We start from the raw sequence: 72,089 nt of genomic DNA, 5'->3' as shown, positions 1-72,089 counted from the left end.
GATGCCTAGTTCTACCATTAAAATGCCACTCGCAGTCAAGTGAACAAACAATGATGGATCCCATACTTTCTGCAGAGGAGACAGGATCCACAGGGAATGATAGTACTGGAGGTACCTTTTGTACCGCCACCACAGGTACAGGGCTCTCGAAAGCTCTTCTAACACAACAACTCACAGCCCGCTGCCAATCATTTGTTAGTAGTCAGGGTGATTTCCAGCTGCTTATGGATGTCAGCCAGCTCATTCTGTGCTCGAAAACAGCATCCACAGTGGGGCTGCATTTTAACTGGTGTGATGTATTATGGGACAGTGAACAAATAACTAAGTTAAATCCAATGATTATCTTTTAATCTCTTGAGCTACAAAGTTGCTAATTTCCTACAAGAAAGAAGCAAATACACAAAATGAGATTTCTATTAACGCAACAGAAAAGCTTGTGATAAAAATTAATAGTTTCCTAAAACCTTCTGAGGTTAATTATAGTTATTAGCAAACTCAAAAATAGGGTTAATTTATAATAAATGTGTGTAATATATACCTCTCTTAACAGAAAACTAGATGTAACACAATATGCTAGTTGGAATATTTGTTACAGTAACTGAATCACAAATGTCAGTTTACTAAAAATTATATTATGCACAGGACAATGATAGCTTCCAAACATTCTCAAAACTTCACGTCTATTTGTGTTGATACACAATGAAATTCAGGGGTGATCTATTCTTTGGCAGTAACTACAAACCACAAATGCTGATTTGCTACAATAAAAAGTTACGTATCCAAAATACTCACACTGGAAACTTACGAAAATATAATTTTGTAAGCATACAAAAATTCTCAAAAATAACCTAGTTCCTACATAATTGTACAACGAAATTAAATAACAATTGTTCTGTAACAAGTGTCTCCAACAAAGCCTATGCCTTCATAAGACAGGTATGTCATGATGAATGGCTGTTCCTTATTCTCTTGTATACTTCGGTAATCTCTGAGCAGGGTCTCAGTTCTGGAGATCTGTAGTGGGTAGATATTGCTTAGCAGGGGAAGCCAGTAGGGGAGATGGTCTGATCGTATGAGTAATCCAGTGCATCATGTTGGTGGGTTGCACATCGATGAGGCTGGCATGACAAATATGCACCACTGCAGCACACAACTCTGCAACCAAAAAAACTATTACAAAAGCCATTGTATGCAACATTTGCATTGAAGCACCCAAGGTTGTGCCACACAGCCTCTGAATGATGTTGTTGGGAGTTTTTATCTTGGCTGACATATTTTTCAGATGTTTCTTATAAGATACAATGCAGTCAAGTTTAATGCCAAGATACTTGGTTATTTGTGATGGAGAATATTGCCATAAAACTGCACCTTGAGCTCATTGTCAGCTTGTTTGTTGTTTGTTGTTAGGGTGAAACACACTTGCTGGTACTGGGCTTCAGTCTCAATGTTTTGAAATATGAGGTTAAGGGCTGCTGATCTTCCATTAGTATTCCTTCTGACTGACCAAGCTCTTTTGACTGACAAGCCAGACCAATGTCTTCTGCATAGCAGAATTTCCTTGAAGATATTTTTGGAAGGTCAGAAATATAAAAGTTGAAGAGGAGAGGTGTGAGAACTGAGCCCTGTGGCAGACCATTATTTAGTTTCCTTACTGAGCTATTTTCACCCAAGCAAACCTGAAAGTATCAATTGCTTATCATTACTCAGTCCCAAACTTGCGTAGTGGAAATTGACCAATTAATGGAAGTCATGACTTCCTTCCAACAGTTCCTCTTTCGTTCCTTCATCATGTGCCTCACTTGTGCTCACGCAAATCAAAAGTCATGAAGGTTTTCTGTAGTTGTGTGGTGTTTGAATTTCTGCAAAGCTGCACATTTGGCTCTGACTGCCAAGTAACAACCATAATTTCCCAACAAGTAGGTCATCAAGGTGGTTGCTACACTGGGGAATGGAATCTGTGGCAGCTCATTGGATGTTACAGTTGACAAGGCCCACCATCTCCTGAGAACAGTCCTGATGTTTGAAGATAGTCTGCTGACTGTACTGCAACCAATTTGCCATTTCAACCATCCATTTTTGTGGACTCTTGTCAACCACTATCAAAGTCGGCAGATGAATCCACACAAAGAGGTCTCTAGAATGCAAATCTGTGGCACTTTCCTCTAAACTGAGTCTGCAACAGCTGGGGAGCAAAAACAGAGGCCCATTGTTAAAAATTACTCTGTAGCTATGGAAAAGTGTGTCATCTGACCAGAGTTCAAAAGGAAGATGTTCCCTGAATGGACAATAATACCACTCCTGGAGCAAGTGGTAGTCGAGCCCCACAGCGTGTTGTGTGCACTGAAGGAATTTCATGCATGGATAGAGAGAATAGCTTAGTGGGGTTCTCATGGTGTGCAGCGGTATGTGGCTGAGGTTCCATGTCTGTCAGCAACAGCTTTCAAATGATTTCAGGTTCAAGTGTAGCTCTTGTCCCACAGATACACTGGAAAGTACTCATACTTTAATCTGTTCTCTAGGTTTGTGTGGAGGCGTCTCACTTGACATGTGGCTTCCTAAGGCCAATGCAAAAGTAGTAGCACACATCAGAGGTTCAATAGCTTTGAAAGCTTCCACCATAGGTTATGCGTCTTATAATTTTCAACTCGGGAATTTTCATTTCCTTGTTATACACCTCATTCTTCCTTCTCCATACTGGGCGATTCCCAGAGCAGTTCATACATTTCAGAAGAACGTACAAGAATTACCCAATTCATGAGCTAAGCTTCCATTAATTTTCACATGTAATCCTCTCACTACATGCCATAAGAGTATGGCTAAATCTTTGGCATTTGAAGCATCACATTGTGTTGGGAACAAACAGATGAACCTTAAGACGAATGTAGTCTGCAAGAATACGTCCATGTAATTCTGGATTATTGACCATTAGAATAAATGCTGCAGTGTTTCCCAGTGTGCCATTGGCTGTCCTCGCACAGTTTTACACTTCTTGACACCTTTATATGCCCTTCTTCGTGTAACTCTTCAGTTTCTGTCTCCATTGTATTAGAGCAGGTAACCACTCTTTAACAGAATTCGAGGGTGTTATGCAACTCAGCCACTACAAGGTACTATGACCTTGCATCCCAGAAGCTTAGATATTTAGTATGACATGACAGTTTCAATTAAAAGTGTTCCATTATGAAGTTATTTGACACTCTTAGAATGCAGCAATACCCTCCAATGCCTTTTTAATGTAGATAGGGAAGACCTTCACAAAGTTTCCCACTGTTCTCTTGATTACAGTGAACGATTATGGCAGACTAATGCCATGTTTCTGTAATGTGACCAACGGAGATCTGTTCTGGGTTGGTGTAGCCACTACCTGACAGCAGACATATCCTGAGTGGATGTGAATTTTGGTCATTCCACAGGTATTCCAAAAGCTGCTACGGAAATAAATGTCGATCCACAGAGAGATGAGTGCCTGAGCAAGTATCACACAACTAGGAGGCAGTAGGTGCCCCAGGGGCTGCCCACTACAGACTGCTTTACCTCAAATGCCACTCACATCAGCAGCACACAGCACACCTAGAGCTTTAGGGGATCTTCACAGAACTGTGTGCCTTCCTTTTGGTCCAGGCAACAAAACCAAGGCCCTATTCCCCAAGACACACATTCCACTGCCACACCTAACAGTGGTCCCTCAAGATTACAGTAGAAGAGATCTGGCAGCTCTGGCCAGAACTCAGGAAACACAGTGTTGCCATCTCCATACCCAACCACTGCCAGCAGAGCTCCTTGGGTGGGTAGGGAGTAAGAGCCTTCCCTTTTCAGAGTTGTGGGACATTTTGTCAGCGACCCTCCACTGAGGCCTGTCTGGTTTGGGTGACCCTGCCAGTACCTATGCTACATCCAACACAGCCTGCAGCATCTTTGAGGCACACAAAACCTTCCACCCAGCACTGAAGATGTCTACAATTAGGTAGTGTCCCCTGGGAGGATGGAATAAGGATACAACTTTTGGGGAAATGTGAATAAATAATTATTCTAAAAGCACCTTTTTGAGAACACATTCAGTTTATATACAAGTAGCAAGAATGTTAAATACAGCGTCACTGGATAAATCCAATGTCAGACATGTACAGTTCTATTATCAGCCAACTGGAACACACGTAATTTAAGAGATGTGAAAGTGCAGCCTCTCGTACCCAAAATTTGGATCTGCCATGTGATGCATAAAAAATAAAAATATGCTAAAATTACCATTACTTCTTAATACAAATGTATGTCATTCATTTAGCATCTCTCCAAAAGTTAATTACCACTGATAACAGAATGGGGTCGTCAACAATCGTAATATCATAAGCCTACCTCCAATATAATACACTAAGATATGTTGTGTAGTCCTGACTTCACAGAGGTTTTAAAAATGTAGCAATTGTTGGCTTTCATTTGTCCTAACTTCAATACTGTGTTGTCCATCCTTCATCAGATCATTGCCAATTTTTATGTACATGGCTGCATGTTCAGAGAGCGTGAATAGTTACAATTTAAAGAAAATCAGCCCTCGGTCACTATTTTTAACAAATTAACCTGGTTTTGACACTGGTAGGAGTGTCTTCTTCAGAATTTCTTTGTTTTAAATTCTGAGGAAGACACTCCTAGCAGTGTCAAAACCAGATTAATTTGTTAAAAATAGTGACCGAGGGCTGATTTTCTTTCAATTCTCATTGTCAATTTCAACAACACTTCAATAGTTTTTTATATTGTAGGAACAGGCGAAGATTATGGTTCATCTTTATCTTCAATTTCTTCTTGTTTCTCTGGCATCTATTCTTGCAAGACTTCTGCAATTGTCACAGGTCGCCAGACAGCAACACTGTCACATTCACACACATGCAGCCAAGATAAGATAGTCTGCCTTCTCTTCTTCCCCCATAATTTGCTGTCATTGCTCAGCTACAATTCCTTTGTTTTCTGGCGTGATGCCTTCCATAAGTACGCAAAAACAACTATGGTCATACGCGCCCAAGTCAGATCTGTAGAACACCAAGGGCAAAAAAGTGTTAAAAATGACTATTCATTAAGCCCAGTTGATGAAAGGAAAGACAGCAACAAAATGGGGACCATAAAATACGCCACAAAGAAACGGAGGTCCTGAACTAAAGATTAAATGTCCTTTGCCATATTGCTACGACACATAACAAGTAAAACGCTGTTGACAGCCCACGCATCATTCACTAAAATGGCTGGTAACTAATGGCAAACATAAACGAGGGACATAAGTAGTTAAAAAGGGGCATTCTGCCAGGAAATGGTGAACTGTCAGAGGTTTGAGGGCAATACATAGTGGTGGGGGAGCACCACTTAAAAAATGGCGATGGCTAAAAAGGTAGTGCCCAATACACAACCTAGTTAAAATGATCCCCTCACAGCAAGACGGCCGAGAGGAGGTCGTCCAAGCCGTTGAGAGGCTTAATTTCCCAGAGCTTGTTCCCATGAAGGAAGAACCAGTGCTGATGCCTAAGTGGTACCACCTGCTGCAGAAGGCAACACACTGAGAATTAGATGGGATGGAAGAACTAGCGGACCAAGGTACGAGGACTGCAGCCTTGGCAGCAGCGTCAGCAGCCTCGTTTCCCGTCAGACCGAGGTGACCAAAAACCCACATAAACATCAAAGTGGCTCCATTAAGAGTGAACAAGTGACAGCTTTCCTACACATTTTGCACTAAGGGATGGATAGTGTACAGAACACTGAGGCTCTGAAGCGCATAGTCACAGCAGATGACGCAATTGAAAAGCCTGTGTCACCGGATGTATTGCGTGGCCTGATGCAGGGCAAAGAGCTGTGCTGTAAATACTGAGCAGTGTTCCGGAAGCCAACACAGAAAAACATCATTGTCAATGACAAACACACACCCAACACTACCCGAGCCATCAGTGTACACAAAGATACTATTGCGAAGTTCCGTGCAAAGGTGAGGGTGAAGGTTACAGTGATAGAGCGAGGCCGGAGTAGTGTCTTTAGGAAGTGAATGAAGGCCAAAGTTAACACAGCCCATTGCAATAAGCCAGGGTGTTGCAGCATTCACACCTACTGGAAAAAGAGGCAGGTAGCGTGAAGTTAAGCAGCCAGAGCCAGAGCTAAAAGCGAACTCCAGGAGGCAACACAAAAGGGACGCACCCCATACTGGCAATCAGAGGAGAATGGGTGGCCAGGCATGGGAGACAAACAGCATGAGTATCTGCCGAGGAGAAAGTCACGGTGGTATGACAGCGGTAGTCGGCTGCTTCAGTATACAGACACTCAAGCAGGCTAGTGTAAAACGCGTCAAACGGCCAAATGAGTGCCATGATGGTGGACAGTATTGAGACGGTATAAGAGGAACGGACATGAAAATGCATAAACCAAACACCCATAGTCTAGTTTCAAATGGACAAGGGATTGATACAAACTGAGGAGGGTGGTCCGATCTGCTCCCCAAGAAGTACCGCTGACGACACATACTACACTGAGTAACCGCAGGCAACAGGTGGCAAGGTAAGAAGCATGAAGGGGACCAAGTAAGCTTCCTATTGAGCATGAGCCCCAGGAGTTTTGTAGTTTAACAAGCAGAAGAGCAACAGGCCAAAGATGTGAAGACACAGGAAGAAACCAATTGCACCACCAGAAATTCATACAAACTGTTTTATCACTGGAAAAGCAAAGTCATTTTCGATGCTCCATGAGTAAATACAATCGAGACATCGGTGAAGACACTGCTCAAGGAGACAAGTCTGTGGTGCTGCAATAGATGGTAAAATCATAAACGAAGAAGGAGCCGAAGACGCCTGGCAGGAGACAGGCCATAATAGGGTTAATGGCAATAGCAAAGACGGCACTCAGGACAGAACCCTGAGGCACACCGTTTTCCTGGGTAAAGATGTCCGAAAAGACAGAACCCCCATGTATGCCATCACGGAAGCCCCATGTGTAGAGAGCGCGAAGGATACCATTCCTCCAGCAGGTCTTGGACTTTCTCCAAATCGAAACACATGGTCAGTCTGGTATTTCCACACAAAACTATTCATGATATTGGTTGACAAGGTCACAAGATGGTCAACTGCAAAACAGTGTGTCTGAAATCCACAATGTGCAATGGTTAGTAAATTGCAAGACTTGAGCCGCCATATCAGCCAAGTACGAATCATGCGTTTCATCACCTTTTCAAAAACAGTTGGTGAGAGAAATGGGACAATAACTAGAAGGAAGGAGTTTGTCCTTGCCAGACTTGGGTATGAGTATGACAGTGGCTTCATGCCAGGGTCTGGGAAGCATGCTCTCTGCTCAATTGCGATTGTAATTATCAAGGAGAAATTGCTTGCCCCAAGGGAGAGGTTCTGCCACATCTGAATGTAAACATCGTTTGGCCCTGGGGCAGAGGGTTGGGATGGAGGGAGAGCACCATCTAGCTGCCTCATAGTAAAGGCGGCATTACAGCAGTCACGATTCTGAGATGAGAAGAGTATCGTCTGAGTCTCCCCCGCTCGTTTCCAATGGAGGAAGGCAGGGTGATGGTGGGTGGAGCTCAAAATCTCCACAAAATAGCGATGCAAGGTGTTGGAGATCATAGTAGGGTCCACTATGACATCGTCTGCTACTGTCAGCCCAGAAATTGGGGAATAGACCTCGGTCCCAGACAGCTGTCAATGGGTTGCCTACATGACTGAACATGGTGTGAAACTTAACAGAAGTGGTAAATGAAATCCAGCTAGCTTTTCTGCTATCCTGAGTAATGAGACAACTGTTTGTAACAAATGCAGTTTGCCATTGTAGGATAACTGCTAAAAATGCATGAATTGCATCACAGGATGCCTCAGTCCACCAAGGAACCGGGACACAGCACAGTAAAGAGAAGTGTGAGAAATGGAATGCTCAGCAGTGGTAAGGATAACACTGGTAACATATTCTACCTGATCATCGCAACTGGGAAAAATGTTGTTCGTCGAAGGTCGCCAGTGAGGAGTAAAGCCTCCAGTCAGCCTTAGAAAGATGGCATTTGGGTGTGCATGTAGGTGGGGGTAGGAGTCAACAATCAGATAGCACACAGGAAATGCTTGCTCGAGCGTGTATCAGAGAGAACAGACCACTTGAGATCATGGGCATGCAGGGCAGTGCAGGAGAGGTCCAAATGGGAATAGATGTGACGAGTCTGAAAGGAATGCAAGTGCTCCCATGTTAAGGCAGATGAAGTTAAGCTGATTGAGAATGTCAGCCAAGAGGGCACCTCTCTGACAAGTTCTGGGCAAGCCCCAATGGAGATGGTGTGCATTAAAGTCACTGAGTGGCAGAAAGGGATGAAGAAGTTGCCCAATAAGCTGAAGATTGTCTGCCCTGGTGACAGCAAATGATGGGGGAATGTAAATGGTATGAAGGAAAAAATTCAAGTGAGAAAGGAAACTGTGGACTGTAACAGCTTGAAGCCAAGTATACAGAGGGATGGGTTCACTATGAATGTCATCCCAGATGAGCAGCATGACTCCCCCATGAGATGGGATGCCGTCCTCAATGGGGAGGGGGGGTATGGTCAGGTCAAAGCGGACCAGCAAGAAATGATGCAAGAGCTCAAAGCGGTTGTAAGGATGCAATTTTGTTTCCTGGAGGCAGAGAACAAACGGACACTGTGATTCTAGGAGCAGCCCTACATCCTCTTTTTGGGATTGAGGACCACAAATGTTATATTGGAGGAGAATAATAACAAGGAAAGGGGAGCAGGGAAAAATGAAGGGATGTCACCTCGGCAGCTGCCGAATGCCAGCCTTCGAAGTCTCACTGCTATGCAGATGCTGGAGGATCCTGCTCCATGAGATCTACAGAGGTACTGGCATTCTCCCTCTGTCGATATGTGGGCTCCAAGTGTAATGGAACTGACAAATAGAGGCCATTTTGTTAGATTATACACTAAAGTTGTTTCCAGGGCTCTCGGGTGTCCAGCCAGATGCAATCATTGAAGTCCCATGATATTTCGGCAAATGTCCATAAGTTGGGCTTCGATTCCCTGCGCCAACAGTCCGATTGCAGCTGCCGACAGTCCGATTGCGAGTGCTGACGCTCCGATTGGGGCTGCCGCAGGTCCGGACCGTCCCAAGTGTCGCGCCACTGCTTGGAAACTGGACACAGCGCGAAATACGAAGAGACCAAGATTCTGGTCCCCACCAGGCTCTACTGGGACAGCATCTTCAAGGAGGTCGAACTTCGTGTAATGGACAATCTCATAAACAGAGTCACAGGTTTTCAGCTGAGAAAGGCACCGATACCCTTACTTAGCTCCATCAAGGAGTCACACCTCAAGCAAACGCAAGATCTTTCCATGACGGCCACTGGGGACACTCCCCAGGATTTTGCATCTTCCACCACGGCAGCCACAATCGTAGCATCAGCGCTCACAATCTGAATGTCAGCGACCACAATCAGACCGTCGGCGCAGGGAATCGAAGCCCGACTGATGGACATAAATAACACCGACAATGAGCAGACAGACCATTCCATCAGAACCACCTTATGGTGGAAAGGTTATTCGCCAAAATATTGTGGGACTTCAACGATCGCATCCGGCTGGACACTCAAGAGCCCAGAAAACAACACATACGCCAGAAAGCCTCCGATCACATATTAATTAAAGTTGTTTTGAAAAACATTTACTTTGTATAATTTTAGGGTAGGTGTTGCGATCAATAACCAATACAGAAATTGTAAGTTCTTTGTCAATATGACTGTGATCCTTGGTCAGCAACGGGATTTCAGCCACATGCGTTTTGGCCACAATCTTGAGTAGTAGTTTCAAGTTCTGGGAATAAATATGTGTTTTTCTAAACGAAAAACTGTGGAATCTTGCTTCATGATTTCGGTAGTCTGTTGATAGTCAAAACCTGCACCCTTTTTCCTCCAGAGTAGCAAAGGAATCAATCATCACCTAGACAAAGAAGGCACTTTGACAACGGATACTCAGCAGCATCAAGATATGTGACATTATGATGATCTCTACGAAGTACTTTACAGCCATTAGCCACACTGTAATGGTGTCTTAAATAACTTTGCAGCATAGAAGAGAGGGTCCATGATAAGACATTTATATGTACACGGATTGATGAAATCTGTGTGTCGCAGGAGCCTTAAAAAAATTGTCTTGTGTCTAATAACCATGTGGTGCAATGAAGTGCAATACACAGAAGTCAAGGGAGACGAAATGAAACAGTAAAGTGGACTGACCACAGAGTGAAGACCCACTGCAAAGGTAAGTACATTTGCATAATGCTTTTTATTCTTTTATTATTTTGTTTGTGAAATTTTACAAAAATGACCATTGTAAAAGAGGAAAGTGGTGGTGAATCCGATCAGGATTGTGAAAATTTATTACTCTCTGGAAACTTAGACGTGCCGATAAAAGCTGACGAAGAGTCATTCAAAGAAGCGGATCAAAGTCTTACTCCATCAGAATGGGAGATGTCGGACATAAAATCAATGTTACAAATGATTGAACAATCGTTAGCTTTAAATCAAACAGTTGCAGCATGCTTGCAAGCTAATGAGGAACAGTTACAAAACATGAATCAGAAGGCCGCGGACAATTTTCAGGTCATAAATCAGAAAGTATCACTTCTCGAGGGAGTGATAAAAAAAAAATTGACAATCTTACTTTGGAGCAATAAACTTTGCAACGACATATAAAGACAGACAAGAAACTTAGCAGGGCAGAAACACAGATTTTGGCAGTAGAATCTAAAGTGGGAGAAGTAAAATCTAGTCTGAATAACAAAATTCAATCAGTAAAAAATGAACTGGTCACAGACAGACAAATGCAAAGTGTTTTGTTAATGTTAACAGACAAATACACTCATGCTCATAAATTAAGGATAATGCTGACACATGGTGAACCAATGCTCTGGTGGGCGGTTTGAAATCACCTCAGGGTACGACCATGCAGTGCATTTGGCCTGCAGTTGTCGCACAGTGGTGCTGGCAGCAGTCCACATATGCATGTCAGAGAACGGTGCAGCAAGTAACTGTGCAGACGTTTTCAGATGTGCTAATGGTGACTGTGTGTTGAAAATGGCTCAAAGAACACATTATGAGGGGTAGAATACAAGGGCGACTGGAGGCTGGTCAAACAAAGCATGTCGTAGCACAGGCCTCCGTGTGCCACAGAGTGTGATCTCAAGATTATGACAATGATTCCAGCAGACAGGAAACTTGTCCAGGCACTACAGTACAGGACGTCTAGAGTGTATAACACCAAAAGAAAACCCATATCTCACCATCATGCCAGCAGACGGCCACGGAGTACTGCAGGTAGCCTTGCTTGGGGCCTCACCCCAGCCACTGGAACACGCAATCTACAGACGAGTGAACAGACTTCGTTTATTTGCGTGGAGACCTGCAAGGTGGATTCCACTGACCCCTGGTCACGGGAGAGGCCATAAAGCCAGGTGTCAAGAACACAGTACATGGTCATTGTAACAGTGGTCCCAGGTTATGTTCACAGACAAGTTCAGGTATAGTCTGAACAGTGATTTTCGCTTGGTCTTCATCTGGCATGAACCAGGAACCAGATACCAACCCCTTAATGTCCTTGAAAGGGACCTGTATGAAGGTCGTGGTTTGATTATGGTTGGTGCGCGTACACCCCTGCATGTCTTTGGCAGAGGAACTGTAAGAGGTCAGGTGTATAGGGATCCCTTTTCAGAGGTGCAGTGGGTCCCATCTTCCTCCTGATGGATAACGCACGGCCCGACCGGGTTGCCATCGTGGAGGAGTACCTTGCAACAGAAGATATCAGGCGAATGGAGTGGTCTTCCTGTTCTCCAGACCTAAACCCCACTGAGCACGTCTGGGATGCTCTTGGTCGGCATATCGCTGCATGCCTTCAAGCCCCTACGACACTTCAGGAACTCCGACAGGCACTGGTGCAAGAATGGGAGGCTATACCCCAGCAGCTGCTCGACCACGTGATCCAGAGTATGCCAACCTGTTGTGCGGCCTGTGTACATGTGCATGGTGATCATATCCCATATTGATGTCGGGGTACATGCGCAGGAAACTGGTGTTTTGTAGCATGTGTTTCAGGGCGGTTTTCTCAACTTATTAACAATACTGTGGACTTACAGATCTGTGTCATGTGTGTTCCCTATGTGCCTATGCTATTAGTGGTAGTTTTGTATAGTGCCACGTTGTGTGGCACCACAATCTGGAATTATCCTTAATTTATGAGCATGTGTGTAGATACAATTTGTGTAAATGTAAAATCTATGGCTGTAGATCTTGAAATTAGAGTAGATTCGAAAGTAATTGTTGTGAATGATAAAGTGGAAACAGTAACACTGTAAAACTCCATGAGGCTGAAACTAAGACAAATGTTAGTGAAGTAAAAAGTACAATATCAGAGTTAAACCATAAGTCTGAAATACTTAGCAATGATGTAGCTAACAAAATTTTTTCTATGGACACATGTACCTTGCTATCCAATATTCCAGTTAGAAACTTTTCTAATGAGTGTAGTTTGCATCCTGTCTACTTTCTGCAGAGTTGTAGTGATGACTTTTTGCCTAATGTGAGTGACAGTTTGAAACATAAGTTTCTGAAAAACTTTTTGGAGGGTGAATCTCTGATGGACCAATCAAAATTTTCTTGTGGACATGTCTTTTGCAGAATTTGAAAGAGAGTTCTTAAAACAGTTCTGGTCTCAAACTTAACAAGCCAGGATAAAGAATGAGTTCCTGAATGGTCCAAGCTGTAGGGAAACAGAAGGGACTATGAAACAGTTTTGTAAAAATCAATTGAAGAAACTTCTACTTTTGAGTAAAACCTTTGATGAGCTCCCACAGATTGATGCTTTAAAAAGAAGATTGCCAACTGATAAGTAATGGGACCTAGTTTATGGACCTGATGACAACATTGAACAATTTCTGAACTACGTGGACAAAATAGAATTATAGATAAAGTGGGGAAACCACAAAACTCAATCACACACAGAGAAGTATGGATCATAGTTGGGGAAATACTAATTTTATCAGTAAGGAAAACAGTAAGCCTAACAACCATAGTTTTCATCATAGGGAACAAAATAGTCAGAATAATAATAATTTCCATTCAAGGGGAAACTATAATTTCCATTCAAGACGACAATCTGGGAACAATTAGAACAGAAATAATAACAGGGAGTTTGAAAACAGGAACACGAATGAGCATGAACATAGGGACACAAGGAGTCAAAACACTATGAGAACTCATGAAGTAAAAAAAAAAAAAAAAAAAAAAAAAAAAAAAAAAAAAAAAAAAAAAAAAAAAAAAAAAAAAGAGTAGCATGCACTCCATTGTTGGTCCACAAGGTAGGGGCGAAAACTTAGATCATAGATGGACCAATAACAGTGAGTACACTGTACCAAAAGATACATCTGAAGTAATGAGTAGTTATCTTACAAATGTGCACTACCCTGTAAACACACTACCCATTAAGAATGACATTTGTTCCTCATCCAACACTAAAAATGCAAGTAAGAGGAATGAACACATTGGTTGTAATAAAGAGCCAGAGGAAGTAATTGACTTAGTTGAATTTCATGAATGGGCAGACACTTTTAGTTTGTCAGAGGACCAGCAGGTTAATCGTTTACAAGATTTAGGAATTGAAGCACTGATGACAGAACCAGGTGAGCAAATTGTTGACACTGACTTCATGAGCAAATTAAACACACTTGGGCATGAAACCAACGCTGTAAGTTTTCAGGAAAGAGGGGTTGATGATTGTAGTATTTGGGAAAATGAAGATTTAATGGTGCATGATGATAGTGAGAAATATTTTCCTTGCTTGAAAGAGGAAATGGAAGCATTACGTGTTGTGGGAGAAACTGATATGCATGTTGTACATATACCCAAGGATGTTGTTAACAATTTAAGTGATGTTAATGTCAGTGTCACAACCAATAGGTTCTGTAATCAAACATCTTATGAAGAAACATGTGTAGATGATAAATATTCTCTGAATAGTAAAACAGACTGTGCAAGTAGGCTACCATTTGCAATGAACAAAGGTGAATTATTTCTATATAATATGTGGCTAAATAGTGATTCAATTGGAAATGATAGTAATTTTAGAAAAATGATTCTTAACATGTGTCAAATTTTATATCCTGATTGGTAGCATAATACTAAACATATTATTCTTGAACAACTGAAGGATAAGTACCTTAATGACGAACAGTCTTATACTCATGAAAAGGTTTGGATTAATGAAATTATCAATGCAAATGACAGTGTTAATGATGTGTATGTTAATGTAATGACAGTGGGTAATAAAGGTGACAGTAATATAGGTAACTGTAATTCAGGAAGTCATTGTTTTAGTGAAATTGAAAATGATTTGTTGTGTGAATATGTTCAGTCTGAAAAAGGTGATGACATACGTAGTCCATTCATTACAGTAATAGTTGGTACCTGGGATGGCAAGTGGCTTATAGGCACAGTGAATCAAGTGTCAGGAATATCTGAAATACTAAGCAAAAAGCTTAAGTGCAAGAAAGACTACATTGAAATGGCAGTCATTGGGGGTGCAACAGGAAAACACAGCAACAGAGTTAAAAGTCAAACTTTGCTATATTTTACAATTGTGGGAGTCACATTTACACATGGATGCCTAATCATACCAGGACTCAGTGAGGACTGTATTCTTGGGATGTCATGGATTAGAAGTGTAGATCCAAGATTTAGCTGTGGAGGACAAAAATCATAAAAGCACCAAATGGGGGCTGTATCTTCACCAAGTATGTCAAATCAAATACAGTTTCATATAACGATAAATTTAATACTGTAAACCTTGTAAAGGAAGAAAGATATGTTGACAAAGACATACCAGAACTAGACTTAAGTGAAGTAGATTTCAAATCACTTGTAAACACTAAGATTTCAGAAGGTAGTGGTCTAAAAGGTGGGCAAAAACAGGAACTAGAATCTTTGTTATGGGAATACAGTGATGTTTTTAGCAACATTTCAGGGAAAGTTAAGAGGTTACCAATGTACTTTGCTAGTGAGATGCCATGATCCATTTTTCATAAAACCATATTGTGTGCCCACTGCAAAACTTACAGTGGTTGAGAAAGAATTACACAAGATGGAAGTGTGTGGCATTATTGAAAGGAGTATCAGTGTGTATAATAACCCAGTGGTGGTTGTGTCAAAGAGATATGGGGAGTGAGAATAGTTCTTGACTGTAGGCCTTTAAACAAGATGTTACACAGGGAAACAGACCACCCTGAAAACCTTTATGATCTGTTGCACAAGTTCAAGGATATAAAATTAATGTCAAGTTTAGACTTAACCTCAGGCCGTCACCAAGTACCCCTGGCACCCAACTCTAGGAAATACACCGCTTTTCTATACAAAGGTCATTGCTATCAGTATTGTGTAGTCCCTTTCGGATTGAACCTATCAGTAGCAGAATTTATTAAAACTTTAGACCATGTACTTGGGCAGGAACGTGTATCCAAATTAGTGATTTACACAGATGGCATTTTAGTAAATGGTCAAGATTGGAATGAGCAAGTTGGGCTTTTAAGACAGGTGTGTGATAAACTTAGAAGAGGAGGAATGGCACAAAAACATGAAAAGCCCAAATTTGCAGTGCCAGAGTTAAACTTTTTGGGACATGTCTTAACAGGAAAACAAATTTTGGCAGATCCAGACAAAATTAAAGCTAGTTCAGAGTTTCCTATACCCCGTAACAGAAAACAATTGAAATCATTTTATGGGCCATTTGAATTCTACAGAAAAATTGTGAGTAAACCAGAACCTGTTACACAGACCAGATTTCAGTTTATCTTTCTGTTTACATACTGAATAGTGATTATGGTTATGTGATGAATTATTTCAAGAAAAAGAAGTCAATGGGGAGACAGTTCATTCTACAATTTCATTTGCAAGTGGAATGTGATTGAAGCAGGAGAAAAAAAAAAAAAAACTATACAGTCACAGAAAAAGAGTTATCAGTCATACAGTGGTAGTTTTCAAAATTCAGGACCTATTTACTTGGACATAAGGTAATAGCGTACTCCGATCATAAAGCCTTAAGCTATTTACAGGAATGCAAGCTCTATCATGATAGAAGATGAGCATTGTATTTACAACAATTCAACTTTGAAATTAAGTATATTAAAGGTAGTGACAACATAGTTGCAGATGCTCTATAGAGGTTACCAGTAGGAGGGGAAACAAATTTATCAGAATGAAGAAAAACAGTTTAAAATGAGGTATATTAAAGGGGCCACAGATTAAACCGTTGTTAGATCATTGTGCGAGAAAAATCAGGAGCCACAACTGGATACAAATTAGAAATTAATAAATTAGGTATACACGAGAACTATGGTCATCGAGGCATTCAGAAATGTATGCAGAAATTACAAGGAAATATACACTTCCACAATATGGCCAAGAAAGTTGGAAAATAATTGTGAACTTGTAAGTGTCAATGAGTCAAACTAAGTAACAGAAAATGTCGAGGCGAAAGGCAAAACATTACTCCTGCACAACCTCTAGACTTAGTCGCTGTTGATCTCTATGGGCCTCTTCCAAGGAGGAGTGGCCACTGCTACATTTTTGTCATAGTGGATGTATTTTCTGACATAATCAAGTTATATCCTGTCAGAAAAGCCACAGGGAGAGAGAGGGGGAGGGAGAGAGGGGGGGGGGGAAGAGAGAGAGAGAGAGAGAGAGAGAGAGAGAGAGAGAGAGAGAGAGAGAGAGAGAGACAGACTTTCTTAAACATTGGGAAACCAAAAGCAATTTTGTCGGATAACGGTTTGAGGTTTTGGCAAAAGTATAGAAAGCCTTTATTGATAAATCAGGAATCAAACATGTTCAAATACCTGTATATAATCCGTCATCAAACCCAGTTGAGAGGTATATGAGCGAAATGTGGTCATACGTATTGCAGTCATAAACGTCCTACAAGGTACGACCATGTACTAGACTTTGAAGGTGTCATGAACAGCTAGCAACGTACTTCCACAGGATTTTCACCTTATGAAATTATGTTTCATCTAAAACCGGACAACATTGTCACTGAACTCTTAGAATTTCCACCATGCACAATGATGACTGTGCGTGAACATGAAGCCATAGTGAAAAAAACCATCATAAAACGGGAAGACAAGAGACAGACGACATGATTGCAAGATCAAAGCAAGCAAGTTTAAAGTTGGAGATTATGTTTTAGTAAAACCATATCAGAAATCAAAAATGTTAAGGCCTGAAATAAAGAAATTCTTTGATATATACACGGGTCCATTCGAGACTGGAGAATTCACACCTTAATGCATACCTGTTGGTGTATCCTAAATCCAGGAAAGTTCTCGGGCTAAGGAATATTGTTTCGTTAAAACTGTATAAACTGAGAAAGTTAAAAGGTGACTCAACAAAAGTTTTTCACTGGAAGTTATGAAATGTTGTGTATAAAAATTGACGGATTTCGATATAGTTTTGTCCTTGAAAATGTTTATTATTTCTTTAAAATGTATTTGCTGTATGAAGTGTTTGCAATGAATTGTCCTTGTGTAATATGCTTATCGTGTTAGTTCCTGATATTTCTGTGTGTTTGTGCAATTTGAATGATATTTGATAATGTGTGTAATTTTAGCTTGTGTAACATTCTCACACCACACTTATTGAAACATTTAAAATGTAAACCACTAATCAGCACTAAATCTGTTTTGCAACAATTAACAGGTTTTTTTTTAAATTCTTTTTTAGTCTTAAAGGCAGAGTCTTAATTACTACACACTTAAGTTGTTGAAATGTCCAACTACATAAGGGGGAGAATCGTTTTAAGTTAACAACATGAATTGCTGTATATTTGTTTCCCACCACTGCAAAGCATAGGCAGTAATATTTTTCCAATTTTGATATATACATATCAACCTAAAACTTTCAAACAACCATGGCTCTACCCTCGCACTTTTACTGTGTATATGAACCCTTGTAACAGACTGTAGCTTTACTTTTGAAAACTAATTTTTTGTTTATCCTTAGTGTAAGTGTTACAGTTTGCAATAAGACATTTTACACCCAATATGTTAACGCATTTGTACTACAATGTTTATTGAATTTATTGTTAGTTAAAGGATCCTTTTTGGACTAGTCCCTACCTGTGCAGTATTACTCAGACAGATCCAATTTTATGTTTTCCTTTACTTTGTGTAACAATTTCAATGTGAAACCTAATATCATGCCAATTGCTATGGGCAGAAGGTTGGCAAAATTCAAAGAAAATAGTCCTATTACAAATTTTAATTTATTTAAAATCATTCTTGGCAGTTCCATTATTCTGGTGTCAGAATTTTGTTCACATGTTCATACTTACGAAATTCTTGGGGGGCTATTGTAATGGAACTGACAGAACCCATTTTGTTATATTATACAATAATTAAAGTTGTTTTGAAAAGTATTTACTTTGTACGATTTTAGGGTAGGTGTTTCGATCCATAATCGATACAGTAATTGTCAGTTCTTTGCCAACATGACTTATCTTTGGTCAGCAACGTTATTTCGCTGCTTGAGCTCTGGCTGTGGTTGAGGGTTTTTTTTATTTTTTTAAGTTCTGGCAATAAATGTGTGTTTTTTTCTAAACAAAAAACTGTGGAATCCTGCTTCATCACTTCAGTAGTCTAGTGATAGTCAAAACCCACACCTTTTTCCATTCAGAGCAGCAATAGAATCAGTCATTGCCTAGACAACGAAGCCACATGGACAACAGATATTCAGTAGCATCAAGGTAAGTGACATGATCATCTCTACGAAGTACTTGACATCCATTAGCCAGACCATAATGGTGTCCTTACGGAAATAACTTTGTAGCGTAGTAGAGAGGGTCCATGATACAGGGCAGAAAAATGGTTGGTGGTGTACACCAGTGACACAAAGGTCAGCTGGGCGAGGGTATCACGTGACAACAACATCAAAGAGGATCTCCGAGTCGGCAAATGAGAAGACCATTTGCCTCGGTTTGACTCTTTAGAGACTTTCGAGTTGGCAGAGGAAGACTCAGATGTTTGTAGGCTGGAGGGACATAAGAAGTCTTCGCAGGCATATTCCTTCTGTTCTTTCAGGCCTGCCAGTCGTGTAGCAGGTGACTTCTCCCTTGAGGCGAAAGTATGGTGGCTTGTTGCACAGCTGGAGGAGACGGGAATGCTACCATTACATTGGGTGATTTCACAACAGCAGTGTCAAATTTGAGGTTGCATGTCTCCATGGCCATCTCCTCCGTGGAGTGAGGTGTTGCCACTGTGAATGTATATATCAACAAGGCATTATCCTTTGAAATACACATGACACATTACATATACATATGAACATGACATTGATAGTTTTGACTGATCATTACTTAGCGATTAACCGAACCTAAAAAATTTCAAAAATCTGTGTGAAAACTCTTAGGCATCTGTTTTGTAACAATAAGCTCTCTTGGTAGAATTCAGAGCTGATAAAATGACAAATATCTAGGATTCCTTGCCAAAATTCTTCAGGGACTGGTATGTACAAGTGAAAACTGACAACATGGAAACCCGAGACGAGACTATATTAACATCCCTCAATGCAGGTCCCCACTATGTCATAAGGGTGAAACCTTAAAATGTCAACGTCTAAAATTTCAACACTCCTCCTCCTCTCCCCCCCCCCCCCCCACATTTCACTCTTAATGACTATTTCCTCTTCTTACAGCTTAGTCTTTCTTTTCATACCTTTAAGACAATGAGTGGGAAACTTCAGTCCTGGAGGAATTTAAATACCATATGGCAGATTAGTAGACAGTTCCACATATGTTTGTTATGAGATACCACAGTGCATGAAGAATAATGTTAGCTACAAGACACGAGCAGAATATATTGGAGAGCACTATAGGTGATCACTTTAAAAACAATAACATGAAATAAAGAATGACAATACTGAAAGTGCCCCACTCATGTTTTACACTGTACCTCATATAATTAAATTTTGCACTGCTTATGGGAAGAATCTGAGAAGATTAAGATATACAAGGTATAAAGGTAGCTGAGAAGTCTTTGAAACCAGTTAAGTCACATAAAAGCTTAGTTTGAAATAGTGGATAAAAACAACAGCCGAGTAATGGAAGAGTAGAGTAATAGTAATTCCTCTGATAAATGTAACCAGAGTAGCAGTCAGTTCATTGTATACTTCATGGAGGTAGCCTTTAGTGTTTGCTTCTGCATGTTAACATAAAACACTTTCCACATACCTGAGGATTCTCCATGATAGGATTTACGTAGCATGGTGCATGAATTACTCTATTAACAATTGTGGATTGACTAAAATTTGTAACACAAATTTACCTTTAAAAATTTATTTTCTTGCAATTTAATTTTGTAATATTTTTAAATCTGAATTTGATCAAAATACTTATGTTGCCAAAACAATCTTGCACTTTACAATAATATACAGCATTCAGCACACAAGGTCAATTTCAGCTAACCACAAAACCAATCATTCACATTTATGTTAAACTTTACGTAAAGAATAATTACAACCAATCTCTCAAATTTTCTACCTGATGTATAAATGTATGGTAAATATAAAATGACAAACTTTGTACACATACAAAAACCACGAACAAGGCTTCACTGATAATAGGCACATGTTTCACATATGTTACTACCTTGTTTTTCAGTACAAATTTACTTTCAAACAAACAGAGCAAATAAAATCACATAGAACAGAGAGTAAACATCACCAATCACACTAATATTTATGGTTCACAATGTGTTAAAAAGTTGCATGATATGAGTATTTTTCTGTTTAAATATCACACCCTGTAAAATCTCTCTCACTAATCCAACTCTAACGTTACTCATCACTTTTTTGTTTACGCAATAGCTGAACACTTAAATCATAGAACCAAGGTGTCTTCTTCTCTCACACCACATTTCCTTACATAACCACAAATGTCTTTGTTGAATGACTGTGTACCACAAATCATAACAAAAACAGAACTCTTCCCTGCAAGTTCACTGGAAACAACTTCTGAAGTGATCCTTCCCGATGAAAGATCCTCACCATACCATTTCTCCAAACCTGTATCATCATCTTGTGTTAATACAGTTTTTGAGGTAAAATTCCAGTTCTCTCTGAGCTTTCGAAGGGGTTGTCTGAGCAAAATGTTATTTCTAGTCCTGCACGAAAAAATAATCCTAACAAAAGTCTCATCTAATTCATTGGATGTAACATAATGAGCCAATGCGAAACATGGTGCTAGCCCTGTTCCAGCACAAAACATCACTATATGGCTGTAGCTATTGGGATTATAGTGGAAGCCAGTCTCATATGGTCCTTTCCATAGCACCACTTCATCACAATAAACCTTTTTCCAAAACTCTGACATCAGGCCACCCTCATAGAGTTTCACAAGAACATTGAATTGACTTTGAGTTTTGCCAGGGAGAGGGGTGTAAGCTCTGGATATGGAAACATTTAAGTTACTTTGAGCTACCAAGTATTGCCATGGAGAAAAATTTATACTCCTGTCACATTCTGTTGATTCAAAGCAGTACACATTAACATTTACTGCCTCATGTTCTACAGAAACACAACGAAATGGAGACCACCACAATGGAGAAATGATTTCAGCTGTATCAGTGTTGTATTTTGTAGCTTCCAGTCTTCTGCATTCTGCTTCCCAGGCCCTCATTTGCTGCTGATAAATGTCAAATATGCAAGGTTGACAACCTTGCCCACAACAGTCTTCCACTCGTGGTTCTTCCGGTTTGGGTGGAAGAGCCAGAGAGGGACATAGCACATGTACCTTTGGATGCACAGAACTATTATTAACTTCTTGCTCACCGCTGTATTGATCCATCTTGTCAGCTTGCCTTAAATAATGTTTTATTACTGCAGTCTTGCTTGCAAAATGTGCAATTGAATGTCTTAACCACTTTCTTTGCAGCACTTTTAACAATGTTTCACAAATAAACAACTACATCTCCATACTTGTCTCTCCAGAAGCTAATATACTAGCCCTTATAGGTCCACCATCCAAACTATTTGCTGTCATAGTTGCCTCAAGGGATGAGCGCATGCCATTTGTAGTACTTCCACTTTCCATCACAGCAGTACCATTCTCACCACCTCCATTACTTGTTGCTCTACTGGGGTTGTCATCCCAGTCAACCTATGGAACAAAACAAACAGTGGAACTACAGATTGGAATATCAATTATAAAAGGAAAAGGACTGATTGCTACTCATTGTAAAGGTGGATCAGCAATCTCAGCTGCTGGAGATGGTGGTCGTGTGTGCATCAGGTGTGGTTGCTTGTGTGAATGAATGTGTGGGTTCCCTTTTCCGATGAAGGCTCTGGCCAAAGCTAAATGAATGTCATTTTGTAGTGCCGGTCTGCAACTCAACTTGTCATCTTTACAGTGGGTAGTATCTGTTTTTTTCCTTTTGCTAATGGAACAATAGAATTTTTTAAATTATTATAGGAGACACTGTTACAATATTAAGAACTACTGATATCAACTTAAACTACCAGAAAGTTCAGCAATTGTCCTGATTCAATCTACGACCTACATTACCTTTTCAGGCATCAGAATTACAAAATAGAATTACTGTTAAACTAAATAAGGTGGAACAAAGTGACAAGAAACAGCAAAAAGTAAGTCACTGAAATGTAGTATGTCCTCTATAAATTTTTGAAGTATCTACGAAATTGCAATTGAAGCACCAAAGTAATGAATATTATTGGCTAACAAAACCCTTTCCAAGCCACTTACCATCCTCCTTTTTGTTTTCAATTTGATGCAAATTTGTTTACACTAACAGCTTTATACAATATTTACAAACTTCAAAAAGCATGAAGTTAAAATGAAACAATAAACTACTGTATACAAGTTTTAAAGTGAGGTAGGGGGAAGAAAACTACCTTGAAACGAGTTACTCTAGGATTTGTTGCGAGAATATTGCGTTGCAGTTTGTCGAACTGTGGTGTTGCTGGTGGCTGGGCCTGCAGCTCAGGGTCCGTGTAATCGTTATTTACGTAGTAACCAACACGGATGAATTCCTGGCCCCTAAACATAAATATGTCACTGAAGTAATTCCAACAATTTACAATCGACAACAAATAATGTTAACAGATGGAAACTACTTAGTAATTCCTCACCTATATGAACATGTGAGCAACACAACAGTGACACCAACAACATCTGCCACTGGTATTTTTTTTGGATCTGGAGGTTCTGCTTGGAATACAAACATATGCCGTCCCTCTGGCACAGGTCCCACATACACAGTATCTAGTACCTGGACAAAAAGTTCATATTATTTCAAAGCAGTATTAACATCAATATCACAGAGTTCATTTCTTCAGCTTCTATGTCAAAAAGTGAGTATAGACTAGTACAGCAGTTTGGCATTACATTAACAGTAGGAACTAGTGGCTGTAGAGCAACAAAACATTTTTCAGAATTTTAAATAGTTATTCTTTAGAATTACAAAATTGTATTACACAGGACATCCCGCATAAAACCAGTACACTTCACGTACTAGTTAATCATCTCTACTCAAATGGATTGTGAAGTGGCAACACTGTCTCAAAAGTTGGCTACACTGCATTTTCTCAGAAAAATAAATGTTGTTGTGTGTTCGTGCATCAATTGTGTGAAGCTTGTGATGTTGAGTTGTTACAGAAATGGGGCACTTTGCATTAGAATAGAAAACTGATATTGTGGAGTGTTATATAAAGATAGGCATCATCAAGGAATGTTTCATGCGAAATATCTTGGTAGGAAACTCCCCACAATCAACACTATTCATGATATGTATGAGAAATGGAGGGTTGTAACATTCATTCAGAATGTGCAGAGGAAAAGATACGAAATTAAAAGCCTAAAAGCCTAATGTGCGAGTGTTGTGCAAGAACTAAAATTTGACGATCAGGCAAAGAGAGTACATTATTGTAAATGGCTGTTAACATCATTTGCCAACTGTTACTTGGACCCCTTGGTTTACTTAATGTCAGATGAGACCCTGTTTCATTTGTTGTTTTTGTTTTTGGGGAAATAACTAGTCATATGCACCCATGTCAGAACCACATGTGGTGAAACAAGCACTGTATCATTTGAGAGATACAGAGGCAAGCAAGTGCACTGGTACTTACTTCAGTTCACTGATATTAGCGCCACATCACCATAACATGTATGTGCCTAGCACAGAAGTATTGCACCATAATTTAAGAATGAATTAAAAAAAAAAAAATTCCAGCTTGGTCAACATATGCTTCAACATATTAATGTTTAAATTGGCAAATCTCCGAGTGATTGGATATCTTTCCCTAAATACACAGTTTTAAGCAAAAGAAAACAAGTGGCACTAAATAATAAAGCCAGAAATTGGTCAGAATGTGCAAATGGATGTCAAACTCAACTGTTATAAGTTTCAGCTTGATCGGAACAAAATTTTAGCCAGAATTCATGTATTTACGAAAAATAAATGGCGCTAAATGATAAAGCTAGAAGTCAAAAATTTGTATGAAGCCTTAGTTTGATATGAAAACTTGAAGTACCTGACCTCATTAAGATATCTCTAATAGTTTTCGAGTAATTTACTGAACACTGAATTTGGAACAAAAATTGCCTTATTTGTAGTGGATTAAGTATTATTTATATTAATGATAAGAAATTTTGATTACAGCACCACATGACATCCATTAAATAAAGCTATACCAAGTTTCAAGACTTATGTAAATAACACTTAATACAAAGTCTCTTAAAGTTGTAGTTCAGAGGTGACATTCTACTGTCAGTTCCGTTCTAAAAATTCTAGATGGCAAAGTTTAAATGCAGTCAAGCTAAATCTTTTTCTGTGATGATAACCAACTTAATTCCATTCATACAAAAATTGCAAAGATTCTAAATTAATACACAACAGTGTCATAAAATAATGTGTGTCCGAGGAAGTGGTCATTTACATACTGCTAGTTGGGTACAGAGCGGACGACGGCAGGTGTTTCTGTCAGCTGTCTGCTGCGCACGTATATTAATACAGCTGGAGAGGCAGTGACTTCACTTCACTTTGCACCCAGCTACCATACAGTCCTCAGTCAAACGCCGGCTTATGCGCTGTCTCGGCCGACATCACACTCATACTGCACTAAACTCATGTTTTTGGTGCAAATAGAGGTGAACTCACGAGGACTGTACACCATCCTCGATCGCTTAGATTTTGCTAAAGTAACTGTTTGTGTGCTGCTCATAATGTTAACAAATCCACGTGGCAAGCAGTGATGATTATTTTCCACTTTTATGGTGAGCAATTATTTTGATCATTAAAAGTCAGAGCAAAACCCCATTTAATGGCAACTTACCTTAAAGGTCACCTCTTAACTGTTCCTAGTGCTGTTTAGGATACACACATTTATTTAGTCTTATTGTCACAAATACTACTATGTTGTGCATGTGAAAGCTGACCAAATGTATCAATTAAAACTCAAAATCTTCATTTATAATCATAGTCCCTGATCCCACTGAGTAAACGGAGAATAGAAATATTTCTTTCAGTGCGCTGGACAAGAATATGGATTTGCAGACTGGAAACTATGGTTAGTATGTTCATCGCTTTCTGGCTGACCAAAGTAGTAGTTTTCAGGCTCTCTTAAAAGACGGCGAACAATATTCTAATATTTCCTATATTATTAACCCACTGTCCCACTCACAACATGAGGACTTAAAAGGAGTTGAGAACGACTACTTGTGAAGCCCAAGTGACAAAAGGAGAGAGAGCTAAAAACAGGGACTTGGAGAAAGCTCCATAAAATAAACCATAGAGACACTGGAGGTCCTGAAGTAAAGATTAAATGTCCTTCACCATATTGCTACAACAGATAAAACCCGCGTGTCATTTGTTAAAACAACCGATAACTCCGACTACAAACAAATGAGAATGTAAGTGGTTTTTTTTAAAAAAAAAGGGGGGCATCCCATCAGGAAATGGTGAACCGTCAGAGGCTGAGGGAAGTGAGTACAATGGGGTTGGGGATCACTAACAAGTGGCAATGGCTAAAAAGACAGTGCCCAACACGCAACCTAGCTAAAATGATCTCCTTGTGGGAAGAGGGCCGAGAGGTGGTCAGCCAATATGGTGGCAGAGGTTTCATTCCCTGGAGCTTGTTCCCATGGAGGGAAGACCTGTGGTGATGCAAAATTGACACCACCTGCTGACAGATGGCAATACAGAGATCAGAGGAAGTGAGGAACTAGCATGTCAAGGTATGAGAACTGCAGTCTTGGCAGCAGCATCCGCAACCTCATTTCGCTTCAGACGAAGGTAACCAGGGACCCATATAAACAATATAAGTGTTGCTCCATTAAGGGAATTCCTGGACCCGTTGCATTAAAGTGTCAGCACACAGAGGCTCTGAAGGGCACAGAGTGTTGGATCAGTGGACAATTGAAAAGCTTGTGTCACCGGATGTGCCGTGTGGCCTGATACAGGGCAAAGAGCACGGCTGTAAACAATGAGCAGTGTTCCGGAAGCCAATACTGAAACTCGTTGCCAATGGCAAAAAAACACCCGTCACCATTGTCAGTCCAAGAGCCATCAGTGTACACGAAGGTACTATCACGAAGTTCTGTGCGAAGGTCGAGAAACTTAAAGTGATGGACTTAACTTGGTTCTGAAGGACACTACTTCTGTCTCAAAGGTTAATACAAGCCACCACACAAATCCAAGGTAGTGAAGAGTTTACACCCATCGGCAACTGGCAGGTAGCACGTAGTTGATCTGCAGGAGCAATAGCCGAAAACGAACTCCGGGAGCTAACAGAAGTGGGACGCGCCCCATACTGGAAGTGAAATGAGTCATCGACGAAGGAGATACAGAATGCGTGGCCACGCACGGCAGATAAAGGGCATGCATATCTTCTGAGCAGAAAATGACAGCAGTATGACAGTGGTAGTGTGTGCGCGCGCACACACACACACACACACACACACACACACACACACACACACACGCGCACACACACACACACACACACACACACACACACACACACTGGGCTACTGTAGAAGGCACCAGTGGCCAAACGGACTCTGCAATGGTGGATAGTATTGAGACAATGTAAGAGTGACAGACATGCAGATGAATAAACCACACACTTAGTCTAATTTTGACCAGACAAGAGACTGAAACAATCTGAGGAGGGTGGTCCGATCCGCTCCCCAGGAAGTACCGCTCAGGACACGTAGGACACTCAGGGACTGCGTAAACAGGTGGGTAGGTAAGACGCACGAGGGGACCAAGAAACTTTCCTATCACGCATTTACTCCAGAAACTTTGTAATTTCAATGAACAAAAAGAGCAACAGGCCCAAGATGTGAAAACGGTGGAAGAAACCAATTGCACCTCCAAAATTTCATACATGCTCCACGAGTATAGACAATCAAGACACCACATAAGGCATCGCTCAAGGAGACAAGTCTGTGGAGAACTTTAATATACGGCAAAGTCATCAACAAAAATGGAGGCTGAGATGCCCAATTGGAGACAGGCCATAATAGAGTTAATGGCGATTGCAAAGTGGACGATGCTCAGGACGGACACTGGGGCACGCCATTTTCCTGGATAAAGGTGAGCAACATGGCAGAACCCACACGTTCCTTGGAAAACTGGCCATTAAAAAATTCCTGGAGGAAATGGGGCATGTGGATTCAAACCCCATGTGTAGAGAGTACAGAGAATACCAGTCCCGCACCAGGTCTCTTGGGCTTTCTCGAAATCGAAAAACAACTCCAGTCTGGTATTTACGTCAAGAACTGTTCATGACATGGATTGACAAGATGACTAGACGGTCAACTGCTGAACAGAGTGCTCAAAAACCACACTGTGCAGTGGTTAATAAACTGTGAGACTCTAGCCACCATAATAGATGGGCACAAGTCATACGTTCCATTCTCTTGTGAACGCAGTTGGTGGGAGAAATGGAGCGATAACTAGAAGGAAAGTTTTGTTCCTTGCCAGGCTTGTGTGTGGATATGACAGTGGCTTCACGCCAGCATCTGGAAACTGTGTCCTCTGCCCAGATGTGATTATACTAATGAAGCAGAAACTGCTTGCCCGCAAGAAAAAGGTTCTGCCACATCTGAATGTGAACAGTCTGGTCCTGAGGTGGAGGATCAGGACGAAGAAAGAGCATGATCCAGCTGCCTCATGGTAAAGGCGGAATTGTAGCTCTCACCATTCTGATAAGAGAAAGGTATCACTCGAGCCCCCTCCACACATTTCTGATGGAGAAAGACAGGATGATAGTGCGTGGAGCACGAAATCTCGACAAAATAGCAGCCCAAGATGTTGGAGGTAGTAGCAGATGATGTTGTAGTGGACCCTACTATCATGCTGAAATTGGTAAATTGACCTTGGTCCCAGACGGCCATCACAGGTTGGCCCACATGACTAAAGATGGTGTGGAAGTTAACAGGACTGGTAAAGGAAACAAAGCCGTAATATTGTGGCAGGAAGTTTCAAACATCAGGCAGTTCTCCTGAAATTTTGTGGAACAAAGCTAGCTTTTCTGCTATCCTGAAGCATGTGACGACACTGTGCACACAACTGTTTGTAACAAATGCAGTTTGCCATTGTAGGGTGACTGCTAAATTGTGCGAATTGCGTCACGGCATGCCTCAGTGCACCAAGGAACGGGGACACAGCATGGTAAAGAGGAATTGTGAGGAATGGAACATTCTGGGGTGGTAAGGATAGCTTTGATAAGATAGTCTATCTGGTCACTACAACTGGGGAAATGTTCGTCGAAGGTTGCCAGGGAGGAGTACAGCCTCCAGTTGGCTTTAGAAAGCTGATATTTGGGTGTGCATGTAGGTGGGGTAGGAGTCAGCAATGAGAGAGCACACTGGAAATGGTTGTGCAAGTCCGTGTCAGAGACAACGGACCACTCAAGATTATGGGCAAGCCAGGCAGTGCAGAAGAATAGGCCCAAATGGGAACAGGTTTGAGTTGAGTCTGAAAGGAATGGACATGCTCCCCTGTTAATGCAGACGACGTTAAGCTGCCGAGGTCAGTTGAGAGAGCACCTCTCCGACAGCTTCTGGGGAGTGCCGAAGGAGATGGTGTGCGTTAAAAGTCACCGAGAAGCAAAAAATGGTGTGGGAGTTGCCCAATAAGATGAAGGAAGTCTGCCCTGGTGACCCTGAATGACAGGGGATGTAAATGGTATAAAGGGAAAATGTGAAGTGGGAAAACACAATGCGGACAACAGCAGCTTTAAGCCAGGTAGTTAGGCAGATGAGTTGACAAACATCATCCCAGATGAGCAGCAAGTCTCCCCCACGAGATGGGATGCTGCTTTGGGGGAAGCTCAAAGTGGACCAGGAGGAAATGCATGAGCTCAAAGCGGTCGTGGGGATGCGGTGTTTCCTGGAAGCAGAGTACAATCAGATGCTGCAATTCTAAGAGTAGCCTTAAGTCCCCTTTGTTGGATCGAAGGGTGTGAATGTTCCATTGGATTACAGTCATGACTGAAAAAAATGGAGTCTGAAGACTTCCTGCTACAGGGGCACAGTGACTGGAGGATACTACTTACACATCTTAGGTCACACTTCCTGACTACCTGACAGGGACCAATGGGCAATTTAGGAAGGTAGCAGCTCAGGCAATCACCCCTCCATGGGCCTGGCCTTTACTAGGGTGAGTATGAACCCTACCCCATCAACCCAGGGCTGGGAATTATGCTTTACCCAGTTAACTGTTAAGCATCAGATGTGTGGGCTGGCCTTCAGGAGCAGAGGGAGGAAGAAAAAGTGCTAACCTCAAACACCGAAGTGGAAGAAGGCTAGGGGGAAAAAAAAAAGGAACAAAGAATAATGGAGATACTGTTCTGATATCGCAACTGAATATGCAGAACACATTTTCAACAACATCCCAGACATGTTCCCCAAGGGAGAGGAAAAAGAACAACAAGAGACAGACTTGCAGCAGGGAAGTGAGAAGATGCTGCAAAGGCTGGGGCCACATGGTAGCCAAGCACGAACCCACCAAAGAGCAGCGAGAACCCCCCCCTGGGGCAGGGGGGGTTGCTGGTTTCAATTGCCAGGTTATGTAAATGCCAATGTGCAGAATTGTGGAGACTTGTCTCAAGACACCATGTATTTTGCATTAACAGCTTCTCCACTCAAAGAAGGTAAGCATTTTGTGTGCATTGTCCAGATCACACGTTACTGGCCACATTGAACAGTGTAAGATATCTTGAGATCTTTGACACTTTCTATGCGTAATTAACAGATTTAGAGAAATTGTATACCGTATTCCAACAAGATGGTGCAACTCTCCACACATCAAACCAAAGTATGGCTCACATTACAAACATGTTACCAGAAGATGGACTCTCAAATTCCAGATTAGTACTAATAAAGAGGCTGGGCTTTGAAACTGTTAGAGATGAACTCCCTCAAAACGAAACGTTTTCATGAGCAGCCTTCCATTACTTTCGCATTACAGCCAATCATTTTGTTAAAGCCATTAATGGCAAAATATACTGAGCATTAAATCCTCCTTTATCTTGCATTACAATCCAACAAATGTTAATTTCTTCCACTTTTTTTTTATATAGATTTTGTGACATTTACTTACCACTCATCCTTTATAGGATTGTTTAAAATCTACGGCAATATGCTTTGCCAACTAATTGGGAACCAAATGACTGGCCATGGATAGATAGTTATCATCAATTTAAAATTAGCGCCCCTCACAAATTTTCCAAAACTGAGTTCAATGGTAAACAGTGTACCACAGTATAATGTTGTAATTGCCTCACATGTGCATCATCTGATTCACAAATAATGATGTTCTGTAAGGTGTATCACAATGATTACATTAAATGGACAATACAGTCTATAATACAATTCCCACTATGGTCTCACAGCTTGACCACCATCAATTTGTTATGCATCTGTAATCCAATTACCTTCCTCTAAACCAAATTGACCACATGCAGAAGTATGGCATATTCTCCCTCTTAGATCTTTTGACATGTTCCTTTACCTTTTGACATATATATATCTTTACCCACAGTGAAGTTCATTTCTAGTCTTAAATGGAAATGTGTATCTTAATGTCATTAACAGTTCTGTCTGCTGGGCAGATATTACAGGTATTATGTAACACACTTTGGGATTTTGAGTGCAAAAGTTGCTTCTTTCTCTAATCGTCTACTCCCAGTGCTCTCAGGATCACAGAGACTTCTGCATCAAAATCGAAAGTTTGGCTCTAAGTGGGTGCCGCAGAAGTAGTCGACATCCAGCGGTGTCCCTGTTTTGGCCATAGTTTATATTTAAACTCACAGTATTCAGGGAAAAGTAAACATTTAAGAAATTAGTCTTCTCCAAAATCGCTCTAGAACTTTTAAATAACAAGGATGGTAGATTGCTACAACCTTATACTGTCTTTTAAATTTGTTACACTCAGACTTCAGGTTGCTTCTCTGATAAGGTTGTAAATGGCTTGCATGCTCTTCTAAGCCATAAACATGCAAGCACTAGAAAGTCCAATAAATTGCTGATTGCACTTTGTACACATGCATGGTTGCAGAAGGGTGAAAGTGAGTAGACGCAGATGAAAACACAGGCCGAGTCAGGCCTACCATACAGACAATTTTTTCAAGTAACGATGCAGCCAATCTTTGTGGTGTTTTGGTCATACAATAAAAAAAATATTGGAGTTTATGAATTTAACAATTTTTTTTGCTATTTTAACACTTACATTACTATCTCTCTCATCTTGTGTTCCATGTCACTATTTACAATGTTTTTCCGTGCATCATGAAAAGAATCAAGAGAAGTTAAATCTGGTACTCTGGTGGCAAAAATCACTAGCTCTAGTCTAATATTTCACAAACAGTACTGTCAAGGAAGGAAAATTTGGTGAAAAGAATCATGTAGTCACAAATCCGACAATCATAAAAATAGTATTTCACCAGTATAAAATTAATGTTTGTTCTATGAAGTTGCTTAATGATAACTATTAAATGTGTGCATTACCTCTAAATGCAATAGAACTGTATTAAGGGATTGTGTTCTGGTGATGTAACAGGTTGGAAGAGAGGGTAAAGAGCTAAAGTAAGGTAGGCCACCAGAGTGTTGTCATTTACTTCCCTTCTTCATAATTCTGCAAACTATAGAACAAGCAAGTGATTAGTCACTCCACAGCATTGCCACTTCTGCAGCGTATCTTATGAATCACTGGAGGCACAGTAGTATATTTTCCACAAAGTGCATTAACACTACTGGGATTGAAGACAGGTTACTAACAATGTAATGAAAGAAATGCATATCAGCACATTCTATGTAAATTTCTGCTAATTGTGTAACGACTGGAACGAAATTTATTCTTAAGTCACCCTGTACTGTAACTAACATTTTTCTGGGAAATACAAGTTTCCAATCCCAAGTGCTGCTTGCTCTTCAGTTTGCAGATTTTTTATTCTTCCCCAGCATTTCATAACCATCTTCTCATATGAGTGGACAAAAATAACTTCACCTAGCTCATATTTATATACAAGAGCTTATTCAGCTTATTGAGTGAGTAATTATTTACAGGTTTTAGAGGAGCTATTATGAACTGTCTACCACAAAGAAGAGCCTGTCTCAAGTGTAACATGCTGATAATATGCATTTAACTATACTGATTTCATTGTCTCCACTAACAATGGCTGATACTTTTTATAAGATGAGGGCCATCAAAAGTATCTCCCCAGCCTCAGCCCTGCCAGTATATGAAGAGACCCCACAGGCTTAAATTTGCACTCTCTGTGACAGAAGTCGGTCACCTTTGAGCTTTTGGAACTTCAGATAATTCAACCAAGTTAAGCAACATATTTCAGCAGGTTAGTGTTCTGAACTTTAACATGATCAGTCTGTTTCCATCAGACATATTCACACCCACCTTGGAGGTAAACTGTGGGTGCGTGGTAAGTGACTCCACTTAGTTCAGCCCACTCTGGAAGTGCCAGCAATTCCCAAATGGGAAAAGTTATACAGTATATCAGTAACAATTAATGGTTTCTTTTGTTGGTTTTGTTTCAGAAAACGAAAACAAGTAAGGTCATTAGCACCTATGAATCTTGGAACACTAACACGAAAAAGAAGTTAAAACAACTACATGTTGAGCCCGACTGATAAAAGAAAAGAGCTAAAAACAAGGACTCCTCTGGGAGAAAGGTCCACAAAACACACTGTAGAGACAGCAGAGGTCCCAAACCAAAGATTAAATGTCCTTCGCCATATTGCTAGAGGGATAAAAAGTAAAATGTGATTGACAGCCCAAGTGTCATTCACTGAAATGGCTGATAACTGACGGCAAATGCACTAAAATGTAAAAAAAAAAGTTCATTTGGCCAGGAAACGGCAAACTGCCAAAGGTTGACAGTAGGCACTAAGTGGTGGGGGATCACCACTTAAATGACGATGGCTAATAAGACAGTGCCCAATACACAATCTAGTTTAAATGAGAGGGCCGACAGGTCATCAGCCAACCTGCTCAGAGACGTTTAATTCCTTGGAGCTTGTTCCCTTGACGAGAAAAACAGAGGTGATGCCAAACTGACACCATCTGCCAACAGATAGCAACACAGATTATCCGAACGAATGGAAGAGCTAGCTGGCCAAGGTAGGAAGACTGCAGTCTTGGCAGCAGTGTCAGCAGCCTCATTTGCAATCAGACTGATTTGACTAGGAACTAACGAACATCACAGCAGCTCCCTCAACAGCAATCAAATGGAGGCTTTCATGGACCCATTGCACTAAGGGATGGACTGCATACTCTGAAGGGCACAGATAATCAGAGCATATGACGCAGTTAAAAGGCCTGTGTCACCCGTTTACTGGATGGCCAGACAGAAGGTCAAGAGCTTTGCTGTAAATAGAGCAGTGTTCTGGAAGCAGATACAGAAAATGGATTGTGCCAATGACAAAAGCCCACCAAACACCATGGTCAGTTGTAGCACCATTAGTGCACACTAAGGAGCTATTGCTAAGTCGCATGCAAAGGTCACAAAACTTACAGCAACCTATCATATCTAGATTAGTTTCCTTAGGAAGCGAATGAACTTCAAGATGGATACCAGACACCACACAAAGTGATTGTGGTGGCAGGTACTGTGAAGTTATATCTGCCAGAGCAACAGCTGAAAGCGAAATCTGGGATGGCAGTCGATGGGGTCACTGAAAAATGAGGCATAGGAAGGGTAGCCAGGCACAGCAGACAAACAACATGCGTATCTGCTGAGGAGACCATCATGCTGGTACGACTGGCAGTTCGGCAGCTTCCACGTAGATTCTCAACCAGGATAGTATAAAAGGCACGAATGGCTGAATGGATTCCACAATGGTGGATTGTATTAAGACTGTAAGATGGACAGATGCACAGATGACTAAACGCACCCATAAGATAGTTTCTAGACAAAGGACTAGGTACAAACTGAGTAAAGTGGTCTGCCCAGCTCCCCAGGAAGTACTGCTTAGGACATGTAGGGTGTTGAGAGTCAGGATACAGCGATACAAACAGTTTTGTCCGTGGAAAAGCCAAGGCCATTGTTGATGCTCCACAAGTAAATACAATCGCGACATCGCTGAAGTTGCCAGTAAAGGAAGCACATCAATGGAGAACTGCTATAGATCACAAAGTCCTTGATAAAAATGGAGCCAGAAACGTATGGGTCATAACAGGGTTAATGGCTGTAGCATAGAGAACGTAGCTCAGCACGGAGCCTTGAGGCAGCCCATTCTCCTGGATGAAGGTGTCTAACAAGGCCGAACCCACATGTTCCTCGAAAACTGACAAATTCTCGAAGGAAATGGGGCAAGCAGCCTCAGAAGCCCCACGTGTAGAGTGTATGACACAGCCACAGTCTTATTTCTCAAGAAAAGCGTTCTAGACATGGGTTGACGAAGTGACAAGGTGGTCAACTGCAAAACAGCACACTGTAAGTCCACATTCTGCAATGGTTAGTAGATTGCAAGATTTGACCCACCATAGCAACTGGCCCCAAGTCATACGTTCCATCACCTTACAAACACAGCTGGTGAGAGAAATGGGGTGGTGGTTAGAAAGAAGCTGTTTGTCTTCACCAGGCTTAGGTATGGGTATTACAGGGGCTTTACACCAGCATCTGGGAAACATGCCATCCATCCATATGCAATTGTACGTATAAGGACATAGTGCTTGCACGCAAGAGAAAGGTGCTGCAACATTGAGTGTTAACGTTGTGCAGTGCTGGGGCTGGGAGGACACGAGAGCATAATCTAGCTCCTGCATAGTATCACGATTCTGAGAAGAGAAGGGTATCCCCCAAACCACCTCCACCCATTTCAGAGGGAGGAAGGCAGGGTGACATTCATGGAGCTCGAAATCTCTGCAAAATAGTACCAAGAGGTCTTTGTGACAGCAATAGGATCCACAATTACATCTGCCACAGTCAGGCCAGAAATATGGGAATGGACCTTTGTCGAAAAGAACCAACAGAGGTTGGCTCATAAGACAGAAAAGGAGTGAAACTGTTAAGAGAACGCGTAAGTGAAATTCAGGTAGCTTTTTTTGTACGAAAGAATGCAATGACACTACATACGAAGCTATTTCCAACAAATCCAGTTTGCCATCATAGGATAGCAGTTACAAACGCGTAGAGCGCATCACGAGCGAATCGTATCGCAGCATGCCTCAGTCCACCAGAGGACCAGGACACAGTGTGGTAAAGATGGGTGCGAGGTATGGAATGTTCTTCAGCAGTAAAAGTAACGTTTGTAAGGTACTGTACTTGTTTATCGCAATTGGGAAAATGTTGTGCATTGAAAGTCGCCAGGAAGGAATACAGCCTATAGTCAGCCTTAGAAACCTGCCAATTGGGTTTACATATAGGTGTGGTAGGAGTCAGCAATCTAAGAGTGCATGGGAAATGGTCGCTCAAGTATGTGTCAGAGAGAATGGACCATCTGAGATGACGAGCAAGCTGGGCAGTGCAGAATGAGAGGTGCACAGGGGTGCAGAATGAGAGGTGCACAGGGGACCAGAAGGGAATAGGAGGGGTCAAAGCAGTCATGAGGACACAATGTTTTTTCTTGGAGGCAGAGAACAAGTGGACACTGTGATTCCAAGAGCAGCCATATTTCCTAAAGGTTAGGTGGTATGCACTGGCAACACGTAGACCAGCCAGGTGAGGATATTATGTGGCAACACCGCTGAAGACGATCTCCACGTCGGGGAATGACAAGGCCATTTGATTTCTTAGAGCGTTTGGCTGGAGAAACAAAAAGTCTTCATGGAGAATATTTTTCCTTTTGCCCCTTCTGGGTTGCCAGTTGTGAACCAGGTGATTTTGTTGCCTGGGATAAAAATTTGGTGGCTTCTTGTGCACCTGTAAGAGAAGGAGGTGGGGATGCTACAATGTACTGGGCAATTTTACAACTACAGTGCCAAATAAGAGGTCGCAAGTTTGCATAGGCATGTTCTTCATGGAGCAGGGCGTAGCAAGAACAGTAGTGTAAGTGCCAGATGGTAAGATGCACAGCTTTCAAATAGCCACAACTTGTGAGCAAAAGGATAAGGTACTTTCTTCTTCACCTGGATAGCCCACTCATCTAGAGACCCAGGATATTCTCCGGATGAGGCAGCATGGCCAGAGAACTTCTGACAGAGTGACCAGTTGGCAATTTGGGATGGTGGCAGCTCAGGCAGTCAACCCCTCCCTGGGCCTGGTCTGTATCAGGGGTATGTGTGTACTCTACCTGTTTACCCAGGGCTGGTAGTAACCTGCTATGAGTCAAACACATGAACCGGCTTTCAGAAGGGCACAGAGAGGAAAACGAAATGAAGAGAAACTTCGAACACCGAAGCGAAAGAAGAATAGGAGATTGAGAACGAGGAAAGAAAGAAAACAACGAAAGACATGTGATGAACTGTTCCAATGTTAGGCTATCAAGACTGCAGAACACATTCCTAAACATATTCCAGCCATGTTCCCAAATGGTTCAAATGGCTCTGAGCACTATGGGACTTAACATCTATGGTCATCAGTCCCCTAGAACTTAGAACTACTTAAACCTAACTAACCTAAGGACAGCACACAACACCCAGCCATCACGAGGCAGAGAAAATCCCTGACCCCGCCGGGAATCGAACCCGGCCATGTTCCCAAGGGAGGGAAAAAAGAACAGCAGGGGATAGGCATGCAACACAAAGGGAAGAGGTGCTGCACAGGCTGGTGCCCTGTGGAAGCGCACACAGTCTCAGAGAATGGTTTCAGTTCTCAGACCTCAGACTGCAGGGGTGTGTGTGTGTGTGTGTGTGTGTGTGTGTGTGTGTGTGTGTGTGTGTGTGTGTGTGTGTGTGTGTGTGTGTACTGCTGACAAAGTCCTTAATGCCCGAAAGCTATAATTGTGCGAATCTTTTTGTTGTGCCTATTGTGACTCAGCCTCTCCGCTATATGGTAAGCAGCAACTTTCCTTCTCTGGTATTGTTGGACTCAAAAATTTATGAAGAAACCTGAATATGGTACTACAGAAATTATCCAATTTGTACCACTTCCAGAATAAGGTTAATCGCCCAAAAATCAAATGGGATAATATAGTTTTGTGAGTGAAAGCACAACAAGAGTACTAATGAAAACGACCATTTCATGCCAAGTGGTGTAAATTAAGTAAAGTTTTTTCACGAAAGATTTATAGATTTTGCTGAAATTGTGTGTTAATTTTTACACGTTCCCAACTAATATAGGTATAATTTTACTTGCAGAGATATAGGCACTGTCTGCCCCCATAGTGCAGGTTTTAACAGTGCACCCCAGAGTTTTTGGTGACACAGAATCTCCGGCAACATTTTCTTGAAGGAAACAAAACTGCCATCTCTTACAACTTTTTGTGTTCTCTTGAACTAAATTAAGATTTCTTGAGCAATTTTCATATAAATTATTTGAAGCAAAGTCTCAAGGAAAACAGACTCTTGAAAAAAAAAAAATAAAGTTTAGCTAATTATTGTATTATACTGAAAAATGGATATTTTTAGCACAACTATTTTCATTAGTAAGATCATGTTCTAAGCTACCTACAAAACAATTTCATTTTTCATTGCAAGCATATTAGGCCCTTAAAGAAAGGAAGTCGGTCCCGGTAGAGGTGCATTTAAAATATGCCCATATTCTGCTAGCACTCAAATCTGACATCTTTTATCATATCCTAAAATTCTTTAGGGAAAGGTAATATCAAAAGCCTTGATGACTACAAAGTGAGGTAGTCAGGGGAAAAAAAAAAAAAGAGGGATGGGTGTAATGTCATGACTCCACATATTTCAGCCTCTTTTGCTATAATCACAGAATCAAACTTACTTACATATGCACACTGAAGCAATGTATGAAAATTTATAACAATGCTGAGATTCGAACTCTGGTCTCCTGCTCACTAGGCAGATACACTATTCACTGTGTTTCAGGCAGGATCCCGTTTTGTCCATCGCTGAAGTGCTATTCTGTGCGAGCTTAGGGGGAAAACCAAGTGGGCTGAGGCACGAATGGGAATCTGGATTGAGGAGGGAAGCAGGAAGGCATGCTAGTTACTCTGTGCAGTTGTGCAAAGCCACTGCTCCTGGGTGGCATAGTGGTTAGCGTATTTGCCTAGTGACCAAGAGACCTGGGTTCACATCCTGGTCTTTGTACAAACTTTCATTTGTCACTTCAGGCCGAGTATTTATATCATGTGTACGAGACTTGAAAAGGTCTCTGAAGTCTAGTTTCATTTGAGAAAAACTGGCTATAAAAATTTTGGTGAAGTTCCTAGTAGCCTGTCTTGACATATTTTGAAACGATTCACAGAACTCAAAATTCTCTGTATGTCTATTGTACAATACTATCGATCTGGTAGTTTAATTCCAGTGCTGAGCCCACGGCCCTCCTATCCGCATCCTCCACGGAGGATGACACGGCGGTCAGATGGTCCCGGCAGGCCATTCGTGGCCTGAAGACTGAGTGCTTTACCTTTTTTTTTTTTTTAGTAGGATATTGTGTGTTGGTACATGGAGGCTTAACCACTACTCTTTTCTTTAACATTACTCAACCACACGTCCATCACCTTAGATGTCACATATGATAGCTGTACAACAGCAGCCACGGGTGGGTTTCTTTGCAGAGGCTCTTAAGTGAGATGGCAAATTTCTTTGTCAGACACCAAAGCTAGAAAAGGTCTCTAAGAGCCAAAGCTTATGTTTACATCAAGCTACTTTTAATTTTTTAAATGTTTCATTATCTTGCTGTTTAACATCACAAAGAAAACTGTACTATCAGCCAGATGATGCCCTTGATTAGGCTGGAAAAACTGCAGTAATGTGCTTTTCCACAATCTATCACTCTTCAGTCCTTGACGGCCAATGAAATGAATTTCCTTAGCCATGTGAGTGCATAAAACTTATGAAAACATCCTTTTCAGCAGAAGTCTTATTTCCAACCCAACACTCTTTCATACATGTATGCAGCATATTGTCCTGGCTGGAGGTCTGATCTGTTTCTCTTCAGCATTGAGAGAAGTAACAGCATTAATGTTTGTTTTATCAGCAAAGACGACTGAATGGCAAAGTGTTATAAGATGTGAGGTTTGAACATGAACATAACCTAGCAAGAACTACAGAAAATCATGTTTTGCAAGCTGATGAAACAACTCAGGTTAGCGGAATTTCGAACAGTGCGCTATCTTTTCTGGCCAAAATTGGTGACCTTAGCACAGGAGATATATTAACATCATGCCTCCAGGCAGGACAATATGCTACATACCTTTATGTAAATGAATGGTGGGTTGGAAATATCTGAGACTTCTTTTAAGCAGATGGCTGCTTTAATAAGCTTTATGCACACACATGGCCAGAAAACTCTTTATTGGGCATCAAGGAGTGACTAGTGGTGGGTTCCAAAACAGTGCATTATTGCAGTTCTTCCAGCATAATCAGCGACACTATCCGGCCACAAGCAATTTTCCTTATGATTTTCAGCAGCACATTAATAAAAAAGTAAAAAATTAAATGTAGCTTTACATAAAGATAAGCTTAGGCTCTTAGAAGAGACCTCTTCTAACATTGGCCTCTAACAAAAGTATCTTAAGGCTTGGACACCTATGTTAAGAACCCAACTTTGGCTGCTGTTGCACAACTGTTTGGTGTGGCTCCTATGGTGATGGATATGTGGTGATGTCACTTTAAAAGAAATCAGAAAAGGTTAAGCCTCAGTGGACCACAGCAACATATTTACACAATTTTTCCACCAGTACACCAATAAATTACTTACCTTCGCAATTATTACACTGGCAAAATTAAAACTGTACCTACGTTCATTTGGAGCATGTGCGAATGTTCACACAAAATTTTATGAAATCCGTAACAGGCATTTGGGAACCTCTAGTCAACTCCGCAAGCAATGCCAGCACAATACTACATACTTTCTACTTAGAAAAAAATGTTACAATAGATATAAAAAAGGAGCTACTGAACATATCAAAGAAGGAGAGTACAAATCATTGAACATTTTAGAGAATCACAGAAATGAAAACCTGAACTGTCGGAAAACTGGTGCCAACCATCAAGCAAAAGTCTACAAACCAAGTTCCAAGGTGGAGTATTCAGTGAAGAATCTACAAATACATTATAGATTAGATTAAAACTAGAGTAATTACAGTACACACAGAGGCATTTAAGCAGTTATTCTCCTCATGCTCCACATGCCAACAGAAGAGGAAGAGACCACAATATATTGTTCAATGGGAAGTATCCTCTGCCATTCACTTCAAAGCAATTTGTCGAGAACGAAGGTAAACTTAGTTTTACTGAAGACAGGATGTATGTGAACAGGAAAAGAAAATTCCTGGATTTTTCCCAGATTTCCCAGTTAAAAATCAACTTTTCCCCAGGTGAAAATACAGTTTTTTGAGTTAAGTGACAGTATACTTAACTTTGGAACTGTAAAACTTAACAATCCTTTGAATGATCGAGGTTTTATACACGAGTGTACGAATTCCCAGAACTTTAGAAAACTAAATCCAGGGGGGGAAGTGTTTTGGATAGATATTTGACATGCAGCAACAAGTACGCTACATACATTTGTATTACTAAAGTATAAATTCAAATTCCAAACACAGCACGTTAGTTTCCAAGCATTGAAATCGAGATTCCGATGTGCTGCTGTAAGCCAATCATAGATCACGTCACATGATCTCGCCAGCCAATCACATATTCACAGCATACACCACGCAACATAGCCAGCCAATAGCAACAAGACTGATAAGTAGCACAAACACACAAATAGGAACAAGTTAACAGAGATAATATATCATGTCATAAAAGAAACAGTGCATCAAAAAATGCTTCATAAGCATCAGAATTTCTTAAGCCATACTAAAATGCATTTGGCTTAAAGTACAGATTTGTATGTCCAGATACCAATGATTATGGGTTAAGCCGGTGGTAGACTTTGGTTTATTGATAGAATATTGGGCAAGTACAATCAATCTACAAAGGAGATTGCTTACAAATAACTCTTGCAACTGGTTCTAGAATATTGCTCAAGTGTGTGGGACAAGTACCAGATAGGACTAAAAGGGGATATTTAATGTACACAGAGAAAGGCAGCATGCATGGTCACAAGTTTGTTTAATCTATGGGAGTGTCACAGAGATACTGAAAGAACTGAACTGGAAGGCTCTAAGATAGATGTAAACTACCCCAAAAAAGTCAAAGTTCCAAGAACTTACTTTAAATGATGACTGGCTATACACTATAGTTCCCTATGTATCACTCACACAGGGATTGTGAGAATAAGATTAGAATAATTACTGTATGCACAGAGGCATTCAAAGAATCATTCTTCCCTTTGTCTGTAAGTGAATGGAACAGGAAGAAACCCTAGTAGCTGGTACAATGGGACTTGCCCTCTGCCATGCTCCTCATGGTGGTTTGCACAGTTTAGATGTAGATGTAGAAATAGTCCCCAGCTTGATATTAAGTTTTTCAGTGTGGATTTTGAGACACACACATTTTCTTTGAGCACCAATACTGTGTCTCATGTTTGGTCCTTTATTATGGCATAATGTTATATGTGCCAGAAGATGAAAATGTGCACTTTATAAATTCAGCAAACTGTTTGAAGTAGCCAATAGTATGGAACAAAATACTTCACTTCAAATAGATCCATTGCCTCAGTGGAAAAGATTAATGAAAGCCAAATTTCTTTACAGAACCGACAAAAGTAACTTCATTTTTCTGCAAGGCAATTAAGGCCCGACTGCCAAAAATACGGAAATAAAATCAGAACACGAACTATTAACAAATTTAGCCTCCCCTAATTATGTGAATGTATTTTAATTCACTTGATAGCACCCGGCCACAGAAATCCGTTTTGTTTTCATCTGATGTAAACACTGTAAGCAAAGAGGAAACAACAAAATAACTTAACGTAAACAATGGTCACATGGAGACTAGTTCATCCACTCAGCAACCCTCACTGCTCTGTGCATGTGCGAACCTGACAGCTTGAGCGTGCCAGAAAAATTTTTCTGGGTAGCACCTGATTGTTTGTCCCAACTGCTGACATAGCTAACAGCCAGAATGGGAGACAGTACTGTTAATACGCAACTCAACTGCATATGCGCAAGAGCCCACTGCAACTGCTGAAATGAAACTAATGCAAACAGTTGTGACGTCATGCTCAACAGAAGCAGTTTATTGTTATGAAGTATTGCGTGTATTTCCTTTGCAACTTACGTTCCTGCAGTGGTGGGATACAGCAAGCTTCTTTGCTAGAGTAACAGTTCTTACTGGTAAAGATTACAAAATTTTAACTTAAAACTAAAAATTCCAATCATATACAGACCGACAGACTGCAGACAGCTGAAGGTCATAATGTGTAATGGGCAGACATCTTTCCAAATCATCACACAGGAATTCCAAACTGCATCTGGATCCACTGCAAGTACTATGAGAGTTAAGCAGGAGGTGAGAAAACTGGGATTTCATCATCGAGAGGCTACTCGTAAGCTACACATCCGTTCCAATAAATGCAAAACGACACCTCGCTTGGTGTAAGAGCGTAAACATTGGACGATTGAACAGTGGAAAAAACAATGTGTGGAGTGACGAATCATGGTACACAATGTGGCGATCCGATGACTGTGTGGGTATGGCAAATGCTTGGTGAATGTCATCTACCAGCATGTGTAGTGCCAACAGTAAACTTCAGAGGTGGTGGTGTAACAGTGTAGTCACGTTTTCCATGGAGGCGGCTTGCACCCCTTTGTTCTGCATGGTACTATCACAGAACATGCCTACACTGATGTTTTAAGTACTTTCTTGCTGTTGAAGAGCAATCTGGGAATGGCAATTCCATCTTTCAACACGATCGAGTACCTGTGCATATGCACAGCCTGTGGTGGAGGGGTTATACAACACTAACATCCCTGTAATGGGCTGGCCTGCACAGAGTCCTGACCTGAATCCTGTAGAACACCTTTAGGATGGTTTGGAATGCTGACTTCATGCCAGGCCTCACCGACTGACATCGATACCTCCTCTCAGTGCAGCACTCTGAAGAATTGGCTGCTATTCCACAGCAAACTTTCCAGCAGCTGATTGAAGACATGCCTGAGAGAGTGGAAGCTGTTATCAAGGGTAAGGATGGGCAAAGGCCATATTGAATTCCAGCATTACCAATGGAGGTCATCACGAACTTTTAACTTATTTTCAGCCAGGTGTCAGAATACTTTTAATTACATAGTGTAAGAGGTCAGACTGTTGTTGTAAGGGGAGACACCCCCACCACCACCACCACCACCACCACCACCCCCACCACCACCACCCCCACCACCACCACCCCCACCCCCACCACCCCCACCCCCACCCCTCCTCCTCCTCCTCATAGGTTGAGGAGGGCAACAGGCTTCTGCAAGATCCAGCTGCCGAAAGAGAGTACGCATCATTAGAGCACAGCGGAATGTGTGTCCCACATAGCAGTCCTCCAGCCCGGCGGACATCCAGAGAAAAGGGTGAGGAAGATGGTGGGGAGAGGGGGAAGGTGAGGGTGAGAGGAAGATGGTGGGGAGGGTGAGAGGAAGATGGGGGGGGGAGAGGGGGAGGGTGAGAGGAAGATGGGGGGGGGAGAGGGGGAGGGTGAGAGGAAGATGGGGGGGGAGAGGGGGAGGGTGAGAGGAAGATGGGGGGGGGGAGAGGGGGAGGGTGAGAGGAAGATGGGGGGGGAGAGGGGGAGGGGGAGAGGAAGATGGGGGGGGGAGGAAGATGGGGAGGGGGAGAGGAAGATGGGGGGGGAGAGGAAGATGGGGAGGGGGAGAGGAAGATGGGGAGGGGGAGGAAGATGGGGAGGGGGAGAGGAAGATGGGGAGGGGGAGAGGAAGATGGGGGGGGAGAGGAAGATGGGGAGGGGGAGAGGAAGATGGGGGGGAGAGGAAGATGGGGAGGGGGAGAGGAAGATGGGGGGGAGAGGAAGATGGGGAGGGGGAGAGGAAGATGGGGAGGGGGAGAGGAAGATGGGGAGGGGGAGAGGAAGATGGGGGGGGAGAGGAAGATGGGGAGGGGGAGAGGAAGATGGGGGGGGAGAGGAAGATGGGGAGGGGGAGAGGAAGATGGGGAGGGGGAGAGGAAGATGGGGGGGGGGAGAGGAAGATGGGGAGGGGGAGAGGAAGATGGGGGGGGAGAGGAAGATGGGGGGGAGAGGAAGATGGGGAGGGGGAGAGGAAGATGGGGGGGAGGGGAAGATGGGGAGGGGGAGAGGAAGATGGGGGGGGGGAGAGGGGGAGGGGGAGAGGAAGATGCGGGGGGAGAGGGGGAGGGGGAGAGGAAGGGGAGGGGGAGAGGAAGATGGGGGGGAGAGGAAGATGGGGGGGAGAGGAAGATGGGGGGGAGAGGAAGATGGGGGGGAGAGGAAGATGGGGGGGAGAGGAAGATGGGGGGGAGAGGAAGATGGGGGGGAGAGGAAGATGGGGGGGAGAGGAAGATGGGGGGGAGAGGAAGATGGGGGGGAGAGGAAGATGGGGGGGAGAGGGAGGGGGAGAGGAAGATGGGGGGGAGAGGGAGGGGGAGAGGAAGATGGGGGGGAGAGGGAGGGGGAGAGGACGATGGGGGGGAGAGGGAGGGGGAGAGGACGATGGGGGGGAGAGGGAGGGGGAGAGGACGATGGGGGGGAGAGGGAGGGGGAGAGGAAGATGGGGGGGAGAGGGAGGGGGAGAGGGAGGGGGAGAGGAAGATGGGGGGGAGAGGGAGGGGGAGAAGGGGAGAGGAAGATGGGGGGGGAGAGGGGGAGAAGGGGAGAGGAAGATGGGGGGGGAGAGGGGGAGACTTGGGTAGGAAGGACATACTGGAGGTAAAATTAGAAATCATCGACAGATGGTCTAGTTGGTCATATTTCAGAGGAGTCTAAAGGTAGGATAAATAATCAAGGGACTTTTACTCCTGATCTTTTTTTCCTTTCTTATAACCCGGCCAATCTGATGAGCCTGAGGAGTGACAGCTGTGACGAACACACACAAGCAGGTGCTTCCCTCAGGAGTGGGTGTCCGCACTCACCATGGAGAGGGCTCACCATACAGTGGGAAGACATGTGCCCAAACCACAAGCACCTCATGGGTGGAGGGACATTGGGGCTTCACATCACACCTGGAAGACATAACCTTCACTTCTGAGCTGGCACCTCCCTAAATCAGTTTGAAGGAAGAGGTCTCTATGAAAAACAACTTCATGAACCAGATTCAGAACTCCCTGAATTGGCAAGGAGTAATGGATATCAGCCAGTGTATACATGCACAAAAAAAGGAAAAAATCCCTGATCTCTCAGTTAAAAATACACTTATTATTTCTTTTCTCAGACGTTATGTCTGGTCAAAACCGGAAAGTGACGCGGACGTTGATCAAGGGTGACTTCCTTTTAACTGTATGGTATATGTTACATTGCATTTAGGAACTTTCGGGTAATTGAACATATATCAATAATTACAGATTTCTGTAGTTGTATATATACGTTTGGATGTAGCTGTATTGCATTGATGTACTGGTGGATATTGTGTGGTATGACTCCTGTAGTTGATAGTATAATTGGTATAATGTCAACTTTATCCTGGTGCCACATGTCCTTGACTTCCTCAGCCAGTTGGATGTATTTTTCAATTTTTTTCTCCTGTTTTCTTTTGTATATTTGTTGTATTGGGTATGGATATTTCGATTAGTTGTGTTAATTTCTTCTTTTTATTGGTGAGTATGATGTCAGGTTTGTTATGTGGTGTTGTTTTATCTGTTATAATGGTTCTGTTCCAGTATAATTTGTATTCATCATTCTCCAGTACATTTTGTGGTGTATACTTGTATGTAGGAACGTGTTGTTTTAAAAGTTTATGTTGTAAGGCAAGCTGTTGATGTATTATTTTTGCGACATTGTCATGTCTTCTGGGGTATTCTGTATTTGCTAGTATTGTACATCCGCTTGTGATGTGATCTACTGTTTCTATTTGTTGTTTACAAAGTCTGCATTTATCCGTTGTGGTATTGGGATCTTTAATAATATGCTTGCTGTAATACCTGGTGTTTATTGTTTGATCCTGTATTGCAATCATGAATCCTTCCGTCTCACTGTATATATTGCCTTTTCTTAGCCATGTGTTGGATGCGTCTTGATCGATGTGTGGCTGTGTTAGATGATACGGGTGCTTGCCATGTAGTGTTTTCTTTTTCCAATTTACTTTCTTCGTATCTGTTGATGTTACGTGATCTAAAGGGTTGTAGAAGTGGTTATGAAATTGCAGTGGTGTAGCCGATGTATTTATATGAGTGATTGCTTTGTGTATTTTGCTAGTTTCTGCTCGTTCTAGAAAGAATTTTCTTAAATTGTCTACCTGTCCATAATGTAGGTTTTTTATGTCGATGAATCCCTTCCTCCTTCCTTTCTGCTTAATGTGAATCTTTCTGTTGCTGAATGTATGTGATGTATTCTATATTTGTGGCATTGTGATCGTGTAAGTGTATTGAGTGCTTCTAGGTCTGTGTTACTCCATTTCACTACTCCAAATGAGTAGGTCAATATTGGTATAGCATAAGTATTTATAGCTTTTGTCTTGTTTCTTGCTGTCAATTCTGTTTTCAGTATTTTTGTTAGCCTTTGTCTAGTTTATTATTATTATTATTATTATTATTATTATTATTATTATTATTATTATTATTAAAGTACTACTTCTCAAACCACCATTGGTAACTTTTTCACAACTTATCAGGAATAGTTTATCTGAATAGTTGCCAGAGATCACCAGAAGACAGACACTAGTGCGCGAGCAGCACTATGATAACACAAAGCTTGTGCTTGCTCTGTTCATATGCCTCTTGTTGGCTTTCTGTTTGGAATTTGGAGTGTAGTGTGGTCAAGTGACCATGTGCAACATGTGCAACATGTTTGGACGGGACATATATAGTTATTATACTTAGGGCAAATGTTTTATTATGTTCTATCCCTATAAGGAATGCCAAATAAGGAAACAGCACTTGGCGCATTATCAGATCTTTCATTATGGCTAAAGAAACAGGAGCCCCTACCTGGTATTAAGCTTCAGAATACGAAGCTGTACACTTGAAATTCATCAAAGAGTTGAAACTGAGCAATAATATGGAATGAAACACTCCATTTAAAATAATAAAACAAAAAATAAAATCAGAAAAATGGCCTGAGGTGCTGGAGTTGGTAGAGTTGTGTTTGTTGTTTTTGTCATCAGCATCCGGTCTGACTTCAGAAGACGTAAAAAACGAAAATGGAAACCAGCAGCAATGGGAACGAAACTCAAAAAATTGGAGAAACTAAAAGCAGAAGGAAAGCTTAAAAAACCTCGACAGAAAGGGGTTGGTTGTCCCCAAAAAGAGCTTCAAATGACTGATGTCATCTCACTGGTACTAATAAACTCGAGAACACGATCGGCTGAGCGCGTGTCATCTGCTAAAATGGACGATATTTCAGGCGACAGCTGCAGACAGGCGCGTAACGAAGTAAAATAGGGGCACTCAAGTAAAAGGCGTCTTACCGTCCACAGCTGAGAGCAGTGGGGACAGAGTGGGGGAGGATCGCCGCTTGCTGATGGCTAAAAAGACAGTGCCCTATCCGGAGTCTAGTTAAAATTACCCCCTCCTGACAACGCGTTCGTGAGGAAGAGGTCCAAGTACAGGGAAGAGCTTTCACGTCCCGCAATTTATTATGGGGAAGTGTGGACCAATGTGCATGCCATAAAAGAACAACACGACGACATAAAACACTCCATAGATCGGCGGAGGGAATCGTGCGAATAGCTGATCGAAGAAGAGAGACTGCAGCCTTGGCCGCTATATCGGCCGCCTCATTTCCACAGATACCAACGTGTCCTGGGATCCAGAGGAACACCACCGAGGCGCCCCCCAAGTGGAGCAAGCGTAGGCAGCCCTGAATCCGGTGGACCAGAGGGTGGACAGGGTAGAGAGCTTGGAGACTGAGGAGAGAGCTGAGAGAATCTGAACAGATAACATACTGTATCCGCTGATGGTGACGGATGTATTGGACAGCGTGAAGCTCCGCAGTATAAACCGAACACTGGTCGGAATGCCGAAATCAATTTGGAGTGTCGCCAACAATATAGGCACTCCCTACACCTAACGATGTTTTTGAGTCATCAGTGTATATAAATGTGGCATCCTTCATTTGTGCACGTAGAGCAGAAAATGCCCGACTATAAACGAGTGAAGGGGTACCATCCTTGGGAAACTGACAAAGATCACGGAGCAGGCAGGTCCGGGGACAGAGCCAAAGCGGTGCTGTACCCCAAGTTGTCAAGAAAGTTTTAGGAAAGCAGAAGGAAAGAGAATGGAGCAGTTGACGGAAGCAGACTCCCGGTGGTAGTAGGGAGGAAGGGCGGCCTGCATACCCTAAATCCAAGGAGGCGTCGAAAAAATGTCATGTGCCGGATTAGCAGGCATGGAAGACAAATGGCTAGCATACCGACTTCGAAGGACAGCTCGCCGATTGGACAGCGGAAGTTCAGCAGTCTCAGCATAAAGGCTTTCCACAGGGCTGGTGTAAAAAGCTCCAGACACTAAACGTAATCCACGGTGGTGGATAGAGTCGAGACAACAAAGAATAGACAGCCGAGCAGAGGAGTAAACTATGCTTCCATAGTCCAATTTCGAGCGCACTAAGGCGCGACAGAGGCGGAGAAGGACCACTCGGTCCACTCCCCAGGAGGTACCATTCAGGACACTGAGGGTTTCGAGGGATTGCAGACAGCAAGCCGAAAGATAGGAAACGTGGGAGGACCAGCACAGTTTTCTGTCAAACATAAGACCCAAGAATTTAGCGACGTCCAGAAACGGAAGGTTGACAGGTCTTAGATGTAAGGAAGGTGGAAGAAACTCCTGACGTCGGCAAAAATTAACACAAACGGTCTTACTGGGAGAAAAGCGGAAGCCTGTTTCGATGCTCCAAGAGTGGAGGCGATCGAGCCAGCCTTGAAGACGTAGTTCAAGAAGGCTGGTCCATTGAGAGCTGTAGTAGATCGCAAAATCGTCCACAAAGAGGGAGCCCGAGACATCAGGAAGGAGACAATCCATAATTGGATTTATGACAATGGCATACAGTACAACACTTAGCACGGAGCCCTGGAGTACCCCATTTTCTTGGGAGAAAGTACAGGAGAGAGTAGTGTTCACCCGCACTTTAAATGTGCGCTCTGCCATAAATTCGCGAAGAAAAAGGGGCAACCGACCACGAAAGCCCCAAGAGGACAGTGTGCGGAGGATGCCTGTCCTCCAACAGGTATCATATGCTCTCTCCAGATCAAGAACTATTGCTACCGTTTGGCGTTTCCGGAGAAAATTGTTCACGATATAAGTGGAGAGAGCAACAAGATGGTCAACTGCAGAACGATGCTTTCGGAAACCGCATTGGGCAGGTGTTAAAAGACTGCGGGACTCCAGCCACCAAGCTAAACGGCAATTCACCATACGCTCCAAAACCTTACACTACTCGTGAGAGAAATGGGGTGATAGCTAGAGGGGAGATGTTTGTCCTTTCCAGGTTTCGGAACAGGAACGACGATAGCTTCCCGCCATCTCCTGTGTAAAGTACTGTCGGTCCAAATTCAATTATAAAGGCGAAGGAGGTAATGCAGACTATGGAATGATAAATGCAGCAACATTTGGATGTGGATACCATCCGGTCCTGCGGCAGAGGAGCGAGAAGAATAGAGTGCATGTTGGAGTTCCCACATGGAGAAAACAGTATTGTAGCTTTTGCGATTTTGAGGGGAGAAAGCAAGAGGTCGCAGTTCTGCTGCGTTTCTTCGGGAGAAACGCTGGCGGGTTATTTGAAGAGCTCGAAATCTCCGCAAAGTGCTGACCCAATGAGTTAGAAATTGCGACGGGGTCCACTAATGTATCATGCGCGACTGTGAGCCCAGAGACCGGGGAGAAACTAGGTGCGCCTGATAACTGCCGAATCAGACTCCAAACTTCCGAAGAAGGAGTGAAGGTGTTAAATGAGCTAGTAAAGAAGTCCCAGCTTGCCTTCTTGCTATCACGGATGAAGCGACTGCATCGCGCACATAACTGCTTATAGCGGATACAGTTGGCCAAAGTAGGATGGTGTCCGGAAACGCGAAGAGCACGTCGCAGCTCACGTATTGTGTCACGGCATGCCTCGTTACACCAAGGAACTGGGTGGGCGCCGGGGCCATTCGGAGGTGCGAGATATTGAACGTTCCACAGCTATAAGAATAACGTCTGTAATATGAGTGACATCATCGACGCTAGGAAAGTGACGGTCATCAAATGTCGCTAGAGACGAAAAAAGTGTCCAATCGGCTTGGGCAAACTTCCAGCGTCTTGGGCGCATATATGGCAGTTGTGGCTGCAATCGAAGGATACATGGAAAATGGTCACTCGAGTGTGTATCAGTAAGGGCGAACCATTCGAAGCACCGAGCTAGCGGAACAGTACCGACCGAAAGGTCCAAATGAGAGAAATTTGTCGTGGAGGCAGACAAAAATTTAGGGTCCCCAGTGTTGAGGCAAACAAGATCCACTTGGTGGAAGACGTCTAGCAATAGTGAGCCACGTGGGATGTGGAGATCCCCAAAGCGGGTGGTGGGCATTGAAGTCCCCAACCAGCAAATAGGGGGGTGGAAGCTGACCAAGAAGATGAAGGAGATCAGCTCGTGCCATTGATGTGGACGATGGAATGTATACAGTACGAAGAGAGAAGGTGTATCCAGAAAGGGAAAGACGGACAGCGACTGCTTGGAAGGAAGTGTTTAAGGAGGAGGAGGAGGAGGAGGAGGAGGAGGAGGAGGAGGAGGAGATTAGTGTTTAACGTCCCATCGACAACAAGGTCATTAGAGACGGAGCGCAAGCTCAGGTGAGGGAAGGAAATCGGCCGTGCCCTTTCAAAGGAACCATCCCGGCATTTGCCTGAAGTGATTTAGGGAAATCACGGAAAACCTAAATCAGGATGGCCGGAGACGGGATTGAACCGTCGTCCTCCCGAATGCGAGTCCAGTGTGCTAACCACTGCGCCACCTCGCTCGGTGGAAGTGTTTAAGGGGATTGGGTGATAATGGAGAGAATTATGGAGAAGAATCACGAGTCCTCCATGTGCTGGAGTGCCTTCAACAGAGGGGAGATCAAATCGGACTGACTGAAAATGGGGGAAAACAAAGCGGTTGTGGGGACGCAGCTTTGTTTCCTGAAGACAGAAGATGACTGTTGAGTAGGATCATAAGAGGATTGTCAATTCAGCCCGATTGGCTCGAATGCCGCGGATATTCGAATGGATAATGGACATAGGGCGGACAGAAAATGGAAGATGTGACCAAAGTTGCCGTCAACGACTGCTCAGAGCTTGCGACCGACCGCGTGGAACGGCACTCAGCCGAAGGTAGAAGATCCTGATCCATAGGTTGTTCAAGAGCAGCTCCTGCCACCAGCGATCGGATGGTTGATCGGCCGCCAGCAGTGCGCCTCGGCGACACAGAAGACGGCCGAGGGCCGTTACCACCAGGTGGTGCTGTAGATGAGACACGCCGTGGTGGAGGAGAGGAACTGGGTTTCTTATTAGCCTCCTTGGAAATATGATGTTTAGATGGAGAAGGAACCAATGGTTGTCAAGTTGGGGTACGTAAAAAATCTTCACGAGTATGCTCTTTTTTTGGAAGTCCGGGTGTCTGACTTTTGGGATCGAGATTTAGCAGAACCCGATGAAGGGTGAGCCATAGAGTGAGCAGGCGAAAGTGGGGAGGTTGAACGGGCGATCTTTGCGCTGGCTGATCTGACGACAGTGTCACTAAAGGTGAGATCACAAGTCTGCATGGCTGCCTCCTTTGTTGGCCGAGGAGAGGCAAGGACAGTGCTGTATTTTCCTGTCTGAGGCACAGTGGGCTTTCGACTGGCGAATAATTTTCGAGCAGCAAAGGTGGACACCTTTTCCTTCACTCTGATATTCTGAATGAGCTTTTCATCTTTAAAATGGGGCAATCTCGAGAGGTCACCCATACAGTTAATGCAACGAGGGGATGGAGGTGGACAAGCACCCTCATGGGCATACTTGCACATTTGGCCGGGTTGGAACAGGACTGGCTGGTATGATTGAACCGGTGACACCAATAGCAACGCGTAGGGTTTGGGACGTAGGGGCAAACGGAAATTATCTCATAGCCCGCTTTTATTTTCGATGGGAGTTGAACTCTGTCAAATGTCAAGAAGACAGTATGGGTTGAAACGATGTTCGTGTCAACCCTTTTCATGACTACGAACAGCTGTTACGCCCTGGTCAGACAGGCAGTGTCGAATTTCCTCGTTGGACAGTCCGTCGAGGGAGCGTGTATAAACGACTCCACGTGAGGAATTTAAAGTGCAGTGCGCTTCCACCCGGACAGGGAAGGTGTGGAGCAGCGAAGTACGCAGCAATTTTTGTGCCTGGAGGGCACTGACTGTTTTTAACAAGGTGCCATTCCGTAATCTGGAACAAGACTTTACAGGACCTGCAATTGCGTCGACATCTTTCTGAATAATGAAAGGGTTGACCGTGGAGAAGTCGTGACCTTTGTCAGACCGAGAAACAACAAGGAACTGTGGCAACGATGGAAGAATTGTCTGCGGCTGAGACTCAGTGAACTTACACTTGTTAGCAGACATAGTGGAAGATGAGGAAACCATTGCGGAAGACTCCCCCATGATTACCGGTGTCTCTGATGACGCACTCCTCCCTTGTGGGGGCCCTCTCTGAGGGCACTCCCGCCTTAGGTGATTGTTCACACCTCCCGAGAAATGGATGGAGGGACCAATCGGCACTTTCGGAAGGTATCAACTCGGGTAATCATCCCTCCTTGGGCCTGGCCGTTACCAGGGGGTACGTACGTGTCCTACCTGTCTACCTGGGGTGGGGAATTACGCGTTACCCTGTCACCGGCTACGCATGAAATTGCGTGGGTCGGCCTTCAGACACGCACGGGGAGGAAAAAAGAGAAAGGGAAAACAAAGAAAGGGAGAGGAAAGAAGAGAGGTCTCAAGTGCCACAGCGGAGAGAAGGGTAAAGAGAAGAGGCAAGGAAAAGAGAAGGACAAAGGAAGGATGAAGACGTGCAAGCAGAGAAAGCGAAGAATGTGTTACATTTTCGAGTGTCCATCTCCGGACGTAGGCACAAAACATACTCCCAGAGGGGGAGAGGGAGGGGGGGGGGGGGGGGAAGGAAAGAGCCATAGGTGAGGGGAGGGGTGGGCGAAGATGGGGGATGGGGAAGGATGCGGAAAAGGAAGGTATGCAGCCTGGAAAGGAAGGAGGGCCACATTAGCTCGGGGTTCCGTGCTCGCTACGCACATATCCACGAAAGAGTTGTGGACGCCCTGGGGGGTTGGTAGTGCGTGTGTGTGAGGGGGGGGGGAGTACTAAAGATGAGGCCAAAAGCTGTATTTGTCTTAATTGGGCCTGTCTGCAACTTTATTCATCTTTAAGTAGACATCTGTCTTTTCCTAGATTGATACAGAATACGGATGGAGTTTCCATTGTTAAACAACACATAGTCTTCTGTAATCATGCAATTGTATTTTAATTCATCTGAAAGTCCTAGTGCAGACCAAGTTGCAGGGAAATTATTTCACTGCAAGCCAATGAGCCTGGCCCTCCTCCCAGGGTGTACCCAGAGAAGGGAAGGCCACAGAATCATAAGAAGCAGCACTGAAAGAGCCATTACCAACTGCATAGACAGCTGTAGGCGAATGACCAGCTGTTTGGAGCTTGATACATTTCTTACGAATACCATTTGCTATGATACCATCCACTCTGACCAGGGGCTCTCCCCACAGGTGCCATCCAGCCACAGCAAGAGCCATATGGCACAGTGATTGTTGCCAGGAGTCCTGATGTCCCAGAATGACAAGCAACTATTCCTAGGCATACAAGGGTACTTAATAGCCCCACCACGAGGACTGGCTAAACTTGCTGGTGACCAAATGGGACAGAGGGGCTACAGCAGGGAAGGAAGATGGAAGGAGAGGTATCCACACCGTAGATGTTAGGGAGAGATTTCTTCCCCAAGCGGCTCACATTATAAAGAGAAAATTGGAAAGTGGAGGTCAAACCCTAAAGGGGGACCAAAAATGCCAAAAAGGTAGGACTGAAAAGAAATGGCAAGGGGAACAAAAACCAGAAGGAATTCAAGAGACTTGTTGGATAGTCAGGTCAGCGTAAGTAACACCAAGAGAGGAGAAGCAATGAGGACAGGGAGTGGCACTGGGTAGAAAATTCAGTCCAGGAAGAAAGGGCCGCAATAGGTCCAGGATATGTGTGCACCATGCACTAAAGAACTGTGAGCCCTAGGAGCAGAGGGACAGGATTGAAATTATATAAAGATGAGTGATATATAGTCACAGTGTAAATTTTGAATAGTGGCAATGGTAGACAGGGCATTCATCTGTTAAAATACATAGATTATCTATGAAACAATGGAAAAGCCAGGACGGAATGTAACAACATTATGACACTTGCATAGTCACACAAAACCACAGTCTCTGGCAGCTGAAGCCAGTTTGGCATATATTGTGAAAGTCCTTTTGTTGTGCCTATCTGTGACTCAGCATCTCAGATATATGGTAAGTAGCAATATCCTTTTCATAATACTGATAGATTATCTATACATAGGCAATGGAAAGATGGTTATAAACATGCAACAAAAGCAGGCATAAAGGCAATGTAATTTGCACACCAAAATTGAAATCTTTGACAACTATAACTTGTTTCGAATTGCATTTAGTCTTGCAAGGCTGCCTTAAATTACTCTGACAAAACTACCACATGTTCCCTTTTGGAATGGAGGTTGTGATGACAGATCTGTCTGTAGCAAAGGCTAGGTAGGCAGTAATTAGTACAAGATACTGGTGAAGACAAAATTGTGTGTTGAGTAGTTCAGCTACAGTTACTCATGTAGAGTGTCCTTAAAATTAGTTTTATTGTTGTACTAAAATCGCAAAAATCTTAAGATCAGAACTACTCTATGGTAATATTACTGCCAGGATTTGGCACTATTACAACTCACTGCTACAAAACATGTCTGCCAATAGCTCTCAGTTGGTCATTTATTACCTGCTGTTAGTTTCTTGTGCTCCCATACCACTACAGACAAACTTTATATGAGCAGCACATTTCCTTTATTTGGGTATGTAGCATTATCTTCTACTTTGATATACCTGCAATGTCGCTATCAGCAAGGTAAAGTCCACCACAATGACCAAGACTGCGGTAGCTAATTTTAATGTTTGGAAGCGAGTTTGTTGTAAAGAAAAACAAGTAGCTAAAAAAAACTCACTCAGTTAACAATTTATGAAACAGTCAAATGCACTGTGCAAAATAATTAAGGAAACAATGCACTGTCCTACCACCTTCCAAACAGGATGCCTAACAGTAAGGGTAAGGCAATGTAACGCTGTCTTATCAAATTATCAACTTTACAGGAAATAGAAAATTAAGTCAGTACCAGGAAGTTGCTGTAGTTATTGCTATATATTACGAAGGCCACACTGATGGCAAGTGGGGAAAAATGGTCAAGAAATATAACCGTAGGTTCAACGAACATCAGCAGCGGCATGTTTTCACATTATTACACTACCTGAATTAACTATAAATGCTAACCTGCTTATATTTTCAGTACTAAATAATTAATGTACAGTGTTTTCAAAACCAATGACATTTGTGGAAGTATAGCACTGAACACATTTGTTAGGTTTCAATTTTCCCCCCATCTCACTGGAAGTCAACTTAGCCCAGAATATTCTTGTTAATTTTAAGAATTTTTTGTGTTTCACACCGTTCGTTGATACTTACATTTCTGTCAATAGTGGTATGCTAGTTTTGCCCTGTAATATACTGAGCTTAAAGCACTTCTGCTTACCTGATCAAATGCTTCACTTTCTGCAGAACCAACATAAATTATTTTCCATTCGAGATCTTCCTGGAGATCTTCTACACACTCAAATGTTATTTCAAACTGAAATGGATTCAAGAAAGCTGACGGATTGTCGAGTACAACAACATTCATCACCTGGACTTTAGCCATGTTTTAAATGCACCAATGTTCCTGTAAAGAATAAAAAAGTTTCCTGAGCACTAGTACAATTGAAGAACAATTTACATTCTCATAACAAAACAAACAAACACACACACACACACACACACACACACACACACACACTCTTCAACAATGTTTCAAACTACTAATGGTTGGTCGATATTTCCAACATGTTATTTGTGAAGTATCAGTCCGCATCACAGGAAAATGTTTCTGGCCAGCTACTGCATGGCACAGCAAATTTTGATCTTTAGGCTGGGTTGAGATTTTTGTATGTGGTATGAAAATTGAGTAGGTCTGGCAACTAACACTAACTGGCACCTAAGTAAGCAGAATGCATGTGGAATACAAAAAGTACAAAAATAAGATTCACTGCATAAAACAGTTAAGAACGAAAGAACAGCAATTGCTTGAACAATAAATTTACAAGCCAATACAGCAGACTTTTTTTTATTAAGTTCAATAAATAACGTATTTTCAACATAATTTCATTCCGTTATCTTTACATAATCCATTGAGCGTTGAACCAATGCTCCTCTTCTGAAGGTACTATCTGAGATGCTGTTTTAAAATGCAAGCTTTGAAATTAATTTTTTTGTCAAAATATGTAAGTCCATCACACTATGAAATCGGTTTTCTGAAATTTCAAGTATTTCTTTGAAAGATATGGTGTTACACATGTGCAAAAAATGAATGCAATCTTCCAGTCATCTTTCCTAACAAGTTATTCCCACTACTACTTATATAGTATGTTTTTGTCAAATAAACACACCTTTTAAAAATTTACAAAAACCTTTGAGCATTAACAGGCAACAGCACTTCACTACATACGTAACTCATCACTAGATACTATTGTGAAGCAAATGACAACATATTACAATAAAAACTTCCTGCTATTATGGATAGAGTCTTAATAAGAAAGCCAATTACATACATGCACCCAACAATTACAGGTTCTAGTGGGATCTTTATAGCACATGAGCATAAAAATGGTACATATCTGAGCAGTGCATTGGTAGTAAAATTCAAAATTAAAATGTATTAAAAGGGCATTAACAGTTCACCAACAGCCTACTAATAAATTATAAAACAAGGAGTTTAAACTACTTACAACACCAATTATCCCTTTTATGAAACAATGTAATACCTTTTCAAATGCCAGCAGGTTTGTGCATTGTCCACACGTATGTTTGTCCTACACCACCTGTCCCTACAAGATGATATCCCAGTTCCTCCAGAGAATCTAGGACCTCACGTGGCACTTTGTCACAGACGTAAACGTAGCTAAAAAAGAACATAGACATAAACAGTACATGGTTATCAACCATAAAAGTTGCCAGATAAACAATTCAGGACTTACAAGTTATTCCCAGGATCAACTTTTTTAACAGCGCCAAGTTTAAGCATTAACTCCGGATCAGAATTCTCATCACCGACAATCGTTGGGCCTCTTTCCTATATAAAGGAAATAACAACTCGAGATTAGTCATGCCACGGCTCATTCGTTATATACAGCATGCTTTTCCACAGCAACACTCCAGCGTGTAACTATCGTGGAAGGACAGGAGAAACTGGCTGAAGCAATGACAATATACACAACGGTTGGAAAATTTCTAAGCAAGTAAGTATGCACAATGCCTAAAAACATAGGCATAGTGTGCACAGAATAAAAAATGTACTGTTTACAACAGAACAGCATAGTTTTACAAGTTACTTAGAGAAATAGGAAGCCACACATCAAATGGGGAAATGTCACAAATAACAAGGCAACATACAATCATTTACGTGATAAGACAACTTTGTCTCTTTCTCACAAGGAGACACAAAAGCATAAATGGCAGAGAAACTGGCAGTGTTAAATACATACAAAACTGCTGTTTACTTATATATATTTCAAGCAAAGTGCTGGACTAATTTAGAGTTATATTCCAGTAATAACACTTCCCTGCGCAAACTGCAAAGTTGTTGGTAACTTTATTACCGCTTAATTCTTTTGAGAAACCGTGCACCTAACATTTAATTTCACAGTAGATATGCTCTCAAATAACATGGCAATGTCCAATACAATACTACTGTTTCCGCAAATCCTGTCTAAACGATAATTGTGAACAATTCAGGAGTAATTGATTCGTTAATGAAACTGAGTTCTATCAATAAGCGCAGTGGAAGAGGAGCTGAAAATAACGGGTTTTCGCTTCCCACAAACAGTTCTTTTGCAATGCAACGGCGCTCATACTTTGAAAACATAATAACCGTCACGATATACGAAACTTCGGTGTCTTCATTATACTCTCACTACTTCCAACATGCACAGACTTCAAACGCAGTAAATACTCTTACCAATCGTATCTGTGTAGATACTAATACATAAGGCATACTGAACGTAAGTAGATTGCTTAAGCAACGTTGGAAGACAACATTACACACTAAATGTTTAACACGGTATTACTCTTGCCTGTTCAAAGTTCAGCAACTTCCGTCCACACGACCCCTGCAGGAACGCGGGAAACTGCCGCAGCGCGAAAAACTTGAACACATATATTCACACCCCCCCACCTCAGTGATCAAGGATGACTACAATATTTATACCGATATGGATCTTTGATACTATAATTATAATTAGCCGCTGAAATTGTAAAAAAAATATTTTATATAAATAAAACATATATCGCTCGAATACAGTTAGAGATGTCTTTGGTGCGAAGTTTGAATCACTCATTTCAAGAGCTAAATGGTGGTGACTAATTCATTCTAGATGCCTGCATTTATTAATTGCCTATTTTAGTCTCTTTATCAATTACTCAGGATCACTTAAAAATTATCACAAGCTCATGGAAAGAATCGCGCTGCTGAAATAATAATACACTAAGATGTAAATCATTTTCTTCTTGATTCGTGAATATAGGCCCAAGATTATATATTTGTCATATATTGTTGTTTTTCTGACATGTTCCACATCCTGGAGGACCTCCTCACTACGGATCAATTGGAATGAAAGTAAATCTAATCTAAACTGAATTAGCAACATTAACAATGTATCTATATAAACTATTATGTTAATTTCAAATCAACAAATATGATCTGTGGAGAAGCAACGTAATGGGCGTGGGCTATTGTTAGGAACCTTACTGCTGCTGCGTTTAAACCTTTTGCGAAACCTATGGAAATGCCAAATCCAGAGGCCACGAATAGGTAGCAGTCGTGAGTCTCATTTATAAAACACTTGTTTCCTAGTTGTTATTCATTACAATGATTTGCAGTGACATAAACCACCACAAAATGAGTACTTAGCTGTTCCTGAAGACAGCCTTCAGCTAGAGCTTCCAAACATGAAGTGTGTCACTGACCATCTTTACTTCCTGTGGAAGGTTGTCGAAATTGAGTGCTGCAGATTGACACTCCTTTCTGAACAGTACGCGAACACGATGAAATTTTCATAATTGCGAGTTGCTTCTTAATACTTTTTAAGTTCTCATTAAGGAGCGCCATAATATGCTTTGATTGTCTTTCTAAATTATTACCATTATGACGCTGCTAATACACTAAGACGTAACTTATTTTCTTCTTGATTCGTGAATATAGGCCCAAGATTATATATATATATATATATATATGACTGGATAACATGGTAAGGAAGTAGGGATATATGAGGAAAAAAAGCATTGACATTGTAAAAGACGAAATATAGATACAAATAAGGGGAAAAAATAAAATGTGGTGGCAATAATGTGTTCATAATTTGCATTCCTGACTTTCAGCAGTGTTTATGTATTATGGACAACTCTCACAAGACAAAATGTATGATTGCTTGTTACAGTTTTTCCTCTCATAATGCCTGTTTGTAATACGCAGGAATGCAGTTCAGTATAGTAGTCGATGATAGCTGACACCGCCACGTGTAAATACTCTCTATTCTCTTTAGAAGTCGGTAAAGGTTCACACACAGAAATATCGGCCATCTTCTGAAGTTCTACCCACTAATATTTCCGTTAGTACCTTAAAAAGACAAAACAAATATTGTGGAAACGTTGTAAAACTTGAACTAAAACTTGCATCTTTTAAATTTTGTTAGTAGAAAAAGTGAATAGGCCAAATTACAGTCCAATAAAAAAAGGCAGTAGTTTCTCAGATCGATGTATATATGTGTCTATTGTTATAATCTTGGGTCTATATTCACGAATCACTAAGGAAATAAATTACATCTAAGAGTAATAGCAGCATCACAATGGTAATAATTTATAAAAAGAATCAAATCACATGTAAAAACATACGAGACCTTACATTACTTCCACAATGAAAACATAAATCGATCTTAGAAACTACTGCCTTTTTTGACTGGACTGTCATTTGGCCTATTTACTTTTTCTACTAATAACATTTAAAAGTTGCAGGCTTTAGTTCAAGCATTACAACGTTTCCACTGTGTTTATTTTGGATTTTTAAGGATCTAACGGGAATATTAGTGGGTAGAACCTCGGAAGAAGGCCGATATTTCTGTGCATGAACCTTTACCCACTCTTAAAGAGAATAGGTAATATTTACACGTAGCAGTGACAGCTACCATCGACTACTATACTGAACTGCATTCCTGTGCATTACAAACAGGCATTACGAGAGCAAAAGCTATAACAACCTATTGTATGTTTTGTCTTGTGAGAGTTGTCCACAATACATAAACACTGCTACAAAGATAGGAATGCAAATTATCAACATATTATTGCCACCATAATGAATTTTTCCCCTATTTATATCTATATTTCGTCTTTTATAATCTCAATGTCATTTTTGCTCGTATATCCCCACCTCCTTATCGAGTTATCCAGCCATTTATCTCTCATTCTCCTTCCTGTCCGTTGTTTACTTAATCGTTTCCTTCCATTCTTGCCAAGCAAATTCATTCTTTGTATCGATGTCAATGAGAAAGGTAAGTTCACTCTTCATGACATGAATTTTATGATGCTGCCTAATCTAACATCAGTTGTAGAGCTAATTTTGCACTTAAAAATATGGAAAGTAATGGAAAAGTACATTTCTGAACTAAAATTCACAATTTCTCCTATAGGATATATACGATTTGGATATTTTGATGTGAATTGTGTCCCAAAAATTGACGGATCTCATATATTGGACACAATGAAAATGGGAATATGCGCGATCCATTATGTTTGAACGAACACTGGTGCAAGGGAACTGAAATTTCTTATTGTGTATTAGATGATTTCCAGTTAGTTAATACTAGTTTCAGCAGGGAGTTGCATATTTATGGAGGTGAGCCAGTTTATATTAATAAAGCTTTATTAAATGGTAGTACTGGATTATAGCTACATAGTAAGTTGCACTTTGAAGCGACAAATATATATAGTTTAAGCATTTAGAAATTGTTATTTTATCACTTTATAGGTCACAAAATGCAGATCCACTAATGTTTTTAGAAAAACTGGAGAATTTATTTAATTTTTTAGTCAACAGATAAGAAAGTATAATATTGTGATTGGTGGAACATAAATATTGCATTTGAAGTAACAAAAATATACATAATGTAAATGAAATTAAAAATCTGTTAAAAACAAGGAACTTTGATATCGTCTGTAATTACTAATGTCAGATTAGTTACCTTTGTTGTAAATTGGCTTGACATTATTGATTTTTTAGTTTTTTGGGAAGGCTCCTGTGCTAAATTATGCATTAATGATATAAGACACTTGGAAGGCTATGTTGACTTCACTGAATTTTATTAGGTTGTTTGGAATCCCAACATTCCTAAATTACTTTTTTAATATATCTGTCAGTCTGATACATCTAATATACTTACAGTATGGAGAAACATCGTATTGTCATTCATGAGGTATTAACTCTCAAACTAGAATGAGATTTAGTTTGAATCAAGTGTTTGTGGAATATCTTGGCTATCAGCAGTGGGTCCTTAGCAGTCTTGCCTTCACCTTTTACAGTAAAGTTGGCATTTCTTTTCCTTTTTATTACTTCCCAACATGTTTTCATTTTGTAACTATATTTCTTAATGTAGGGGTGATTATCATCTGTTGTATGTAGTATAAAAATTTTCTTCTGCTTTAACCTCTGTAAATTTTTACATATGGTTCAATGCTTCAGTTTCCCTGGTAGATTTAGTTAACATCCTGAGTATGTCTGTTACTTTTCTGTTCTCTGGATTACTCATGTGTTTAACAACCCCTAAGAAAATGGTTGGATTTCAATGCTGAGCTTTACAGGTCTGACCTCCATCGCAGTGGGGTCAAGAGGAAGGGTGAGACGTAGGTAAGAGGAGGTATGGCGACCCCTATCCGCCGAGTGACATGTCGACAGTGGAGTTGGGTAGAACTGCAGTGAAAGTTCATGCCAATGTGAAGTCATTAATGCACCTTACACCTCACTTGATCTTCTGAACTCTGGCCTTTCTTTAGTTTGTCTTGCTGTTTGAGGCTCGGTTGAGTTACAGGCTGATGTTGCAGGACACTATGCTTGCCATTGTACAAAAAGGGTTGTATACCTGTGAGCCAAATTTCATAGTTCCCTGTCACACTAGGAGAAAATAACGAGGTTTTAAAAAAGTGTCTCCTTAACCCTTTTTTGCAATGTTATTACGAATCCTTGTGCTGTCAGCATTAATTAGCGTCTTCTCTCTCTCTGTATTTATCATTGACCAATACATTATTCTCAGATTAAATATTCAAGATCAATATTACTGTGATTTCATTGACATATTCAAATTTGTGCATGCTCACAATTACTTGGAATTATTGTTTCAGACCCATGTATAAAGCTATAGTGTCTTCATATCCATTCACTGCTATATTAAAACACATAGTTTAACATAGTCATTTTTAAAATTAACTTTAAAAACTCCTAGAATAGTTATACTTTTCTTCACCTGATAGAGAAATGCTTCTATTTACAAGGAAGGGAACTGTTCAGAGTTAGCACACAGTGTATTGCAGAGATCTTGTTTGACTATTAATTTATTGATGTGCTTAGATACTACATCATCAGACATAGAATGAAATATAAAACCAAACCACATCAAACTGGATACATAAGGCAGCTCAGTTTGAAGTGGTATGTGTTTCATTCTATGTCTTATGATTATGTATCAAAATTCATCAATACTGAATTTTGTAACCAGACTTTCTATTAATGTAAAGAATCACCAATACTATTGTGCTAATAAAAGTACTGTTGCATTTACATGGGAATGAAGGTATAGACAATTATTCGCAGTTCATTGTCATACTTACACTCAGTGACTAATCTAAAACTATAGTAATATTATATTGAAATCAAAACACCTCTACAATATTTTTAAACATCCAGTACTGTGCACCTCAGCAAGTGCATATTGTCAATTACAACACATTTTAAACATCTTGCATTACAGTAAATAGTAATGTGTTACTTTAACATTAGCCAGTGATTAAAAGGATTTACTGCAGCCTGGAATAAGATACCTATCACAACGTGTATGAACATTTTGCCACATTAAAAAGTTTTTGTAGATGAAGGCAAAAGCTGCTTTTGCTGTAACACTAACTATTCTCACACACAAACAAACGACTCAAAACGTACACCATTGAATAAACAGAAGCAGAACAAGAGCAGATCCATCTGCTGTTACTTACTGAAGCTCTTGGTAGGCTAAAGGAGAAGTTCACAACACCTGTGAGCTAAAGTAGTAACTATGTGGAAATGAAGGGAGCAGTAGAACACAGGAGGACATGGAGAGAAACTTCCTGCTTCACGCACAACACATGTCATGCTAGACAGCATAACAGTGATCGAGTAGGGTTGAACAGAACCTGTCCTGCCTATGTTACTTACATCTCTCTCTGATGAGCTCAGTGTAGTGTTCATAAATCTAAACTCATAACCATAGATTAAAATGATCATGTATTTAATATTTAAACAAAGAGGGTCGGCGCCTGCTTTATAATGGAACAATGCCACAGTAAGACCAATTAATTACAGATGCTTACATTCATTTTTAAAGTGTCACCTAACCAATATCATTTTATAGTACACGCATACATCATCTGTTGTCTGTTGTTACTAATATTTGTAAAATATGAATTCACACAATAACAAAAGTAATCTTGGCTGACAGACTCTGAAAGTAATGTGCATGTTCTGACTAGTGTCACTAAACAATCATGATGTTTTTCATGAAGCAAAAGGTCCACCAGACAAGAATATGATGCATGAAGTACCAAAACTGAGGGAACTTTAAATCTCAATGCACACGATGTGATATGCTATCATTTATATTATTATTATCATAAGTCAAGGTTTAATTATGTACACTCCAAGATGATGAGTACATTTGATAACTTTTTTATTTTTCGTAACCAACAATTTTCATGCCTGAGCAAGTGAAAATGAAGAGAGCAAAATGAGCAATAATCTTTAGGATCTCAAGCATAGTGCATGGAGAATACTGTGGCCAGTAGATGCACAGTCAGTGGGGCATGCGTGTGGAGAGTGGTGGTGGTGAGGATTGTGGGCAGCCCCTGTGGGGGAAACGACAAGTACTAGAGAAGAAGTGCTGTCCTAAACTGAAACCTACCCTTGCACTTTTTGTATATATTAAGTGGACGACCTACGCACCCACACTTGCACAATGGATATTCAAAAAAATCTACTGTAACTGCTACTTTGGTCAGCATCTAGAAAGAATTCCGCAGAAATGCAACAAAAATGACGATTTATTTTCGCCTGGCTTGTTAACAATTTTTAACTTAACAGAGAAACGTCATGAGTGGCGAATATTTGAAAAAAAACTATACTTCTCTTCCAGCCAAGTTAAAATTTGCTTCTTTAGCCAAAACACAGCGGATTTTACACAATGTCACTTCACTAACATGCTGTGCAGGCGCAATTGCGAGAGAATTGTTAATCAGTGGTTCATTAATTTTATTAAGTTAGGAGCTGAGGAAAAAGTAATGTCAATGGATTATGTAAAAGCACATCCTCAGTACAAAAACAAACGTGTAATATCTTAAAGTATGTTGTTCCAAAACCGACAGGATTCTCGATTCACCAGCTATTGATGGCCCTTAAAATTACATCCTTTCATCTAAGAAATCTGTAGGTAGTGAAATAACATGGAATATAATGAAGTTTTGTACAATAACCATATGGCAAAGTACCCTCCTGTTTGTGTGCCATCAATTGCGAAAATCTCATTTCGATATCTCAAACGGTTTATGAAATATGATGAATGTTGTGGATATTTTATTCTGGCTTTATTACAGGCGGGTATGCTCGCAAAATAGTGTGCTACATCGGATAAAGTTTCTCGAGACTGGTAGAGACATCCATCCAATTCTAAAGAAAAATTAAACACGTTAGCTAAGTTTCATTTGTAGCAACATATAATGTAATATGCACCAAACCCAAAACCCTAGCGACGCCTATTTTTCATTGCAACTTTCTTGAATTTCGCATAGTGCCTTACTTCAGTGCAAGTATCATAATAACTACAACTATTATCGACATGATGGGCACGTCATCATGAAACTGACATACAAAACAATAAGTTTATCAAAAATGATTTTTTTATGGAATGATTTTTGTAAAATAGTTTGAGAAAGACTGCAGGATGTGCACATCGATTCTGTCATCGCAGTGTATACACTACATGGACTGTGTGTCCTAACATATCACAAGTGAGTCCAGACTAAATTGATGGAGAATATCTACTCAACGCAGCTCGATAGTCAGAGATGTTGTGTTGTGGAGTTTTGCTGGTCGCTTCCACACAGAGGTCCCTCCTCCTTCCTCCCATTTAATGTGGCGCACGGGATGAGGAGAGAAGAATTGTGTAATACTGGTGAGTTAATCTTTGCGCAAATGCATGTGACCACCCATGCCATGGCTGGCTGTGAGACAGGGTGCAGATGGGCTGTTTATCATGGTATGGAGACGCAGACGAGTGTGATCAGCTGTATTGTAAGTGTTGTTGGTGTGAGGCATGACCGAACAGTTTATCACAGAGATTGTATGGTGTGAGTTGTCAGGATGAGAATTCATAACTATGCCAGGGGTGGCAGACCCAGTGACCTGTGCTGCAGTTGTCATCTGTTGTGAGAGAGGGTTGTTTTAATAGAGCAAATTGTATGCCATGATTTGGTCACACAGCTATTTCAAGAGGGAACAAATGTTGTGGAGACAGCTTCTTAGTGTAACTAGTTACCTATTAGATGTCAGTGGAACCTTGGTACGTTACTGGGACGTCAATGGAGTAACATTCTTTTCCATGTGGCGCAAATACTGCAGTTTGACGTCGCTGAGGGTGTTGTCGTATCTAGTAGATGGACGCCTTGGGTAGCATCTGGGATTCAGCATATGCAATGCGGTTCGCACAACACAGTGGTGAAGTGTGCATAACTATTGACATGCCTTTATTTGTATATCCATCACGAGAAGAACTGTAGCTGCACTCCTTTCAAAGATATACTTTGGCTGAAGCACCTGGAAGATGCCATATTGGATCTCATCAAGCACATATTTAGTGTGTTTTATATTATAACCACCTTATGATTTAAGTCCTGTAAATAAAAGCTGTTCCGAAGTGCTAGTGTCACACAGTCTGAGGCGCCTTGTCACGGTCCAAGTGGCTCCCTCCCCCGTCAAAGGTTCGAGTCTTCCCTCGGGCATGGGTGTGTGTATTGTCCATAGCGTAAGTTAGTTTAAGGTAGATTAAGTAGTGTGTAGGCTTAGGGACCAATGACATCAGCAGTTTGGTCCTGTAAGACCTTACCACAAAATACTAGTACATTGAGGATCTCTCGAAAAGGTACAATTTATTGATACCAATTGTCAAATAATGAGTTATCAGCATTTGCAGGTGTCAGTGGCCATATGACACAGAACAAATCCACACATTACAATGCAACACCATGGTGTATCGGATAACAAGAGTAGATGATATTAAGTTGTATGAACTGAACTGTTGGTCCATATCCTACAATCCTACCTGTCACTGTCAGTCATTTAAAAATCAAGCATGAAATAGCAAAGTGAGAGTGAATATTCAAAACACATCTATTATCTGGTAAAAACAAACTACCTCTCATCGTCAGAACAAAAAAGAAACAACACTGACACATGTGAGAAAGAATTAAAAGGTGATTTAGTCTCACTGTCAGTATAAAGTATAAAAGAGAAATTACGAACTAGTTATTTTAGGAGACTTCTTTTCCAGACAAGAATGTCTTCAAATTAAGCACATATGTGTATGAAATATATTCTAGTAATGATGCAGGCATATTTCTGCTGGTGTTTTTCATAGTTGTTTCTGTTACTTTCAAGACGAAGGGAAGAATTTTACTTTCCTGCCAATGAATTGTAATTTTTGCGCATATTAGAACATTCTTCACACAACCAGCACAATTATTTAGCTTCTCCATAAGTAATTTTTGTAATACATATCGCTGCATAAATAAGTAGCATGTAGTTGACAGGTTCTCACATCCAAAGGAAGAAAATACACCAAACGTTGCAAGTTATGCACAAATTAGAACACACTTCACACAACCAGCACACTTATTTAGAGCTTCTCTGTTTAAAGCTACAACGAATTAATTTTCTATATCAAAAGCATTTTCTGCGTAAAGTATGTATAATTCTAAAAATGTAATGTATTAATTTATTTAAGGTATAATGAACTCAAATACCTATAAACTACATTCTTTTTCTACAAACAGATTTGCAAACATTGTGTATTTCCCATGTAAAGCTAAAAGTCATGTATTCTGTGTATCAAATGCTCAGTATTTAATCTGAATAATACCATGTGCATGTATCTAAGGTATCACACAGAATATACTTAAACTACCAACAATAGGACAAGCAACCTGCTGCTGAATACCATGTAGTGTCCTGACTTCCAGTACTCCCAGTAATAAACCAATACACACAAACACAGTAAACATACATAGGCACAAACCATTTCAGATGAGAATAGGTCGTGGTTCTACCGAGACCTTCTCACCCGAAATAGGTAGAAATAGGCCATTACCAACCAACACGATACATAAGCTGTATTACACATCCAGATACAGTATATCACTTCCCTCTACATATTGTAAATTATTTCCACCATGCTCATTGTATCACTTTTTTTTCTTTGACATTTGCAGGTATAAATTATATTCTCACCAGCTAAGCAGAAACAAATTATATAGAACCATTTTAACAACCGTTAAGCACTCAATTCGTTGTAATCTTATAGAAATTTTTATATTTTGTTCCTTATATTATTTCAAAAAAGCATTAACAACTGTATTCTTATAACATTGTAATACTGACAAGTTTTTGCTGTTGGATTCAGAAGCATCTGATCCACCTTACATTTCAAGGCGGTGGGGTACTCTGTACTGTTAATGAAATAAATAAATAAGTAAATATTCGCACTACATGCTGCTATGTACATAATGAGTATGAAACTGGCAGAAGGTCACTTTCAAAGAAAGAAGAAACATAATAGTTCCCAGATTTGCAATGAGCGAATCAGCTGAACATATGAAGAGCTTGTGCTTTAATTCGGCTGTTAGAATGGCTGCCACAGTCACGACGATACCTTGACAACAGACATCTGTCGATGTCTTCGAGAAAACCCATGTATATATTTGAAAGGAGCGCAGCCATGGTGCCTCTCGTGATGTACATACAAATAAACAACGTGCTCATCGCCATTGCGTCCGAAAATGATGTAGACTTAGATGTAGAAAAGCCAGTGGAACCAGCTTAGATGTGTGGCTTGGGACGGAAAATTTATGCGACGAGTTGTTGTGTCGTCCAGCAGCCACTTGTTCCCCACAGATAAGTAGGATTCTCAGCCATGTATGTAATAGCTCTTTGGAGCAGGATGTTTTCCCCGATAGACTGAAATATGCCATTGTAAAACCATTGCATAAAAAGGGGGATACGTCGGATGTCAACAACTACCGCCCAATCTCTCTTCTGACAGCTCTATCAAAAAATTGTGAGAAAGTAATGTATTCAAGAGTAGCCTCCCATACTTGTAAAAATAAAGTAGTAACAAAATGTCAGTTTGGTTTTCAGAAAGGCTTTTCAACAGAAAATGCTATATACGCTTTCACTGATCAAACATTAAATGCTCTGAATAACCAGACACCCATTTGTATTTTTTGTGATCTCTCAAAGGCCTTTGATTGTATAAATCTTGAAATTCTTTTAGATAAGCTACATCATTATGGTTTGAGGGGGGCAGTGCACAAATGGTTTAATTCATACTTAATTGGAAAAATGCAGAAAGTTGAAATAAGTGGTTCATGTAATGTTAAAACAACAGCTGATACGTCAAACTGGGGGGGGGGGGGGGGGCTATCAAGTATGGGGTCCCACAGGATTTGGTCTTAGGTCCTTTACTGTTCTTGATATACATTAATGACTTAACATTCCACATTGATGAAGGTGCAAAGTAGTTCTTTTTTCTGATGATACAAGTATAGTAATAACATCCAAAAACCAAGAACTAAGTGATGTAATTGTAAATGATGTTTTCCACAAAATTATTAAGTGGTCCTCAGCAAACCGACTCTCCTTAAATTTTGACAAAACACAGTATATACAGTTCCGTACAGTAAATGACACAACTCCCGTAATAAATATAGACTTTGAACAGAAGTCTGTAGCTAAGGTAGAATTTTCAAAATTTTTAGGTGTGTCCATTGATGAGAGGTTAAACTGGAAGCAACACATTGATGGTCTGATGAAACGTCTGAGTTCAGCTACGTATGCTATTAGGGTTATTGCAAATTTTGGTGATAAGAATCTCAGTAAATTAGCTTACTATGCCTACTTTCATTCACTGCTTTCGTATGGCATCATATTCTAGGGTAATTCATCGTTGAGGAGTAAAGTATTCATTGCTCAAAAACGTGCATTCAGAATAATTGCTGGAGCCCACCCACGGTCATGCTGCAGACATCTATTTAAGGATCTAGGGATCCTCACAGTAACCTCACAAGATATATATTCACTTATGAAATTTGTTGTTAAGAATCCAACCCAGTTCAAAAGTAATAGCAGTGTGCATAGCTATAACACCAGGAGAAAGGATGATCTTCACTATGCAGGGTTAAATCTGACTTTGGCACAGAAAGGGGAAAATTATGCTGCCACAAAAGTCTTTGGTCACCTACCAAACAGCATCAGAAGCCTGACAGACAGCCAACCAACATTTAAAAATAAATTAAAAGAATTTCTAGATGACAACTGCTTCTACTCGTTGGCTGAATTTATAGATATAAATTAAGGAGAAAAAAAACAACTTAAACATTAGTGTCATGCAATATTTTGTCTAATGTAATATCTTGTACAGACATCTTTTATTAACCTGACACGTTCCACATCATTACAAAGTGTCATATTCATGATCTATGGAACAAGTATTAATCTAATCTAATCTCTAATCTAACTGTAAGGAAGTGTCATCCCGTCGTGAGGTGGTGATCGGGCCGAGTCGCATCGCCTTGGCGTCGTTCAGACGAAAACATGATATCACGGCCGACAGCCACGACGGGTAGGGGCCGCCGGCTTCTTCGGTGACGATCGAGCGAAGTCGTGATATCTCGCCAGCTGGGATGGTATGAAGTTCCTTCGAGATACAAAGTTCGTTCGACATACAGTTGCAACCATTGCAACCACGCCAATGCGTTAGACACAGGCATTCTCCCAGTTCCCGTGGTTTGTGACTGGGTAAAAACTATTCAAGTTTCGACCAGTGGACTGTTGCAACTAGTTTCGACTGGTCACATGAAATTTTTCTGACTGGCTCCAAAGCCTTTAATACACCTGCCCTAAAGAGATCTGCGCGCGCCTGTGCAAAGCCTTCTGTCTTCAGTCTCATAGCATTCTCTTTGAGATAAGAAGTTGCAGGTTCCCGTTAGCCTTGTAAAGGAATTGTATATTTCAAACTTGTGAAAATTTAATACATCCTAGAGTAATTTTATTCCTATAAGAAATTTTTATGTAGAAATTCTTGCATATAAATACCTGGGGTGTCAAAAGTAAAAGGATATTGCGATCCTTTATGGTCACTATCAAAATGAATAATTTTTTCTCTTCCATACAAGGATCTGATCACAGTAGCATTAACAACTGTATTCTTATAACATTGAAATACTGAGAAGTTTTTGCTGTTGGATTCAGAAGCATCCGATCCACCTTACATTTCAAAGTGGTGGGGTACTCTGTACTGTTAATGAAATAAATATAGATGATTAGGTGTCACACACCACTCATTGCACATTAAGTTGGCTTCGTTTAGAGGGGAGGTGGTAGAAATAGAGACAAGTATGCTATGCCATTACACATAAATTAATGAAACTAAGCTGCATAACCAGTAGTACCACTCCCCACCAAACTAAACAAACGATAATTTTTCTTCAG

General features: G+C 41.2%; 2 protein-coding genes across 3 annotated transcripts; both read right to left on the bottom strand.

The window, feature by feature from the left end:
• Positions 1–20,352: 20,352 nt before the first annotated feature.
• On the bottom strand, positions 20,353–22,013 carry LOC124545211 (NADH-cytochrome b5 reductase-like). Its single transcript, XM_047124078.1, has one exon. It carries the CDS (start codon positions 21,875–21,877, stop codon positions 20,912–20,914), a length of 966 nt encoding a protein of 321 aa, XP_046980034.1. The 5' UTR covers positions 21,878–22,013; the 3' UTR covers positions 20,353–20,911.
• On the bottom strand, positions 21,856–58,115 carry LOC124545212 (histone chaperone ASF1). 2 transcript variants are annotated; one of them, XM_047124079.1, is made up of 5 exons: positions 58,021–58,115; positions 56,484–56,669; positions 23,179–23,318; positions 22,942–23,086; positions 21,856–22,189 (listed from the first exon to the last, which is right to left on the bottom strand). In XM_047124079.1, the coding sequence occupies exons 2-5, from the start codon at positions 56,646–56,648 to the stop codon at positions 21,995–21,997; spliced, it is 645 nt and encodes a 214-aa protein (XP_046980035.1). In that variant the 5' UTR covers positions 56,649–56,669; positions 58,021–58,115; the 3' UTR covers positions 21,856–21,994. The 2 variants fall into 2 exon arrangements, with proteins under 2 accessions (XP_046980035.1, XP_046980036.1); XM_047124080.1 differs by lacking the exon at positions 58,021–58,115 and adding an exon at positions 57,808–57,944.
• Between the last annotated feature and the right edge of the window lie 13,974 nt (positions 58,116–72,089).

Source organism: Schistocerca americana, chromosome 8 (assembly GCF_021461395.2).
Source record: "Schistocerca americana isolate TAMUIC-IGC-003095 chromosome 8, iqSchAmer2.1, whole genome shotgun sequence".
Taxonomy (NCBI): Eukaryota; Metazoa; Arthropoda; class Insecta; order Orthoptera; family Acrididae; genus Schistocerca; species Schistocerca americana.
The sequence above is the reverse complement of the archived record's forward strand: the minus strand, read 5'-3'. Positions and strand labels throughout refer to the sequence as shown.

What these genes read in the sequence shown, in the direction of transcription:
- LOC124545211 (XM_047124078.1), bottom strand. Translation starts at nt 21,877, where the DNA reads ATGGATCAATACAGCGGTGAGCAAGAAGTTAATAATAGTTCTGTGCAT.
- LOC124545212 (XM_047124079.1), bottom strand. Translation starts at nt 56,648, where the DNA reads ATGGCTAAAGTCCAGGTGATGAATGTTGTTGTACTCGACAATCCGTCA. An exon ending in AAAGTGAAGCATTTGATCAG is followed by an intron (nt 23,319 to 56,483) that starts GTAAGCAGAAGT and finishes CTTTTTGTCCAG; the next exon opens with GTACTAGATACTGTGTATGT. An exon ending in TTGCTCACATGTTCATATAG is followed by an intron (nt 23,087 to 23,178) that starts GTGAGGAATTAC and finishes ATTTATGTTTAG; the next exon opens with GGGCCAGGAATTCATCCGTG.